Source organism: Chiloscyllium punctatum, chromosome 2, assembly GCF_047496795.1.
Source record: "Chiloscyllium punctatum isolate Juve2018m chromosome 2, sChiPun1.3, whole genome shotgun sequence".
Taxonomy (NCBI): Eukaryota; Metazoa; Chordata; class Chondrichthyes; order Orectolobiformes; family Hemiscylliidae; genus Chiloscyllium; species Chiloscyllium punctatum.
The window spans coordinates 81,232,705-81,304,793 of record NC_092740.1 but is presented as its reverse complement, the minus strand read 5'-3'; the positions used below and the strand labels follow the sequence as shown (position 1 = coordinate 81,304,793).

The 72,089-nt window shown below is 40.5% G+C and overlaps 2 long non-coding RNA genes across 3 annotated transcripts; both read left to right on the top strand.

Moving 5' to 3' along the window:
* The first annotated feature begins 17,480 nt into the window (after positions 1–17,480).
* LOC140486037 (uncharacterized) lies at positions 17,481–67,256 on the top strand. 2 transcript variants are annotated; one of them, XR_011962511.1, is made up of 6 exons: positions 21,063–21,688; positions 34,603–34,719; positions 46,496–46,599; positions 57,089–57,225; positions 66,473–66,545; positions 66,694–67,256. It is a non-coding gene; the product is annotated as an uncharacterized lncRNA (long non-coding RNA). The 2 variants fall into 2 exon arrangements; XR_011962510.1 differs by lacking the exons at positions 46,496–46,599; positions 57,089–57,225; positions 66,473–66,545; positions 66,694–67,256 and adding an exon at positions 17,481–17,540 and having other exon boundaries at positions 21,273–21,688; positions 34,603–35,727.
* Positions 25,236–26,100, top strand: LOC140486043 (uncharacterized). The gene is made up of 2 exons (XR_011962513.1): positions 25,236–25,542; positions 25,899–26,100. It is a non-coding gene; the product is annotated as an uncharacterized lncRNA (long non-coding RNA).
* Positions 67,257–72,089: the final 4,833 nt, after the last annotated feature.

Genomic DNA, 72,089 nt, shown 5'->3' with positions numbered 1-72,089 from the left:
TAGCGTTGTCAAATAGAATTAAGGAGAATGCAAAGGGTTTTTACAAATATATTAAGGACAAAAGGGTAACTAGGGAGAGAATAGAGCCCCTCAAAGATTAGCAAGGCAGCCTTTGTGTGGAGCCACAGAAAATGGGAGAGATACTAAATGAATATTTTGCATCAATATTTACTGTGCAAAAGGATATAGAAGATATAGACTGTAGGGAAATAGATGGTGACATCTTGCAAAATGTCCAGATTACAGAGGAGGAAGTGCTGGATATCTTGAAACGGTTAAAAGTGGATAAATCCCCAGGACGTGATCAGGTGTACTCGAGAACTCTGTGGGAAGCTAGGGAAGTGATTGCTGGGCCTGTTGCTGAGATATTTGTATCATCGATAGTCACAGGTGAGGTGCCGGAAGACTGGAGGTTGGCTAACGTGGTGCCACTGTTTAAGAAGGGCGGTAAAGACAGCCAGGGAACAATAGACCAGTGAGCCTGACATCAGTGGTGAGCAAGTTGTTGGACGGAATCCTGAGGGACAGGATGTACATGTAATTGGAAAGGTAAGGACTGATTCGGGGTTAGTCAACATGGGTTTGTGCGTGATTGAGTTGATTGAGTTTTTTGACGAAGTAACAAAGAAGATTGATGAGGGCAGAGCAGTTGATGTGATCTATATGGATTTCAGTAAGGCATTCGACAAGGTTCCCCATGGGAGACTGATTAGCAAGGTTAGATCTCACGGAATAAAGGGAGAACTAGCCATTTAGATACAGAACTGGCTCAAAGGTAGAAGACAGAGGGTGGCGGTGGAGGGTTGTTTTTTAGACTGGACGCCAGTGACCAGTGGAGTGCCACAAGGAGCGGTGCTGGGTCCTCTACTTTTTGTCATTTACATAAATGATTTGGATGTGAGCATAAGAGGTACAGTTAGTAAGTTTGCAGTTGACACCAAATTGGAGGTGTAGTGGACAGCGAAGAGGGTTACCTCAGATTACAACAGGATCTTGACCAGATGGGCCAATGGGCTGAGAAGTGGCAGATGGAGTTTAATTTAGATAAATGCGAGGTGCTGCATTTTGGGAAAGCAAATCTTAGCAGGACTTATACACTTAATGGTAAGGTCCTAGGGAATGTTGCTGAACAAAGGGACCTTGGAGTGCAGGTGCATAGCTCCTTGAAAGTGGAGTCGTAGGTAGTTAGGATAGTGAAGAAGGCATTTCGTATGCTTTCCTTTATTGGTCAGAGTATTGAGTACAGGAGTTGTGTGGTCATGTTGCAGCTGTACAGGACATTGGTTAGGCCACTGTTGAAATATTGCGTGCAATTCTTGTCTCCTTCCTATCGGAAAGATGTTGTGAAACTTGAAAGGGTTCAGAAAAGATTTACAAGGATCTTGCCAGGGTTGGAGGACTTGAGCTATAGGGAGAGGCTGAACAGGCTGGGGCTGTTTTCCCTGGAGCGTCGGAGGCTGAGGGGTGACCTTATAGAGGTTTACAAAATTATGAGGGGCATGGATAGGATAAATAGACAAAGTATTTTCCCTGGGGTCGGGGAGTCCAGAACTAGAGGGCATAGAGGGTGAGAGGGGAAAGATATAAAAGAGACCTAAGGGGCAACCTTTTCATGGAGAGAGTGATATGTGTGTGGAATGAGCTGCCAGAGGATGTGGTAGAGGCTGGTACAATTGCAACATTTAAAAGGCATTTGGATATATGAATAGGAAGGATTTGGAGGGATATGGGCCAGGTGCTGGCAGGTGGGACTAGATTGGGTTGGGATATCTGGTCGGCGTGGACAGGTTGGACCGAAGGGTCTGTTTCCATGCTGTACATCTCTATGAATCTATGACATTCAATGAAGGATGGAGTCTGTCTTAACGAAAACAACAAAGATGACTGAATAGCAATGAAAAATTGAGATATTGCACACTTATTCTTCTCTCTGATGCAGGACAGTATGTCCACTGTAATGAACATACTGTTAATGTGACAGATTAGCTAACATTATTTTCAGTCTGAGATCTTCCCATTTTATTCCCCTCAAACCAAAGAAAGGCAGTTTCTACAACAGCAGGAATAAACTACCTTACAGTAAGAAAGATGTAACCAACATACAACCAGCTCCTCTCAACTAATGAGATTCGGTCTCAGTTGATTCTTGAACTCCAAACATTCATTCAGTAATTAGTTAATACTCAAGGGCAACAACTGTGAAGCAAGTCACTTTCATTGTGGGAAATTAGTATAAGTATATTGAGGTTACTTCTGTAATTCTGTATGGAACTGAGTGTGTGTGTGTATCTTTACCAGCAAGTGGAAAGTAGACATTTGGGTATATTTTCTCTGCATGGAAAATGGACAAGAAATTATGTTGCAAAACTATAATGATCAATCTATAATCATTATTAAATTACATTTTTTAAACATGACAGATGCTCGTAAACATCTTGCATCATCTTCAATTATTCAGACATGATGGCTTAGTTGGGTTGGTGGGGGGTGGTACAGTGTCTCAGTGGTTAGCACTGGTGCCTCACAGCGTCAGGGACCGAGGTTGATTCCCAACTCAGGCGACTGTCTGTGTGGAGCTTGCTCATTCTCCCCATGTTTGCTTGGGTTTCCTCTGAGTGCTCCGGTTTCCTCCCACAATCCAAAGATGCACAGTTTAAGTTATCTGGCCATTCTAAATTGCCCATAATGTTCAGGGATGTATACAGGAGGTGCCTTAATCAGGAATAAAATTAAAGTGATAGGGTAAGGGAATGGATCAGAGTGGGTTACTCTTTGGAGGGTTGGTGTGGACTTGTTGGGCCTAATGGACTGTTTCCACACTGTAGGGATTCTATGATCTTCTATGAACAAATACTAAAATAATTAAAATCTTCCAAAATTCCTGTGTTTCAACAGATGAAAATCCATGGATGTCCCTATTCAAGGAAGGAGACCATGTGCTGGAATATGGGAGTAGAACGATGGAGAACTTATTCAGCTGTTGCAAACTGGCTGGATGACCAATGTAAATATTTGAGCTATAACATTTCTATGGTTCGATGGCTCCACAGAAAGCAGGAAACAACAGGCTAGGTAGATAAGCACCTTGCATTGGAAAAATGCTGGAATCCATTACCAAGGAAGTTACTAGGAGGGTACATGAGGCTTGTTAAAAAAAAACAAATCATTTTCAGGTCCTAATCATGCATCACAACTGCCACACCTTTAAAATTCAATGCACTAATTGCATCAAAGGTAACTCAGACCCCAAATAATAGTGATTAGTGTCACCAAGAGAAAAGCGCTGCATGAAAAATATGACTGGCAAAGGCAGATGCAGTCATGAGAGACTCTACCACTGCCTTGCAGAAGATAACAGCCAGCATCTCAGAATGTCAGCAGTGTAACCGTGCATGACCCCAGTCAAGCAGCCAAATAAGGGCTAACACATGTGATCCAGCATAAATGTCTCTGGTACCTACACTTTCCACTTCGTAAAAAATACTTCTATTTCTCTCTGAATTGAACCTGGCATTTGTGTATTAATGTGCATCAGAATGCTTAGTTATACTGATTTCCACATGGAAAATTCCTTTCTTACTCTCAAAAGTCCTTTGGAAATTAGTGTCTCAGAAGTATCAGGACTCAGATGCTCAACAGCATCTTTTAAATCATGTCAGCATGCAGTCCTGGGGGAAATCCAATCCAAGGGCTCTGCAAAGGTATAATGATTAAGTGAGTGGGTAAAGATTTGGGGCAGATAGAATATAATATAGGAAAATGTGTTCTGTCCACTTTGATGGGAAGAATACAAAAAAGCAGAACATAGTGAACTGAAGAGAAAGACACAGAATACTGCAGCACAGATGGATCTGGGTGTCGTTGTATGTGAATTACAAAAATTAACATGTGGGTAAAGCATGCATTTAGGAAGGAAAATAAAAGTTCATTGTACTTTCAGTGTTGGAGCCAGAATTTGTGTGTTTTATTTTCTGTGTCTTGTATGTGAGGTGTGTACATTTTTTTATCCTTCAGAATGAAAGTTTAAATTGAAATAATACCAGCAGCAAGCTTTTTCTGTGAGTTGAAGAATAAGGAAGCATATTTATTATTTTGTATGCCCTCAAGAGTTAAAAATATGATACCTCTCATTTAACTCATACTAGTTATCATTCATACAAAGATTAAATAAAATTAAATAAGGAAAACAATACAGTTGCAATTTATAATTGTCTCAGTCTCTCTTTTGTGGAAAACCTATGGTTTCTTAGACAAGTTGGTGCTTCTTGTTGAAGGAAAAAATCTTATAAGCTGGTGTTTCTCCACAAACTGAAAACCTCTTGCAATTGGACTTCCAGGAAGTTGGTTTTTAGATGAACTTGAAGATGGAGTAGTTTGGTCAGAAAACTTTTCATACTTTCAAAATTTTCCTGTTTATTACAATATTGATTGCATGGTTGACTGGTTAGATCAATAACTTTTCAGCTGGAACTCTGTGAGCAGCTTTTCTTGTTACTTTTATGGATTAAGTATACAAAAGATGGCTTCCTCATGTAACTTACTCAAGTTCAAAGACCTTTCTCCAAAGAAAGATGTTGTGTGGTTGTCACTTTGAAATTCCTCCTGTCTCGTATTGTTGAGGGCATGTAACATTACAGTGAAAGCTTGATGGAATCCAAAATACATTTCTTTAATACACTTTCTTTCGATAGTCCATCCTTCAAAAGAAATGATTTGCTGAGATGATGGTGAATGTCTGTACTTAATTGGGCGGCACGGTGGCACAGTGGTTAGCACTGCTGCCTCACAACGCCAGAGACCTGGGTTCAATTCCCACCTCAGGCGACTGACTGTGTGGAGTTTGCACATTCTCCCCGTGTCTGCGTGGGTTTCCTCCGGGTGCTCCGGTTTCCTCCCACAGTCCAAAGATGTGCAGGTCAGGTGAATTGGCCATGCTAAATTGCCCGTAGTGTTAGGTAAGGGGTAGATGTAGAGGTATGGGTGGGTTGCGCTTCGGCGGGGCGGTGTGGACTTGTTGGGCCGAAGGGCCTGTTTCCACACTGTAAGTAGTCTAATCTTAATTAGCATTTGCTCAAAAGCCAGGACTATTCAATGTGAGAAGCCAAAGATCACACAATCTGCAGCGACCCTTTTCAGTGGTCTGTTTGAATTCAACTTTTTAAAGTACTATCTGAACATTCATACTGTACTGGAGCATAAAGTGAGAAAACAGGTAAATGCAGGAAGTCTTGCTACAATTATATAGGGTATTGGTGAAACTACATCTAGAGCACTGTGTGCAATTGTGGCTTCCTTTTGGAGAGACAAACTTGTATTGGTGGTAATTTAGACATTTACTAAGCTGACTCCTTAGCTGAAATGGTTTTTTTGAGGCAAGGTTGTGAACTTTGGCCTACACTTATTGTACATTAAAAGAATGAATATTGATCTTATTGTAATGGGTGGATTGATAAAGTAGATCCTGGGGGATGTTTCTGTGTATGGTGGAAAACAGAACTGGGGTACTGTTTAAAAAAGGGATCTCCTATTTAGGATTGAGGTTAGGAAGTGAATTCTCAAACTTCGCTGCTGAGGCTAATTGATTAAAATAAAGGTTTGAGATAGATTGCTTTTTGAAAAATAGGTGAGTCAAAGGTTATGGGGAACTGGCATCAAAGTAGAGTTGAGGAGAAGGATTAGTACAACCTTCATCTAAGTGAATGATGGAACTGGGCTGGCAGGCCTATATTTCTGCATCTGTTTCTTTACGTTCTTTACAGTGACATTCCAGGCAAACATTAGCTGCCAGAGCTTTGAATAATATTTGTTTTACTTGATGCTGCATGATTATACCTGACGTCTACCTGGAGAACTGTGATGATTTTCACTTCCCAGAGGGTATAATCTCTGGGAAAGGGTAACCCATTTAGAACAGATGAGGAGTTTTTTTGTCTGTTGAGAGAATAGTCATTCTGTGGAATTTTTACTGCAGAGTTCTATTAAGACTGAGTCATTATTGAAGGTTGAGATAAACAAAGTTTTAATCAGTAAGGGAATCAAGGGTTATCAAGAAAACACAGGAAAGTGAGTTGAAGTTGATCAAATCAACCATGATTTCATTGAATGGGCTGAGTGTCCCATTTCTGCTCCTATATCTTAGTTTGTGTGTGTGTGTGTATGTGTGTGTTCTTATCTGTACACACCCAAGAGAGATTTCAGATGAAATCTGATGCTGCAAATAAAACGCTTTTTTTGAAGACACTAATCTGAACTCAATCAAAGTTTAAACTCATTATGCCCAAAGATAGTATTGTGCATTTACAGTAATACAAATAACCTGCAGTTGGCATGATAATGTTATTAATCAGTATTTATGACACATGCCAATTTTTCAAAAACCCTTGAATTGGAACAGCTTCTTGGCTAAACAGTAGGAAAGAGCTTCTGCTGTTGATTAAATGTTCTTTATCGTGCACCACTGAGCAATATAGAAGCTCCCAGATTTGAACTGTTATCACTAGGGCAATAGCTGAGGAATTACAATTTGCCTTAATACTTTTGATTGAGGGAAGGGAATATATCTCTGTATCCCTGCGCCAATACACCTAGCCTGGAATATTTTCCTTGGGGATAACATCAAGGTCACTCTGTGAAACTCTCTGGAATTAAATAGCATGATCTACATTCATAATCTGCACTTATGCTTGAAGGATAGCAGGCAGTTACTGAGTTAAACCTAGCAAGACTCAGAAGAAGAGAGAAAGCTGGGGGCAAGTTAGTGTGAAACACATTCTAAAATTCCCGCTGTTATCTCTGTAAGAACACCCTATTGGTGCAGGTAAAGCACTACTATGGGAGTAGCATCAACACAATGTAGAAGTAGACCCAAAATGATGCTAGAGCTCTCTTTGAAATATTCCACCATGAATCATCGTTGGTTTTAATTACATGATGTTTACAATGGAAGTCTTTTCTTTGTTGTATGTATTGCATAACACATCCTGATGAAGGGCTTTTGCCCGAAACGTCGATTTCGAAGCTCCTTGGATGCTGCCTGAACTGCTGTGCTCTTCCAGCACCACTAATCCAGAATCTGGTTTCCAGCATCTGCAGTCATTGTTTTTACCTCTTTTTACAACCTGCAGAAAGCTGGTGTCCCTAACAAACCAATACAATACTAAAATTAGAGCTGATAATGAAATCAAGAAGAGCCTTTGAACACAAAGGGTCATGCAAATAAGGATTTTTTCCAGTCCTGATGAAAGATCATCAGTCTGATACGTTAACTCCATTTCTTACTCCACAGAGGCTGCCTAGTAGGAAGTAAGGACTGCAGAGGCTGGAGCTCAGAGTTGAGAGTGTGGTGCTGGGAAAGCACAGCAGGTCAGGCAGCATCTGAGGAGCAGAAGGATCCACATTTTGGACATAAGCCCTCCATCAAGAATGCTTTTCCAGCACCTCAGTTTCGGCACAGATGCTGCCTAACCTAGCTGCTGAGTTTTTTCCACCATTTTCTGTCTTTGTTATTGAGTAGTTACAGAATGAAAGACCTGCTTTCATATTGCACATTATTTCCCCTCACAGGCCTTCTACAAGCATGCTACAGCCATTGAATGGCATTTGAAATGTAGCAACAAATGTAAGAAATATGTGGCAGACCAACTGCATAAAACAAGACCTCATAAAAACCAATGTGATAATGACTGCTTTTAGTGATGCTAATTGTGAGATAAATATTCACCAAGGATAATGCTAAAGTAAAAGTTAAGTGCTCCTGATTCTGGAGATCTGAAATAAAAAGAGAAAGAGCTGGTGGAATTCAGTCAGTCTGTAGCAGCTATGGAGAGTACAAAACAGTATTAATGTTTTGAGTTCAATATGAATTTGTTCTGAAAAGTTACCAAGTAACAATAAAAGCAGGGGCTAACATCCCTTTGTCTGACCCAACAGTGGCCAGCCCAATAAGATAGTCAGTACCTCATCAGCCTCTACTTGCCATTGGGATCTATGACAACTGCTGGAAATGGCCCTGGATCCAGTAAGAGAGGCCTCAGTGATGTGAGGTACTGGGGCTATGTTGTTGAGGGGATGCAGTTCCTGTTGCTCTCTATGGCGCGCCCACAGGCCAAACAGTACTTGAATAAGAGGGCCTTAACCCATAGCTGTTCGAAGGCTATCAAAAATTACCTGGCAGTTTTCTCAGGTGCAAGAGGGTTCTCCACATCTCCCGCTCCTCCCACCCCAAATCCTCTCTGTCTCACCAAGTGTTAATAAAATGCCTGTGGAACTGGGAAGCCCTTTCTTCGGCACAATAAATCGTTCTATTGGGCTTTGTTCATGAAGGTTTCCTGTCACCTTTCCCACTGCTGGAATTGTGGGTGCCCAGTGTCTTCTTGCATAACCTTTACAACTCCCCCCTTACCCAGCCCATTTCCAAAAAGCTGGTAAAATGTAACTAAATAAGAGGTGGGACAACTTAGGAAAGGGTAAAATAAAAAAAAAGCCACAATGACAAGGGTCAAGAGCAGAGCAGTGTTTTGGGTAAAACTGAACAGAGTGGGTCAGAAACTAACAGTGAATATTAGAAGGGAAATAGGGTGTAGTAACTCAGGTGACACTGGGGAAATTTAAGCTAAAACAAAACCAAAATTATACATATTGGGCTGGCTTTTGGATAACAAGATTTATAGCACAAATTGGGAAATATCCTCAGTAAATAGACCAACTGAAATCGTTCATGGGATTTTTGCTCCAAGTCACGAGTGTAAAGTGAAGACAGGCCAATGAACCCTAGCAGATCATGGGGGGATGGGGACGAGGAGGAGATGCATGATTTGTGTTCAAAGAGAGCCCACCTTAGTTCTGATTTGGAGACACTGAGGTTGGACTGGGGTGTACAAAGTTAAAAATCACACAACACCAAGTTATAGTCCAACAAGCTTATTTGGAAGCACTAGCTTTCGGAGCACTGCTCCTTCATCAAGGAAGAGTTGGTAGGTGGAATGGAAGGGAGGAGGTGGGGCTTAGAAGGGAGCTGGGGGCGGGGGGGGGGGGGAATGAGCGGGAAGGTTATTTAAATTTGGAGAACTCAAAGTTGAGTCCTCCGGGCTGTCGGCTGCCCTGCCGGAAGATGAGCTTTGTTCTTCCAATTTGTAGTCTGATTCACTGTGGAAATGGAGGAGGCCGAGGATGGACATATCAGAGAGGGAATGGGAAGTGGAATTGAAATGGGAGGTGACTGGGAGGTCAGGCTGGCCCTTACGGGCCTGACTGAGATGCTTGGCGAAACGTGCCTTTTGTTCATGTTTGGTCTCACTGATGTAGAGAAGCCCACATCGGGAGCACCAGACACAGTAAACTAGGTTGGAAGAGAGGCAGGTGAATCTCGGTCTCACCTGGAAAGACTGGGGCCCTGGATGGAGGTGAGGGGGTTGGTGTGCCGGCAGGTTTTGCATTTTTTAACACTTGCGGGGGTTCGGGGAGGGGTGTGGGGGGGTGGGGGATGTTGGTGGGAAGAGTGACACAAACCAAGGAGTAGTAAAGGGTACAGTGCTTGTGGAAGGCAGAGAGGGGTGAAGAGGGCAAGGTGTTCTGGGTGGTGGGGTCTATTTGGAGTTAGCAGAAGTGTTTGAGGATGATACATTGGATACAGAGGCTAGTGGGATGGAAAATGAGGTCAAGGGGGACCTTGTCTTTATTATGTTTGGAGGAAAGAGGGGTTTAGAGCAGTGAAGCAGGGAATGGAGGAGATGTGGTGGAGGGCTGTCTGTGTTCTTCCAGCCTCCTGCTGGCCTATGAATCAAAGCAGTTGGGCGGAGGTATCAGTGAAAACTGAAATAAGTACTTTTGACAGTTTAAAGAGAAAGGAGTTAAAAACAACTTCAAATCGTGACTGTTAAACAGACCTTCTTCAACCTAAAAGTGTGGTCATGTCTGTTTCAAAATCTTGGCTCTCAAACTGGGTAAATGCTCTTACTACAAACAAAATGGGATCTTGTTGGGCTCAGCACAATATACAAGTGACCCTGCTGAGTTTGGGTTTCCCTCCTACTTGTGTCTACCAGCAAAAATAGAAGTCATCAAAATGGGGTTCTGACCATTATTTTTAAAGATCGACAGAATCTGCCCCAGTTGATGAAAATATGGTCCACTACATCTGATTGTGTGAAGCATTTGCAACAAATTAGATAAATGAATAGCTCAGATGGAAATAGATGGGTTTGATCCAATAGTCAACCTGACTGCAAAGGGAGCATGGTTTGGCATTAAACGTTCCAGGTCACTTAAACTGAATTAGGCCAAAGGATAAATTAAAGTGCTAGGCTTAATAACAAAGGATGGGATAAAAACAATGCAGAAATAGATTAAATCTCAGAAAATCAGAAAGCAGAATCAGTTTGGGTGGACCTAAGAACTGCCAAGGTGAAATAAACAGTGGTGGGATTTGTTTATAGTCCCTGCCCGATAATTATATTGCTGGGTGGAGGGAAATTCAGGAAATTAGAGGCCAATGTAATGAGGGTGTTACAATACACATGGGCACTTTTAATTTTTAAATAGACTGGGCAAACAAAACTTACTGCAGTGTTATGGAGGACATGGAATGTTTACAAGATCAGGAGCTGAGGAACTAATTAACTAGAGAAGAGACTATTTTAAAATTTAGCATGTGCAATGAGAAAAGGTTCATGAATAACCTTCTAGTCGACACCCTCTAAGGCAGTTTGAGAATTATGTGAGAATGGAATATGTGAGAATTCTGGGTTTTGCTTGAATGCTATTTTGACAAGGATCTTAAATACCAACAAGCAAATTATGTGAATGTGAGGGGAATATTACAAAAATTGGATTGAGAAACTGTATTAAAAGACATAACTCCAGACAAGCGAAAGAAGTCAAAGATTTCCTAACTTAAGGTATCCAAACTGATAGCAAAATTTCAGCCCTAAATGCTTCAATGTGTCTGCAAAAAGGAGGCAATAAGTGAAAGTTATTGTGTGTTCATGAAAGACAGAGCAGGTGAAATTAAATTAAGAAGGAATAAAATGGGGAATAAACATATGATAGAGATAATAAAAAACACAAAGCACTGAATTTTCACCATGGAGCCAGTTTTGTTTTTGCTTCAGAAACTTGCTTTGGGGGAAATCTGAGAATTTCTCTTGTGATGCAGTGGTAGTGTCCCTAGCTCTGAAGTATGAGGGATGGGTTCAAGTCCCATCTGCTCCAGAAGCATGCAATATTATCTCTGGGCAGGTTGATTAAAACTATCTCAGCTGTTAATTGCTTAATTTGCTATCCAATTTACAGCAGACAGATTCTCAAAATTGGAAGTCTCCCAGTTTTAGAGGAGCATTGAGCTGCAGTATTATGGTGAGTAGCTGTGAGGGTGTCTAATCAAGAAGATGTCCTCTAAGCCATTGTTTTAAAACATTAATGAAAGAACTAATACAGCAGCTAGACGACTACTATGAATGGGAATCCTGTTATGGACCAGACCAAACTGCCTCAAAATATATTCAGAATAGAGTTTAGACGCCAACTTTATCTTATTTCAAAGGTAAGTATATTAGGCCTGTTCTGGATGCAGTTCAATGGTCAAATGGTCAAACCCTCAGTGAAACAAAACACATGTTATTCATACATTATATTTGAAATAAAGACAAAATAACAATGAAATAATTGGATTAGCTATAACTCTATTCAAATACTAACAAAATGTTCTAAATATTAACTACTACTAATCAACTGTTCCAATATAGTAAAATCCCATAAACACTCATCTGGCAAAGGCAAATTCAGGAAAATAGATTGTCTCACATGTAATTCTAGCAGTAGGAAGAGAATCCCAGCTGTTAGCTATAGCACACAGAAGAATAAGAGCTTCCATATCAAGTTTCAAGACCCTACCAACTGTTACTGTAAGCCAAAAGTAAAAATCCAGGTTCTGTGGGAGCTTGACCCCACCCATTCAGGCTGCTTCTATTATTTGAACTTATAAAAAAAAACCGAGGCCTCACAGGGTGTTTACTGGCTTTGGAGCAGATTGCTCAGTGGTTTTTGTATCAACCTTTCTTCATTAAAAAAAAGGATAAAATACACCCCTTAAAGCCATAAAAGCATCACAATCACCGTTGCAGGTTGTGTTTGGGCTATATCTGGAAGGTAGGAAAAACCTATCGATCTGTCAGTATGGATGATAATCTGTCTCCACACAGTTGATCTGTCTCCTGTCACATCAGACAGCTAAACATCTTTAAATCAAGTTGTTTGCATATGTTATGGTACACATCTACAATAGTTGGGATTTGATCCTGGGCCTCCTAGATCTCAGAAGTAGGGTTTCTACCACTGTATCACAAGACATCCCCCTCCTTTTGACCACTGGAGGCCAACTAGAAAATCCCAAATGGTCTCCAAAATTTTTAACAAAGCTCTTAATAAGCATAACTGTCTGCCTATCTCAAAGAAGCTGACAAATCTTTGGAGTGAAAATCAACCAGGAGAAAGTGAGCACTGCAGATGCTGGAGATCAGAGTCAAGAGTGTGATGCTGAAAAAGCACAACTGTGTAGGCAGCATACGACATTTCAGGCAAAAGCTCTTCACAATCATCTGATGAAAGAGCAGTGCTCCAAAAGCTAATGCTTCCAAATAAACCTGTTGGACTATAACCTGGTGTTGTGTGATTTTTAACTTTGTACACCCCAGTCCAACACCGGCGTTTCCAATTCATCAGAAATGAGGCTGTGAGCCGAGGGGGTGGTGAGATAAATGGGAGGGGGTGGGGCTGGGGGGGAGGGAGGATGGAGAGGTAGCTTAGATACCTTCAGGAGTGCAATACGTAGATGGAGGTGGGGGTAATGGTGATAGGTTGGAGAAGAGGATGGAGCGGATAGGTGGGAAGGAAGATGGACAGCTGGACAGGTCGTGAGGCCGAATTGGAAGGTTGGAACTGGGATAAGGTGAAAGTTGAGTATATTCCAGTCAGATCCTATTAGATTTCGGGGTACAAAGAAAGTTAAGGGGTGGAGCGGAGGCAGAAGCTAAGCCAAACTCTTATTGAATGGTGGTACAGACTTGAAGAGCCAAATGACTGTACTCTTTTTTTATTCTTACCCTGATCACTTCAATTGCTGTTTGCTATTGCAATGTAATTCCTGGATTGCTCACATACTTGTTCAGGTGTTGTAGCATATGTAGAGATGTTCTGAGGCTGTGATAAGGAGCTCCATAAATAGAAATTTTTGTTATCAAATTCTTGTCTACTCAGGACATTACTTCAACCTTATCAGTTTGAGATTTGTTTTATAAATATAACCATTGGATGTTACAATGCTAAAGGTTGTTTTTTTTTGGCCTTTGTATCTCTTCACCAGTTTTTTATAAAGAATATGGACCAGATGGTAATCCCTATTATTTGTCCCTTTGAACTAACGTATCATAGAAGCAATCAGACATAGGCACCCATATGGGTATCCAATTACAATGATTGCTGGTGAAAAGCCAGAGTTACCAGTTACAAAAACACGATGGTGCTGATTCACCCTTGTCACAATACATCGTATTCAGGCCATTTAAGATAGTAATCTTAACTGATTTAATATAGTAGCTCCTTGTTCTCAATCTAAAGAGATATTGTTAAAAGGAGCGACTGGCTTTCTGAGCAGACCAGTTAAATATTTCCTGTGAATGTTGGGAGTTGTTTCATTGTAGATTCAAGATCAATTTAAGAAAGAATTTGCATTTGTATCATATTTAATCATGCTTACAAACATTGCCAATATTTCACATAGAATAAAATACTTTGAACCATCATGAGTGTTGTATAGGCAGATGTGACTGGATATTTGTACACAACAAGATTTATGACCAGTTAATTTTTTTTTGTTGGAATTGCTTAAGTGGGAATATCAATTTGGGTTCTGGGATCTTGTTTTAAGCTCAAAAGAACAATACCTTTAAGAATGCAAACCATTCAACTTGGCACTGATTGCTCAACAATAATAACTTAAATTTATATATTGCTTTTAATGAAGAAAGGATTCTCAAGGGATTTCTGAGATACAGTAATGGACACAAGCCAAATGATATATCAGAAGAAAAGCTTGTGTAAAGAGGGACTTAATGGAAATAGCAAGTGCAGAGCAATAGAATTGTCGAGCATGACCCTAGGTCTTTGGATGATGTTGCTAAGGGCAACATGTAAATAAAGATGTGAAAGGGGCCTAGAAAGAGATACATCCTTGAATGCCTCCACAGGTAACGATAGGGAGGAGAAGCCATTGTTGAAGATGCTCTGGTTACAGTTGAATACGCAAGAGCAAAACCAAGGAAGGCGAGTCCCACTGAGCTCGACAATGGAGAGGCATTAGAGAAGGCGTGTGAAATCAATTGTGACAAAGACTACTAAGAGGTCAAATAGAACAACGAGGGAAAATGCCCCACAGTCACTGTCACAAAGGATTTCAGTCTTGATTATGCACTAAAGGTCCTGGAGTGATCCTTGAACTAACAATTTCCTGACCAGAGGCGAATATGCCAATAGCTAAAATTGGTTGGTACCTGAATTTGTTTGTTCTTACAGGTAGATTTTACACAACAGATAACATCAAGCTCATAAATTGGTTTAACATTAATGAAAAATGGAGACATAATCTGGAATTCCTTTTTTCACATTTTTGTCTTGTTTAAACAAACATTAAATTCCATTCTGAGATTTTGATCACCCTCCATTGCTTCACCTAAAGTGACCATTCTTTAGGTGTACAGATAGATAGTGAATGTTAATATGTTACTCAAGATTATAAAGTAGCAAAGGCCACTGAACTGAGCCCAGTTGTGCCTTGAACACATTAACATTATGATACACTTAAAGCAGGGGTTACTTTGAACTGATGGTGAGCAGGAACCCTAGCTGTAGTATCCTAGTGCTGACTGGCTAAAATCAAACAGGAGTAATAACCAACAAAAGCATACATTAGTTTCCTAATGTAAAATTATTTTGAATACAAAATACTTACCATTTTAAAGCAATTGAAACATATAGAACAGAAACAAATTCTATGACAAATAAGGTTACAAAGATTGCAAGGCACATGGGTGCCTTTGGAAATTAGACAGCTGGATATTTGGAACATTATTCTTAGAAGCATAGCACTAGTTACAGTCTGTTAAATGACAAGGATGTGAAAATAATAAGCAAGAAGGAATAAGCTGATTATGACTCTACTCTGTTAAAGCAAATGCATGACAAGATCAGCTTGCACAGTTTGTTTAGTCATTGATCTACTTGTATTAGAATGGACTTGAACCCTTGTGATCTTTTTGTAGGTCAAGTACTGATATAAATTCAGCATGTATGCGGTGAATATGTTCAGTACTCCCACCTGCCTATTATCATTATGTCACTTTTCCAGATATTATATGACTGAAAGAATTGCAGTTTTGATTGAGCAGAAGCTAAAATCACTGAATGCCTATGTGGTTTGGAGGTCACATAGTGCCTGTCAATCACTATAGACTGAAATGCCATGTTTAAACAAACATTAAATTCATTTCTGGGATACCGATCATCCTCCAACGCTTCATCTAAGTGAGCATTCTTTATGTGTGCAGATAGATAGTGAATGTCAATATGTTACTCAAGATTATAAAGTAGCAAAGGCCACTGAACTGAGCCCAGTTGTGCCTTGAACACGTTAACATTATCATACACTTAAAGCAGGGGTTACTTTGAACTGATGATGAGCAGGAACCCTAGCTGTCGATTCCTAGTGTTGACTGGCTAAAATCAACCAGGAGTAAATAACCCTTTGCAGACTTGATCGGAATGACTCAGCCATTCAGAGTCTTGCTAGGCTGAAAGTGTAAATAAGCCAGTCAATTGATGCGCACTGAACAAGCCTCAACCAGTTTTGCTGTGCTTTGTGAAAGGTAAATTCAGTGTGAAAAATATGAAAGTCATTTCACATTAACTCTGTGCAACACCAGTATAATTCTGCAGAAGGATGAATGCAACTTAATGATTTGAATTTTAAAAATCTTGCTTACAGCAGCTTCTTTAGACTATCCAATATCAAAAAATAAAGTTGGCTGATTTCCAGGAATCACATAATTGTGCTGGTTAGGCAAGCGAGCTCTTGAATTACTGTGGGCAACAGATGCTCACTGATGAGGATCTCTAGGTAGGAAGGTAGCAATAAACTCATACAATTAACTAGAGAGCAAGGATTTACTGGCTTCACTGCCAGAATTATCATATGAAAGGCACTGTGGTATGATTACGCAACATACTAAGTGTCCTAAAGCCAAAATAAGTACCAAAGCTAGAAAGGAGGAGAATTTATAATGTGAACTGGGAGGTTTGACTGAGAAGGACAAAGAAACATTTATCATAGGGTTGTCTTGCATCTTTTGAAACAGAGAAACCTTGACAAACATTACGATGGCCAGCAGAAACTCACTGATATGAGTAAATGAGTCTGCTATCAATTTTCTATGGCAGAAACTGGATTTAAGGGAAGAAGTTCTCTCCATTCATGTTAAGCCAGTGAGATTTCACACCTGTTGCTGGCTGTTGATCTATTGTATATACTAACACTATTGTAACATAGAACCATTTTTGACAGCCGACACATTGCACCTGGATTAATGGAGATTGTTCCTTGTTTACAACCAGGATGAATCTCAGCCGTTATCTATGTAACATGAATTACATCGACACCAATTATGTGTGAGCATCTTGACTGCTACTCCTGACTATTATTTTTCTCCCTTTTTCTTGTGGCCCCTCTGAACCCCTGTCTCTTGCCTTCCTTTTGCTCAATTAACTGATCTGCATGGATGTGATGGGCCGAAAGGCCTGTTTCCATACAGTATACCTCTATGACCCTGTAAGTTATTTTTCTCCCCTGTTGGATAATTTCCCTTATTCCTACTTTAATTCATGACTCCCCTTCAGCGTCTCTACTCACATGTGGCTATAATTTAGAGGCTTGTATTTTACCTTTTGAATAAATCCACAGCTACCTTCCAAATCTGTCTTGGAATGACCTTCTCCAATAGCTCTGTTCACCTATCACTCCTGTCTTCACTCACCTACGTTGGCTCTGCTTATTCAGGTTCACCAATTTAAAATTCTTAACCTTCTGCTTAAATCTCTTTTCAGCCAAGCCCCTTTTCAATGTGCTGTCTCCTGCTCTATGAGTTCTTCATTCCTTTAACTCTGGCCTCTGGTGCATCCTATTTGCCTGCCATTACCAGCTGTCTCTTCAATCCATTAATCTGCACGTTCTGGAAGTTTCTTTTGGAACCTATACAACTCTCTGCATTCCTTGACTCGCCTTTTGGTCTCCCTCTTATCGTATTTCTATCTTAGAACAGTTGGTATATTATTTTCTTTTGTCTGATCATGCTTCTGTGAAGGACCTTGGGATGATTTTCTGTGTTAATGATAGTCACTCTTTTAGTTAAAGTTGCTTTTTTTTCATTCGCAGGATGAGGGCAGTTAAGAGTCAACCACATTGCTGTGGGTCTGGAGTCACATGTAGGCCAGACCAGGTAAGGATGGCAATTTCCTTTCCTAAAGGCCATTAGTGAACCAGATATGTTCCAACAGTTAACAATAGATACATGGTCGTCAGATTTTTAAAAAATTCATAATCCACCATGGTGCAGTTCAAACCCAGGTCTCCAGAACATTGCATGGGTCTCTGGATTAACAGTTCAGCGATAATGTCACTAGGCCATCACCTCCCCAACTATAACTATGTGTAGGTATATTAGTTAAGATCAGATGAGTAGCAAACCCAGATAAGAAGGGTAAATATGTCCTGTTGAAGCACCAATTCTGGACTGAATATCCTGCAACACAAATTAGGCAGGCTAGCTTTAGGGTTCAGTGGTTCTTAAAAGCCTGTCTGCCTTCCAGCAGCTTATTGACTGGCATATAAAGGCCCAAACGAGACCTGATTTATATTGCCATCTTTGTATGGTTTTGTCTGTTGTGGAAGCAGAGCAGGGTTGATGAGGTGAATGAAAGCCATAGCAATTCACCTTGCGAATGGTAGGAAATCTTACGGGTTAATGCTTTAGCTCCTGATCAGAATATCTCCAGCTTTAGCTTGACATAAACAGGTCACGTAGTGCCAACCTGCTATTTTTTCTGTCAGAATTTATCTTGTTTTGCTATCTAATTGAGTACAAACTGTGCAGCCCCATACTAATTGCATGCCGTGTACAGAATTCCAGTATTACTGTGGTATCTTGTCAGGCAGTCGACTGCTTTTCCTTTACAAGTGTCAGCATGGGAGCTGCTGTTATTGTAAAGAGAAAAGGGCTTCCTGTTTTCATACTCTCTCTCCCACAGTATGCACTGAGTATCATCTGACAAGACTGATAAAAAGAATGATGGGAATGTGCTACAAATGGTGGTCAGTGAAACCACAAGATTTTAAGTGTGGAAGTGAGCTAACATCTGAGCTTTTTCATAAAAGGCGTTATTCTTTTGGCCAGGCTGCATTTGTTGACTCATGTCAAGCAAACCAGTCTAGATCAAGGGGAAAAAAAGTTTTCTGGCGCTTAGGCAGCAAAAAAATGTGGCTAGTGTTCTGAGAATCCGAAACATAGATCAGCAGGTTTTGATGTGGTTCTTAAATAGTAGAGTTCATCCATCAAAGCAAATGAATACAGACATAAAAGTAACATAATCTCTTGGTTTTAATAATCTCCAAGAAAATTATTTAGACTGTACTAATAATTGGTCCTACTCAATGTTGTCAACTGCTAAATTAAAACATATTCTCCTGCAAATAGAGTGTCAATAAGTGAAGGAAAATTAAGAAAGAAATGTATTTTAATGCAATGCAGATAAAGACCTCATATGCTTTTAATAGGAAACTACTAGTTTGCGGTCCCTTGAGTTCCTAGCATAAAATAAATTGAGTGTTTGGGTATAAAAGGAAATTGGAGCTTTTGAGACACCCCTATATTATGTACAACGTTAATGCTTTTTAACATAAAACATCAAGACTTCAAAGGAAGAGAGGAATTGCATAAACTTCAAATTTGCCAATAAAACTTTTCACAGGACAGTGACGTGAATCATTCTGGTTGTGTAGCGTGATCCGAGCACTGATATGGATCAGGGCTGAACTCTGACCTAATTCAGTTACCAAACAGTACATTGCACATATCCGGTGCACTGCGACGGGAGACTCATTCAGGCATGTCCTGTGCCTGCATTTGTTTTTCACTAACGGAGGCACACAAATCCCTCAAATTAGCCTCAGATGTTCTTTAATTAAGCTATTGGGCATGGACCTGTCTGGATTGCTCGCTGTTGTGACTGTGAGACATTTCCATACTGATGAAGCATCATAGTGTAGTCACTATTCCTTTTCACCACCTTTGAAAAATTAGATACAGAAAATGTATCTTTGGTACAAATCTATTTCATGAATGTACAGTACACCTAGGTCTTAAATCTGATCACCATCTTGCCTGAGGAAGTAACAACGCGGGGGATGATTTACAATGCAGGTTCTCTAGCTCATCTGTTGTAACTTAAGTGGAAAAGCCACAGAACTACCAGAGAAAAAGGGAGCAAATGCATTTTATGCGTCCCAGAGTTTCTCTTTGAAAATTCACTGCTTGTTAGGATATTCATAACATGATTAAAAAGATAAAAAAGAAGCTTGCATTTATATAGCATCACTCATGGTATCAAGATACCCAGAGTGTTTCAAAACATTTTGTACGTTTGAAGCATCAGCACTGCTGTAATGTACAAAATGCAATGCCAATATGTACACAGTAAGGTCCCACTACAATAAGGTCATGATTGGAGTCCCATGATACCAAACACTAATCTGCACATATCCACCTTAATACATTGGAGATCTTACTCAGACATGTTTTGTGTCAGCATTTGTTTTCATTAAAGGAGGCATAGAAATCGCTCACTGCAGAACATCTTACTCGTGAGAAAGTGATCATGATATAGGGTCTTGTTGTGCCCATCTTTCAGGCAGAAAGGATCAAATGTCCTGCCTCAAGATTTAAATGGCAGGTCATTGTCCAGTGCTCCTGTTGAGAGAATGTGTGGCCACGCGAGATATAAAGGTATCCCAAATTGAGAAAACTGTGACTGCAGAACACCAACAATTTACACAGAATGCGGTTATCTCTGACCACTCATTTTGATTTTCCAATGGCCTCTACTTCCACGTAGACTCTCCTAGCCTGTTCAATTTGCAACCATCCTGTCATGACTGGTATACAGAATTCTGCAGTATTCTAATAAATTCATATTGTGGGCCACCTGACCATAGACAATAGACAATAGACAATAGATGCAGGAGTAGGCCATTCAGCCCTTCGAGCCTGCACCGCCATTCAATATGATCATGGCTGATCATTCCCAATCAGTATCCATCATCTAGGTGTTGGTTCATTGGGAGGGTGTGGGCTAAGTTGCCCCCAAATTTCCCCCTGACTGAATTGCCTAGCAGTCACATGCCCTAAGGTTAAATGATAACAGCCTCTTGTGAAGCACGCAGAAAGTTGTGTGTTGAATCAAGCTGTGGAGGAATCCAAGTACAGTGTATTGTGAAAAATACGAGGTAAAGTCCATTGTAGAGAAAATAGAAATGCACAATAGAAACCCTACCAAAAGGAAAATAATGTCAATTGATCCTATAAATCTAAAAGGTCACAATTTAAAGCAATTATGATAGTTCTATTAAATAATACTTTTCAGCTAATTGACTCTTTCTACAAAGTTGCTGTGAATAAGGTATCAGAGCTATTAATGTGCAATGCCACTTTGTGTTAATCCACACTTGGGTGGTCAGCTGTGCTACGCACATGTGATATGCAATACAAGGCATTTGATCTCAGCTCTGCAGCTGACAATTTGGTTGCCACACTGAACTTTCCAAACTCAAATGTTTGACCTTTTATGCTCAGTCTGGTTTAAATAGAAATGAATGGGTCTTATTATTTAAAGTTCATTTCCCTGACCTGGATTCATGCATGTTCTTATTATTGACCTCAGTACTAATGCCACACTAGTATTATCATGAGCATGAAATTGATGTCTGCAGGGGCAGTGCATGGGGATTTATTAATACAGTAAAGTATTTTGAAAAGAGACTCCGTGGTACAGCAGACAAAATCTGAGGTATTGAGTGACAGTGAAGGTCACCTATCGATCGCTCAGTACCATGAGTGAAAAGACATTCTGACATTTGCAGTGTGAAGTCACAACATACAATCTTCCTAATTTTACAGTCATAGAATACTGATTTAGACTTCGATGTTGTCTGACCTGAAGACCGGTTTCCTTTCGACTCTGAATTACGATGCAGTTAAGATTGCAGAGCTGACGTTGCTGGAAGAAATGTAACAGTATGCTGGAGGCGTGCATCCCTCATTCACACTGAAGGTGAATTCAGCTGCAATATGAAACCACTGTGCCAAGGCAAGATTTCAACTTTTCAGCTTTTTAAAAACACACTTAAATTGTGATTCAATTCCCTGCCAGTAGATCTTCTCTGCCTTTAAAATTACTGACTTCTGCCAGTAGACAGAGTTCAATGTCTACCTGGATCATGTACAGGAAAAATGGTGGCTGTTATTGTCCACTTTACGCTGACTGCCATCAAACTGAGGGACTGCTGCATTGTTGAAGATACCAACAATGTCTGGTGAGCTTTTTACCTTGATCCACATGGTTGAAATCTATTGAGGTTTAAAGTTTGATCAATGCCTTATTAATTTTGCCTTATTAATAAATGCTGCATGGAAATAAAGTCTTACAGTAACATCATGTTTTGTTTATAATATTTAAAGTAGCTCTCCTCTGTTAAAGCTGTCCACTTCTCTGGGTTTATGGGAAGATCCCCATTAGGTGGATATTAAAAAAATCCCTTAGGCACTATTTCAAATAAGACCAAGTGGGTTCTCTTGTGCTCTGGCAAGTAGTTATCCCTCAACCAACACTATCCAGATAGATTATTTGCTCACCTATCTCACTATTTGTGGGAGCTGACTGTGTATAAAATGGCTGCTAAGTTTCCTTCCTCACAACAGTGACTGCACTTCTAAAGCTGTTCATTGACTATAATTGCTTTGAGTGTCCTGAGATTGTGAACTGTCCTATATAAATGTAAGTCCTTACTGTGGGCTGTAGAGGTTCATTTGAAAGACCACTCAATTCAACATTTGACTGTACTTTGAGTGGAATTTAGAGATAAAGAAGAATTTCAAACAAACTGCCACACTCAGCTAATCGAATGTGGCTCTTTGATCTTAAGTGTGGCGCTCTCATGCCACAATAGTAACTGTTGTACATGCTGTGGAACATATCACTTCCAGCTAATACCTGGGTTAGAGACCCACCACCAACCTACTTTCTCAATAGTTTCAACCAACCTGTTTGAAACATATATCTAGAGCAGGCCAGGATGCTCCAGGGAATCAAAATATGAAAAAGGACCTTCTGACACTGAGGTAGGGACAATAACACAAGAGTTTGCAATCCTATTTCCTACATTGACCCTCACAGCGCCAGAGACCCGGGTTCAATTCCCGCCTCAGGCGACTGACTGTGTGGAGTTTGCACATTCTCCCTGTGTCTGCGTGGGTTTCCTCCCACAGTCCAAAAAATGTGCAGGTTAGGTGAATTGGCCATGCTAAATGGCCCATAGTGTTAGGTGCAGGGGTAAATTCAGGGGAATGGGTCTGTGTGGGTTGCGGGTCGGTGCGGACTTGTTGGGCCGAAGGGCCTGTTTCCACACTGTAAGTAAGCTAAAGTTTACTGCAGTCTCCAACAATAACCCTTTCAGAAGCATTACCTTGAACAAATGTAGTATTCAAAAAGAGTCACTGTGCCAATATATTGGCCATTAGTTCTTTTGCTGATTAGCTTTGAGAACATCTCCTCCAGCAAGAATTCATTTCTGTTATGTTCTACATGGTTCTTTTCAATAGGAACAATTAGATAAGACATACAGCATACACAATAAAATATTCCAGTCCTCAAAGAGAGGGTGTTTTGCACTCACACAGAACACTCACGTTGATCCATATGCTTGAAATCTATTGGGGTTTAAATTTAGATCAATGTCTCATTAATTTTGCTGGAAGGGATATAAAATGCTCCATGGAAATAAAATCTTAGAGCACTATCGTAATTTGTTTTTAACATCAAAAGCTGCTTTCCTCTGTTAAACCTGTCCACTTCTCCTGTATTATGTGAAGGCAAAGAGAAGTCAAAGTTTCTTTTCTCCACTACCAACTGGATCCTGAAACATAATACAAAAGCAAAACCCTATAGATGCTGGAAAGCTGAAATAAAAACAGAAAACGCTGGAAATATTAGCAGAAGCAGTATCTTTTGAAACAGAAACAGCTGACATTTTAAGTTTATGAAACTACCTGATTTCTTGAGTATTTCCTGTTTTAGAAACATAGTATCCCTACAGTTGGGAAACAGACCCTTCAGCCCAACAAGTCCACACTGACCCTCCATAGAATAACCTACCCAGAACCCACCCTATTATCCCATATTTATCCCTGACTAATACACTGAGGTAATGCACCTAACCTACACACCCCTGAACACCATGGACAATTTAGCATGGCCAATTCACCTAACATGCACACCTTTGGATTGTGGGAGCACCTGGAGGAAACCCACGCAGACACAGAGAGAATGTGCAAACTCCACACAGACAGTCGCCCGAGGCTGGAATCGAACCCAGGTCACTGTGAGGCCGCCCCAAAATGTTTCTCCATTTTAATTTCAGCTCATGTGCTACTGGAATCCTCAACTGTTCCTTTCTCAGAATTCAACTATTACAATGTTGTACTTTCACGTACATTACCCTTCACCAAGTCCGACTCTCCCATTATATCTGTCCTAACTGCTGGTGCCCCAACATGCCTGGTATAAATGTCTCCTTTCTGTGTGTTTACATTTCTTCCTGGCTTACCCCTCTTTACCCCTGTGACCTGTGTCAGCCCCACAGTCAGTGTTTGTTCTTCAGCTTGTGGCACACCCAGTCCTCAGCATTAGTATTATCTTCAGCTCTGTACGCCCTACTGTCTCTCTGTAAACTGTTCCACCTTCTTCTCCATTAAGGTCGCCTTCGAGCAGGAATTTGTTTCTTCCCCAATCGTTCTTTCCGTGATTCAGAGTCATTTTTGCCTGTTTTTGTCTAGCTACAAAATCATGATATCCAGTCAAGTCACCTGTTGATACTTTGCTCTGGTTCAGAGGGCACACTGACTCCATTAAATATCAGCCTTTACACTTGCCACATGTTGAATTAATTAATTGGAAACGAAAACATTTGTTAGGACTGCAGGAAAAAGGGAGTGGAACAGCTAAGTTGCTTTTGCAGAGAGTTGATACAGACAGGATGAGCTGTGTGGCCTCTTTCTCTGCCACAGCCATTCTATGTTTCGCAATGGCAATAATTTCCTCTTCGAAAAGAAATCAGCTGGGAATTTTCAAAGAGTTCCAACCTCATTTCCCTTGAACTTTTGGCAAAGTAATGGCTGAAAAATGGGGTAATTTCCAGCCAGCCTCCTGGCTAGGATTGGCGTATTTTGATCAACTTGACGCTGTTTTAGTCAACTGAATAAGACATCGAGCTCGAGTTATCAAGTCTTGAAGGGAGATTTTTAAATCTCACTTTCTTTCCTCTTCCCGAAGGTGAGTTAATTAATCGCAAATCAGACCTTTTTTTTAATCACAAGAAAAACGGGCAGGGAAAACCAAACCAAAACAGGTCTGTGGTTTTTCGTTGGGCTGATTTACATAGAGCTACTTGAATTGTCAGAAGCTCTTTAGCAAGCAAACAGCCTTGAGAACATAAGTCAAGCAGATGGTCTGCTTCTGGTGTTAGTATTCCCTCTATTATAATGTGTGTGATCCCATTACATCTCTGTATCTGTTACCCAGGTTACTGCTAAGTCGCAGTGAAAGGCAGGGCAATAAGTAACCTGTCGCACATGCAACCAAGCGGCAACATTTTCCTGTTCACTGAACTTTTCGTCCATTCGGTGCTGACGCATAAATACAAAACTAATAGCTCCTCAAAATGATTGGAGCTGACCTAGAAATAGAGTGACTAAAAGCAGCCCCGTTGGACCTGACATCTGTATCCCATAACTCCGATAGGCTGCTGGCAGGATTTGTCTTTGCTTGGAAAACAAGCTACATCAGGCGGTTTCCAAAGCATTTACATTCAAACCGTGTGCCTGCAAACAGTTGTATCAGCAAGTTTAGCTTCAGTAATCGTACATGCAACAACAGCTACGTGTTGGTACTTGGTGAGAGGGGGATTTTCTTTTTTTGGAAAGCAGCCACTGCATCTATGCTTTTGGCTTTTCAAGTAATCTATTTTATTGTTCGAGGTATCTAATTAAAGGGGATGTCTACAGCCGACAGTCAAAATTATACCTTCCAGCAAAATGAAGGAGGAACAGCCCGTGTAAACCAGGCTGAACAAGAAGCGACTGTCTTCCCTTCCCCTCCCCCTCGTGTACACAGGTTTGCAACAGCTCAAACATCTACTTTATCTGTTTGTCCTTGCTCACCGCCAGCTGCCCCTCTCATTAATGCTGTCAAAAAGTTGTGTTGTGTACATGCAGTGTATATACAGGTTGGGGCTGAGCACAGATCTGCAGGCTACCTCGCCAACTAATTCAAGCAGGGTCAGTTCAGATGAACCTGCCAAAGTGGTTCCATTTTTGCTTGAACTGCACTGTTTAATTTTTAGCCACTTGTACAGAGGGTGACTAGGTCCCAGCACCTCCAGCTGGGTGTGCTGCTGGACTTTGCAAGATATGCTATTAATAAGTACAGGTTGTGTAGTTACGTAACACAAGCTTTCCTTGACTGTTTAGCCATGTTCACGTCGTTGGCGCATATCTGTGAAACCTCGACAATGTTGGAATGTGATGTTCGCCATTTCTTTGACTACCTTCTATGATCAGCGGGCATGCAGCTTATAAAAGCCAAGCTGTCTTGGTTCCAGCTGTGGTGAGGTGGAAATGTTGGATTGCTAACACAAATAAATAAAAGCCCTGAGCTTCACAGCCTATGAAATACTTTTTAAAGTGTTGTCACTACTGTAACATAGGTTAAAAAAACAAGTTGATTTGTGTGCAACGTGATCCCAAAGCAGCAAAGAGATAAGTAACTGAACAATCTTTTTTTTATTGCTGTTTGTTGCAGAGCGGTAATTGATCAAGATTCTGGGAAAATCCTAAGCTATTTTGAGAACAGCGCTGTAGGTTCTTTCATGTCTTTAAACCCGAGAGAACAGACGAGGCTTTGGTTTAATGTTTAAGGCATAATAATATACTTGCAGTGGAGCCAGAACAGTGAAGACTCATTAGATTGGCTCATGGGATGAGATAGTTGTCCTACAATGAGGCTGAGCAATTTAGGCCGAAAGACTCTTGAGTTTATAAGAATGAGAGTTCATCTCATTGAAACATTCAAGACTTTGAAGGGGCTTGATAGGGTTGACACTGAGAGGATGTTTCCTCTGGTTGGGGAATCTGAGCACTATGGCACACACTCAGATTAAGAGGCCGATCATTTAGGACAGAGATGAGAAATTTCTTTACTCAGAGATTCATAAATCTTGTAACTCTCTACCACCAAGGACTCTGGATGCACCATCTTTGATTGTGTTTAAGGCTGATGTAGACAAATGTTCGGTGGTGCGGATAATCAAAGTATAAGGGAAAGTGGATTGAAGGTCAGAATCTGCAGTGATTGTATTGAATGTTGGAGGAGGCATGATAAGCATGTGGTTCACTCCTGCCCCTATCCTTTGTCCTCTTGCGTGTACCATCTGACACTGCAACACTACCTCAGAGCACTAAAATGTTTTGTACTCAAGTTGCCGATTATAGAGAGAGGTGTGTGATTAAAAACAATATATTAAGTTCTCCTGATAGCTTAGTGGAGTTATTATATGAACAGCTGAAATATACAGATTAAACCACAAGTTTGATCCCTGGTTGACAGCAAATGGTTAGGACATGGAATGTACTGCCTGGGAAGATGGTGGAGGCACGTTCAGTTGAGGCTTTCAAAATTCATGGATCAACACTTGAAAAGGAAGAATTTGCAGGAGAAAGACACTAATTGATTTACTTCTTCAGAAAGCCAACAGAGACATGACAGGCTGAATTGCTTACTTCTGTGCTGTGACTATTCTAACATTCACATTTCTGTGCCTATCCTGCTTTAATATTTATAACCCCTAGTGGAGACAACAGCCTGACATGAGATAAGGGACATAGATGAACAGGTGAGACAAGTAAAGAGTGTTGAGTGCAGATGTGGCAATCAGTGGGCCTTCTTTAGTTCAGAGTAACTTAAGGTTTTTTGATGAATTGACACTTCATACACATCCACATTGTTACCCTCCCAAATGTATTTTACAGCAGTGGTTTGTTCCTGTTCAATATCAGAATTAAAGAATTACAAGAAAGACCTGTTAGAGGGAGAGAAATAAAATACACTTTGACAGTAAAAAATATTTCTCTAGAGTTTATTCTAGCAAAGCATTGCATTTTCACAGTTCTCGATGCTTTTGATTTTGTACCTGTTGTGCTTACAAAGCTTGAAATTAATTAGCTAATAAAGGATTAATTAGTCTGCTTTTAAAATCCTGAGTTCTCAAGATGTGCTGTTGGGAGCTTCCTTTTCTCCAGGATGAGGGAGACCTGAGTGGTATAAATAAGGCAGTCACGCTGGGTCATAAAACTAATTGTGTTCCTTGGTGGTAAAAATTCTCAATTTCTAAATGCAATCTCTGTTGAATGATAGATGAATGTTCGAAATGCAGCACCTTCATCTCTGTCAGTGGATATTTATTCTTACTGTGCCTCTAAATTATTAATTTTCTATCTAGGCAATCAGTATTAAGGTTCTGGTGTGCATTGTGACATTTTTAGTCACACTTATGTTTAACTGGCTGTGAATAAAGGTCACTTGGTTACTCCCTGCTGCTTTTAAGGCCCTTTCCTAATTAATTCTCAACACGGCTTCTACATGTGATTATCAGTTGCATCCAAGAACTGCAATTAATTGCACACTCTGCCACTGATTCGTTTTATCCAGCTGCATGAATGATTCACATTTGGTTGTTTAATGCTGTTGAAAATTAAAGACCGTAGACAAAGTGGAAAGATCCTTTATTTAATATGTGTGCGCATATGTATGTGAAAGTCTATTAGTTGATTCTAAAATGATAAAACATGCCTCCAACAAGTCATTCTCAAATACTTGCTTTTCAATGTTATCTTGTAATCAGGTTCACTTTGTTTATACATAGTCCTTTAACTCTGTGGGTGGTATCTTCTCCACCTGAAGGTGATGAGAATTGAGGGCCCTTAATTACATGGGATGGTAGAAGTACCCTAACCCCAGTATCATTCCAGCTCCAGCAGTACTAAGTTTGGGGGTGGGAAAGTCCGTGATTCCTGCCTGATTGCAGGACTGGACATTGGAAAGGGATGTACCCATGGGTGCCACTCCATTGCCTTTACTTGTGACACCCACATGCAATTTGAGAACATCTCCTCCACAGCCTTATAATGCCACTTAGCACTGTCTTGTGCCTTTTGGCAGCAGCCATCACTCTTCCATGGTGCTACTAAAGACAAGAGTTACTGCCCTCAGTTAGGACAGCAGTTTTCAGATTAGATTACTTACAGTGTGGAAACAGACCCTTCAGCCCAACAAGTCCACACCGACCCTCTGAAGAGCAACCCATCCAGACCTATTCCCCTACATTTACCCCTTCACCTAACGCTATGGGCAATTTAGCATGGCCAATTCACCTAACCTGCACATCTTTGGACTGTGGGAGGAAACCGGAGCACCCAGGGAGAATGTGAAAACTCCACACAGACAGTTGCCTGAAGCGGGAATTGAGTCCAGGTCTCTGGTGCTGTGAGGCAGCAGTGCTAACCCCTATGCCACCATGCCGCCCAGCTCTTGCTGGACAGGAGCATGCACCTCCTCCCTAAATCAGTAACCCCTCCAGGTCTGATTCCAGGGGAAACCTCACTGGTGGCCTTCCCACTGCCTGATTGACATATGTTTCTGAGGTCCTCCCTGGAAGAAACAGCATTGCTCTCAAAAACTCTCCAGTGAGCAGGTATTTATAAATGGTAGGTTTCTAAAAGGAAGAAGTTAATGAATAGTAATACAAAGAGCATTTGATCAAAGAAGCATTCTATCTCTGGCTTGCTGAGGGCCATCAATCAGATTCATCCAGTTGCTCAAATATAACATTGAGCAATTTTACCGGATGATTTGAGCATTCTTTATTTTAAAACAAAATCTCATCACAGTTTCTTTTTATCTAAAATTTTTTTGACCGTTCAATTAGAACCTTTTATTTCACTCAAAACTGATTTATCATCAAGTCTAATCTGTGAAGATGAAATAAAAATTGATTACAACAACATGAAGCTGAAAAGTTAATACTGAATTGAACCATTCTGCCCATAATTTTTTTTAGTTCTCTCTGAATTGAGGAATAGCAAGGACAGAAACAAACTGCATCAACATTTTAAAAAACTTTATTTTGTTTGCAGTGCCAGACGGTAAGCTTACGACAAATATTACAGATTCTAGCTATTTAATCTTACAGACTATACTTTTTTTTTTGATTAGACACCATTCTATTTAAAGAATCATTCAAATCTTTTGGGAGCTGCTGCTTTTGGCCCAATTGATCCTGAACTGATTCAACAGTCGATAGAGTCCATATTAGTGCAAATTGTAGAGCATCTGTTGGAAACTGCAAGCTTAATGGACCAAGAGGCCCTTTGTCGTTCTGTTCTTTATGTGTTATGTTCACGCTCAGTAATTCACATTTTTGTGAGCTGCCATACATCTGCACAATTGAAGCTGTGTTTACCTCAGATAGTTGCCCAGTCTGAACAGAACCAAGCAGGAAAATTCATGAAATTGTCATTAGGCCTGCAGTTCCTTTTTTTTAAACAAACAGCAAACTCTGCAACGTTCCTCCAGCTAAATATTTTGTGGAGAAGTGTTCACTTATTATAGCATACTGGTGAAGCATTTTGCAAAGTCTGTTTGTGGGCCAGGCAACAGCATAGTTCTGATGTCAGCAATGACTCGATGTCCAGAGGTAATGGATTCAAGCTGCCACTCCAGAGAGGTAAGCAGCTCATCTAGGCTGACACTTTAGTGCACTACTGTGAGAATGGATTCAGACAGGTGGCTATTGCTTAGAGGTTCTGTGTTTCACACAAAACGTTAAACCAAGGCACCACCTGGCCTTTCAGGCAGACATGAAAGATCTACTTTTTAATTCAGTTATGTGACATTGGTGTCAGTGACAAGGCCACCATTTATTGCTTATCACTAATTTTTCTTCATAAGGTAGTGGTAAGTTACTGCTGCAGTCCATGTGGTCACAGTACAACAACAGAGCTGTTGACAGAAGAGCTACAGCAATGATGAAGGAGCAGGAATCTGTTTTCCAAGTCACAAGATCTCCGAATCCTTACAGTGTGGACACAGGCTATTCAGCCCATTGAGTCCACACTGATCCTCCGAAGGGCATCCCACCCAAATCCACCTCATCCCCATAACCCTGCATTTCTTATGGCTAATTCACCTAGCCTAGACACTATGGGGAATCTAGCATGGCTAATCCACCTAACCTGCACATCCTTGGACTCTGGGAGGAAACTGGAGCACTCGGAGGAAACCACACAAACACGGGGAGATAGTCCCTCGAGGGTGAAATCAAACCCAGGTCCCTGCTGCTGTGAGGCAGCTGTGCAAACCATTCACCCACTGTGTTGCCCTTTTCTTTATTCCTGTACTGACCCATCTCACATAAACCCTGTGTAACTGACATTTCCATTCAATAAAACATTGTTCAAGTCAGGGTGGTATCTGTCCCAAAGGGGAGCGTGGATGTGGTGGTATTCCCATGTGTCTACGGTCCTTGTTCTTCTAGCATGGATTTGAGATCTGTCATTATTTGAAGAAAGGCAGGGAGTTCTCAAGGTCAACATTATCCCTCACCTGGTATCTGTAAAGATTGAAAAAACAAGCACAGGCTCTTCATATTGCTACTTATGCACTATTTTCACATAATGCCTACTATTCCATCAAACCTTTAGGCTCTTGTGCAAGTAGAGTAAGACACACATTTAAATATCCCAATCACTTTATATTAAACATAGCTTGATTTTCCACTAGCTTCAGACTGTAGTGGTGAAATCAAACTGCTGCTTCCTGTAAAGTTCACTCACTGCATTCCAACTGAATGTGGAGCTATGCAAATGTGAGTAAGGGGGACACAGCAAGCTGTGAAAAGCTTTCATAGTCTGAAACACCAGGATTGTTTTCAAACTACTTGTCTAAGCTAGGATAAAGAAAGAGAAAATGCAAGTTTATAACAATTTTTATAGTTATGGTGGAAAAGAACAAGAAACAGGCAGTAATTTTTACACTCATATAATTCACAAATAGAGGCCTACTGTCACTTTCAAGTCAGGGTGGTATCTGTCCCAGGGTTACGGGGATGAGGTAGGTCTGGATGGAATGCCCTTTGGAAGGTCAGTGTGGACTCAATGGGCTGAATAGCCTGTGTCCACACTGTAAGGATTCGGAGATCTTGTGACTTGGAAAACAGATTCCTGCTCCTTCATCGTTGCTGTAGCTCTTCTGTCAACAGCTTCTGTTGTTGTACTGTGACCACGTGGAGTGCAGCAGTAACTTACCACTACCTTTTGAAGGAAAATTAGTGATAAGCAATAAATGGTGGCCTTGTTACTGACATCAATGTCACATAACTGAATTAAAAAGTCGATCCTTCATGTCTGCCTGAAAGGCCAGGTGGTGCCTTAGTTTAACATTTTGTGTGAAACTCAGAACCTCTAAGCAATAGCCACCTGTCTGAATCCATTCTCACAGTAGTGCACTAAAGTGTCAGCCTAGATGAGCTGCTTACCTCTCTGGAGTGGCAGCTTGAATCAACTTTGAAGATGCCACTTGAATTCAGGAAAACCAAGCCTTGAGACCACCTATTGCCAATAAGGTGTGTTTTAGGAATATACTGTCTCCTCTCAAAGACAGAGTTTATGTGCACATAAATCAATAAATAATTACTGATTACTGCCAGTAAATATTCAGCAGCAAGCTTTCGTGAGTTTTAAAATATAATTATTTGATCTCATATATTTACCCTGAATTAAGCAAATAGCACAAACTAAGTCTCGTACGCACCCACATACATACACATACAAATAGATTGGATACAGATATAGGTGTATTATAGATAAGCTTTTTTCAGTTTCTGATTTACTTTTGCCATACTCCCATAAGCAGACCTGGGCTTTACTGAATGGATTGTAATTTAATATTGAAGTGGGGGTCTTCTGAAGCAAAGGGTTCACTCCAAAGTTGTGAGGTTTCTTGTATCCATCCAGGAGGATGGTTCTCATGTGACCATTGGAGCTGGAATAGGTTAGGTAGCTTAGTTGCTTGAAGACTTATGGCTAGTTTCAGAATGTAGTTCTCAGACTGGCTGATGACTCATGGTTCTGAGGTCTTTGCTGGATCAGCCTGCAGACAGTTATTGGCCAGTCTTTAAAACAGTCTTTAATTCCTGAAGAAGGGCTGATGCCCGAAACGTCGATTCTCCTGTTCCTTGGATGCTGCCTGACCTGCTGCGCTTTTCCAGCAACACATTTTCAGCTCTGATCTCCAGCATCTGCAGTCCTCACTTTCTCCTTAGTCTTTAAAACAGCCAAAGAACACCTTGCTGTCTCGCAGGTTCAAGATGTTTCCTCATAATATGTTGTATTCATATCCACTAACATATAAGCGAATATTTCTAAGGCTGACCGATTGTGCCCAATGAGTTTCAGTCTTCCCTTTTCTTCCAGTAAGAAATATGGAGATTAACCGTCTGGAAGCTCCAAGGTCATTTGACGTTGGCCCATCTGCAAAAAATGAAATTTGTGAATTCTTCAGATAGATGTGAGGAAGCTTCACCTATCTCTATATCCATTTTTAAACATGCTGGGGACATGAAAATTTCTGCAGTGCAAATGCTAAATCTCAAACTGATTTGTGTCAGATACATTAACAACTTGTTTGCACCCAATTAAAAAAGTATTGGCTGAAGATTTATAATATTACCATGTCTGCAGTGTATATGACACCCTGTTGTAGGTCATTGCTCCGAGACTCAATGTAACCTGCTGCTCATAAACCTGAAGGTCAATGTAAGCAAAGTATGATGAACAGTTTTTGGGGCCCAGAGCTCAGACAGCAATGTGGACTTGCTTGAAATGCTCCCCTGAGCCTTTCCATACTACATATATATCTTGAAAGATATATATGTAGTAAATACATTTTTAAAAAGGCAAACAAAGAGTGTCTATTTAGCACATTTAATGCAGTAAAAGGTCCCAGCACATGACACAGAAATATTGGTATGATCTTTATTGAGGGCATGTTGCATTGTTATCAGCCTTTACCCTCCCAGTATAAAAATTCATCTTGAGCAGACCAAGTAAGAAAAGTTGGTCTGGAGTGATAGTAACTGGGCATGGTCCTAATGAGCTGAAGGTGAGACACCACCCCTCAAGGAATAGAAATCCTTCCCTCAAGATCCAATTGGCTGTCAGCAGAGCTATGCCAGCAGTAGGAGCCATGGGTGGGACTGCATTGAACTCCAAGGAAAACATGGATATAAGCCTGGTGCTTTGGACCAGGGAAAGATCTGAGTTCCTATGGAGTAGAGGGCGGAGTGTTTGTGAGTTTTGAAAGCTGGGGGAGCAGGTGGAGTTACTAGAACGATAGAGATGAGGTACTGAGGTAAGAAACAGAGGGAATCACCTGTAGGAGATACCCCCTCCTTTCTCATTATCCACTTTAAGCATGAGGTTAAAGATGGCCACTTTTTTTCTATCTTCCTCCACACACTGCATTATAGCAGTGGATGAGGAAAAAAGCTGTTAACTCAATAAGTCTAAGTACTGGTGGGCTGGCTGACTACTTCCATGATATTGGAGTCATGTATGAAGGTAGTGGGCTTGCCTCTTTTTAATTCACATGCAGAAAGCTGTAAAAATCCTCTCAATACAACGTGGATTCTTAACGTAATGTGTAAATAATAAAGTGGATCATATCTGAATACGCCCACTTAAATGAAATTAATCCAACAGTTATGTGTCTGCCCTTTTCTGTTTTACCAAGGGCCCCATATTCAAGCATATTACCCGAAAGCTTGTGTCATAATTGCCTGACTGTAAGCTGCAAAACTATTGCAGTTCCCTGACCTCAACAGATTGAAATCTGTTTTGTTCAGAGTTGAATGCAGAGTGATTCATTGTTTAAACTTGCTATTGCAAAGTATCTCAAGGTTAAGATTAAACCAGCTTGATCATTTTTTTTCTGCCCTACATGCATATAGGTAAATTGGTTTCAAACCTCCAGTGTGTATAATGCAGTACACTAACTGACAAAACTAACCATGCGTTCCATAGGACTTGCTAATCGTTTCCATTTCTTTCCTTCCTATTATAGGACGTGCAAAGCCTGCTTGCTCAAGCTCACTGGGGATGTGACAGATTTCTCAAGTTACTATCTGTCTTTGAACAATCACTGCAGTGAACTCATCTCACAGTCACAGGAAAATAAAAGGTTCAGCCAGTGTTATAGGGACCAATATGGGGAGGGATTGGAGTCTGAAATAGCATCACGTATTTCATGCATAATGTCTTAGAGTGAGGAAGTACCGCGTAATAGGAAAGCATTTTTTTTTTTCCGGGCTTTCTAATAAAATGTTTTTTGAAGAGAACTTGATTGCTGCTTTCTGAACTTCGCACTATCTCCCTCCCTCATCCTACCAGTCTTTCCTGTGAATTGTTCCTCAATCTGAAACACCCCGATGCAAATAGTTGTCTTATGCTGCACTGGATCAGCCAACCCTGGATATGTTTTTCTAAGGCTCAATACACAAATGAGTCATTAACCTGAATCCTGGCCTTCATCAGCTGAGTTATTACAATCTCAAGGCAACCTCAAAGGCTTGGTAAAATAAACTGATTGGCTACAGAAACACTTAGCAGGAGGAAAAATATTTTGTGTCTGATTAAGAGGGTTAAGGAACACTTGACCTTCAGATGCGTCCGAAATTTGTATTATATAAAGCCTTTTGTTTATATTCAATCCAATGAGTATTATATTAAAGTAAATGAATGAAAAGATAAAATATAGCACTGTTTACTCTTAAAGGATCCTTGACTTTATTCTTTGGCTAATATTTTTCTTGCTTATTTCAAACTTAACATTTGCTTTCTTGATAGTGAATATTTGAGGGATCTGCTGTCCTTCTATGATTTAGAGAATCCCTATAGTGTGGAAGCAGGCCATTTGGCCCATTGAGTTCATACTGACCCTCCGAAGAATATCCCATCCAGATTTGCTCCTCTACTTTATCCTTGTAACCCCACATTTTCCAGGGCTACCCACCTAGCCTGCAGGTTCCTGGGTACTGTGGACAATTTAGCATGGCCAATCCATCTAACCTGCAGACTTTAGGACTAGGGGAGGAAACTGGAGCACCTGGAAGAAACCCACGCAGACACAGGGAAAATGTGCAAACTCCACACAGACAAATCACCTAAGAATGGAATTGAACGTGGGACCTTGGTGCTATGAGGCAGCAGTGCTATCCACTGAAAAACCAAGCTGCCCATTGCAGCCAGCTTGGTGGTTCAATGGTTAGCACTGCTGCCTCACAGCATCAGGGACCCAGTTTCTCTGATCTCTCAGGTTTTGAACAATGTTTTGCTGAAGGTAATGGTGTTGTAGTAGCAATGTCATTGGATAAGTAGTTCTAGTTTTTTTGTTCCATGGACGTGGGTTCAAATCCCACAATGGCAGGTCGTGAAATTTGATGTGTATTAAAAAACTAGCCTAATGATAACCGTGCAGCCGTCGTTGATTATCATTAAAATTCATCGAGTTATTTGATCATTAAGGGAAGTCTGCCATCCTTACCTGATTTGAACTAGATGTAACTTCATTTCTTCAGGAATGTAACTGATTCTGACTGCCCTCTGGGCAATAGCCAGCCATGTTCATATCCAATGAATGAATTTTTAAAAAACTTTGCTCACCAAGAAAATCTTTACCAAATTTGCACCATTTAAACCTAACAGACCCAGTGGGAGCCCAATGTGTTTAGATTTTACATCTGTGCTGCATTGACAGCAATAGGGTGTCCAAGTAATCTGATGTGAAACAGATTTCTATCCAGCTTCAATCCCACCAGATGGGCTGTTTTCAAATTGGAGGCTGTTGTTGAAAAAAAATACAGTGATCCACTGTCAGAAAAATAACTGTTGCAAACTAATTTTAAGCTACACATACAAGTCAAAGGTTGTAGATTTTTTTTTTCTCAGCCTATCTTGTGCTTCATGCTTATAAATATCATGAACTTTATACCGAAGTTGAGCAAAGTCAGAGTACTAAGGCAAAGGGCGTTGATTGTTTGAGTGTTGTCTCTGGCTTTTAAAAGGAGCTTGTTCCTTGAAAGCAGTAGTTAAAATTTAAACATCAATGACTCTACTTATAGCGACATGAATTCAGAAACATAGGGTATTCTGGAGCAGCAGCAGGAAAAATATTTAAAGTACACCAGTCTCATGGCTGGTATATTTAGATTTGAAAAGGGAGATTGAATGGTAAATAGTCTCTCTCCTGTTGTGTAAGGTAGTGGTTGTACAGGAGTCAATGTTTATGTCACCCATTTGCCTGATGTCACACACAGTCTGAGGGTGAACACAAGGACTCCTACTCCAGCTTTCAGAGTGAGCAGATCTATCTGTTACCAGCTCCCTAAGGTAATAGTATTTATGCCTGACCAAATGTGCCTGTACTTATTGCTGCCATTCCATAAACCTTAATTGTAGAATCCCTACCGTGTGGAAGCAGGCTTTTTGGCCCATTGAGTCGGCAGTGACCATCCAAGGAGCTACCCACCCAGACTCACCCTCATACTCCATAATTCTGTTTTTGTCATGGCTAACCCACCTAGCCTTGGACACTATGGGCAACTTACCATGAGCAATCCACTTAACTTGCACATCTTTGGACTGTGGGAGGAAATTGGAGCACCCGGAGGAAACCAACGCAGACACTGGGAGAATGTGCAAACTCTATACAGTTGCCTGAGGGAGGAATTGAATTCAGGGCCCTGGCATTTTGAGACAGTAGTGCTAACAACTGTGCCACCCCTTCTTGCTACCTTTGACCACTGCTGATTCTGTAGATACTCCACAGTGATGTATCCTCTACCACTTATCACTAGGTAGGCCAATGACAAAGCAAAGAAAAGGAAGCTTACTGATTTGTGAAATACCTGAAACAGCCTTTATCCATTACCACTGACTGATAGAAGTGGTAAATGCTACAAGATATCAAAAGTGATCATCTGGAAACTACCAGATCTCCCTTTGATAAAGCTGGCAACACCAAACAATGCAGATATTAATTCATGATTTCATATCTTTACATAATTGATAAAATATTAATAACAATGAAAGGCATGTCCAAAAATGAATTTATTTCTTCTATAAGGAGGCAGCAGAGAATTATTTGGCTCATTCAATTTGAGTATCTACTGCTGCAAATTGTTATCAAAATGCTATACCGAAAGGCCTCTCTGATTCCCTTTTAGAACACTATGAGTTTGATGTTCTTCATGTGACATGGTGTGTCTACAGTACAGGCACACAGGTAACCCAGTATACAAGTAGGTTGTCATGATAATCTCCTATAGTTACTATCTCAGTGAAAGTGCAGCGGTTCTGCAATATGATCTAATTTCCTTTGTGTCAGGTTTGAACTACTCATGCCATGAGAAAATTCAGCAGCAATGGAATCAAAATTTATACACAAGCCATCATATCAGGGGAATTGTTTTTATATATCAGAGTTGTTTAAACCACAATGCTGGCTTAAGTAAGAGTGGGGTCAGAATTGATGATCTTCACAAGTGTGAGCCATGCCAGAGCCATCGAGTGGAAATACTTTTGCTTAAAACATTAAATTATCTTTCAAGGTAGTAGACCAATGATTTGGCTATGGCTGCAGGGAGTGGTGTGTTAATTTATAAATTATACTAAAATAGGAGGCATAACATAAATAGCAAAAGACTTGTAAAAGGAAAATGAAAGCTGCTTATGGATCAAAAAAAGGATTTACACATGAAGGCTGAGGGCATGGCTTAGGTATTAAAAACATCTGCCTTTAGCAAGGAACCAGATGCTATCCTGACCGCTGTGACAGAGGAGGAAATTGAGTCACTAAACATGTACAAGATGGATAAGGAGGGGGTACTGGCTAGTCTATATCCCAGTTCTTCAAATTGTTAAGGCAGCTGGACCAGATCATATGCATACAAGGTCATTGAAGGAACTGAGGGTGAAAATTGTGGAGTCACTGGCTAAATGTTTTCAGTTGTCCTGAGTATAAGATTCTGGAAGAGATGAAGCATGATGCAATTGGGTCAGTCAAACAGATCTTATGACCATTACTGACACATAATTACAAGATGATCAAAGCTGAGAACTAAATATTGAGAGATGAAGCTTTTTGAAAGGACAGACAGAATGTTGGGTAGCTTTGTTCATGTGATATGGTATAAATGCAAAGGACCCTGTATCTTTGGAATCTCACTGAGAAACATTTAGCATAACATGGTAGAATTTAGTATTCAGATTGAGAATGAGAAATCTAGGTAGCAAATACTTATGATAAACATTAATAAGGGTGATGTCAAAGGAATGAGGGCTGAATTGGCTGGAGAGGAAAGGAGATTAGCAGAAAAAAAAATCTTTTGATGACTTATGGTAGATGATTAAGAAAATATTTCATGACTCATAACAAAAATATATCTCAGTGAGGAAGAACAATTCTCGGAAAGGTATAAGCTGCTCTTGGTTAACCAAGGGAGTTAATGATTGTGTCAAACTGAAAGAAAATAACACACAATATGGCAAAGATTAGTGGTAAACCAGAGGATTGGGAAAGTTTTGAAAACTAAAATATGACCAAAAAGATAATGAGAGTAAAAATAAACTTTGAGGGTACACAAAAAGTAACAGCTCCTTTAAATATATAAAAACAAGAGAGAGGAAAAGTGATCATAGGCCCCTTTTGGAATATGGCTAGGAAAATAATAATGGGAATCTGGGAAATGGCAGAGAAATTGAAGAAGTAGTTTGAATCACTCTTCATGATAGAAGACAATAATAGCGTTCCAAAAATACTAAATAATCAAGCGGTGAAAGGGAGAGAGGAAATAAAGACAATAACTGTCAGAAGAGAAAATGTACTAGGAAACTAATGGGGTTAAAGATCAAACAGTGCCCAAGATGTGATGAGTCGCATCCTGGGATTTTAAAGGAAGCAGCTGCTGAAATGGTGGATGCGTTGGCAATAATCTTCCAATAATCCTTAAATTCTTGAAAAGCTCCAGAGGATTGGAAAACTGTCAAGATAACACCGAATGGTCACATGAGATATTGCAACTCACTCCCCAGGGGTAATAAAACTCACGTACAGGTTCAGTTCTGAACTTCGGCTCAATGACAGACAATTCTGCCCCCTGTGTTAGCCTCAGTTACTTATTTTTTCCTAAATTTAGTTTATAAGTTGCAAGGTTTTATTCTGAAGTTACATTCATTTTCATCTATTACATTTACCCTTAAAAAAAATTCAACATCTTCAAAGCAATTTGCAAAGAAAATGTAACAGTAGGCTTGTGCTGTTCTGACTGGAGAAATCATCAGCTTTTTTGGTAAAACTGAGGCGTGCATTTGAGCTTCGTACAAAAGGTCAGTTACTCTGTAAATAATTTAGAAGTTCAATAAATGGTGTTTGTTTAAGTTTCTCTGGGGTCTTGCGCTGATGTATTTACCAACTCACCTTCCAGCTGGTGTCTCAAATGAGAGAGTATTTAATAATAGCTAAACTTTGTACTATCATTTCTAACAATTACTTGAAAATGAAAAATTAATGTTTGCCATTGGTAGAAAATGTGTAGAACGATAGCTCTTTCTGAAGTTTTACAAATAATTGATCCAAGTAATTAAAGTTAAATATCGTTTTGATAAATGGAAACAACTTTAGTCTTCAGTTATAGGTCAAGCAAATGTCTTTTTGGCTCTTTTAAAAACTATACTTATATCTTGAGAGTGAAAATCCTTGAGCCAATGTCATGTGAAAATGCAAGGATACATTTTTGAATGATATCTGATCCAGGTAATTCTGCTATAATGTGCGATTCATTAATGCAAATTCACTATAACACAATGGACGAATTGGGGACACCGTTTCTAAAGCACAAACTTTTAAAGCATGCATTTATTATAACACAATTCTAGCCCCATTCGTTTAAATGGTACTTTGCCATTTTCTTATAACACGGGATTGCATGAGAACAGGAATACTGTACTGTGCTTTAGCAGAACCAACTTTATTGACTCTGTATGCAGGGTCAGAGGCTGGTCACCTTATTTTAATATGGATAATGGGATTCTGTGTCACGAAAGATGGATCTTCCTTAACAGCTTAACTGGAGAGGCCTGTAAATTTGGCAAAAACGTCTCACATTAAGCCCCTCCCGCCACTTAAAAAATCAAACACTGAACCCTATCAGCCTCCACTATAATAGAAAAAAAGTCATCCTGGCAAGCTATTTCATTGAGGGGAGCGATACCAATGGGAATAAACACCTGGAAGCTTGCAAAAAGGGCTGTTGAGTTGCCAATACACTTCTTACAATATTGCACACTGTCTTCTCCTGGAAGTTTTTAACACTTGGAATAATAAAATCATGAGAGGCGTGGATAGGGTAAATAGACAAGGTCTTTTCCATGGGTTGGGGGAGTACATAACTGAAGGGACATAGTTTTAAGATGAGAGGGGAAAGATTTAAAAGGGACCTCAGGGACAACTTTTTCACACTGAGGGTGGTACATGTATGGAATGAGCTGCCAGAGGAAGTAGTGGAGGCTAGTAAATCACAACCTTTAAAAGGCATCTGGATGGGTATATGATTAGGAAAGGTTTGGAGGGATATGGACCAACTGCTGGCAAATGGGACTAATTTAGGATATCTGGTTGGGATGGACGAGTTGGACTGAAGGATCTATTTCCAGGTTGTACATCTCTATGACTCTATAACAGATAGAATAGTGAAGGCATAGGTCTCAGAAGCATTGGGTGTAATGATTGGAAGTTAGGATTTTTCTGGATAGATCAATTTAGGTGGGTTGAGTGGCTTCGCTGATCTGCTCATATGTTACAAAATGTTGAACCAATTTACGACATTTTTTTATTCATTAGTGGGACATGGGCATTGTTGACTGGCCAGTATTTATTGCCCAATAGATTTTTTTAGATTCCCTACAGTGTGGAAACAGGCCCTTCAGTCCAACAAGTCCACATCAACCCTTTGAACAGCAACCCACCCAGACCCACCTCACTCTGACTAACACACCTAACACTATGGACAATTTAGCATGGCCAATTTACCTGGCCCTGCACACTTTATGACTGTGGGAGGAAACCAGAGCACCCAGAGGAAACCCACACAGACACAGGGAGAATATGCAAACTCCACACAGACAGTCACCTGAGGCTGGAATCGAACCTGGGACCCTGGTGCTGTGAGGCAGCAGTGCTAACCACTGCGCCACCATACTGCCTGTCCCTAGCTGCCCATCCCTAGATGCCCTTGAGAAGGTGGTGGTAAGCTGTTGTCTTAAACTGTTGCAGTCCACCTGCACTAGGTTGACCCACAATACACATCATAAGGGAATTCCAGGATTTTGATCCACTGACAGTGAAGGAACGACAACATATTTCCAGGTCAGAACAGTAAGTGCCTTGGATGGAAACTTGCTCCCATGTATCTGCTGCCCTTGGCTTTCTAGACAGAAGTGGTCGTAGGTTTGGAAGTTGCTGTCTGAGGTTCTTTTGTGAATTTCTGCAGTGCATCTTGTAGATAATACACATTGCTATAGTTGGTGTCAGCAGTGGAGGGAATGGATACTTGAGGATATAGTGCCAAACAAGTGGGCTGACTTGTCCTGGATGGTGTCAAGCTCCTTAAATGTTGTTGGAGCTGCACCCATCAAGGTATGTGTGGAGTATTCCATCATACTCCTGACTTGTGCCTTTTCGTGATGCACAGGGTTTGAGGAGTCAGGAGGTGAGTTAATCACCGTAGTATTCCTTGCATCTGACCTGCTTTTGTGTTGTGGAGAGTTACTGGTCAATTGTCACCCTCAGGATGTTGATAGTGGGGGATTCAGTGATGGTAACATCATTGAGAATGTCATGGTTAGATGATCTCATTTTGGAGATGGTCATTACCCAGCATTTTTGTGGTGCAAAAGTTACTTGACACTTGTCAGCCCAATTCTGGATATTGTCCCGTTCTTTTTGCATTTGAACATGAACTGCTTCAGCATCTGAGGAGTCGCAAATAGTGCTGAACCTTGTTAAATCATCAGTGAACATCCCCACTTCTGACCTTATGACAAAGCTGAAGATCATTGGGTCTACAACACTATCCTGAGGAACTCCTGAGGTGATGTCTTGGAGCGGAGATGACTGACTTCCGACAACAATGACCATCTGCTTATGTCCCAGCTAAGACTCCAAACAATAGAGAGTTTGCCCCCGATACCCATTGATTGCAGGTTTGCGAGGGCTCCTTGATGCCACACCCAGTTGAATGCAGCCTTGATGTCAAGGGCTGTCACTCTCCCCTCACCACTTGAATTCAGCTCTTTTTGTCCATGCTTGAACCAAGGCTGCAATGAAGTCAGGACCTGAGTGGCCCTGGCGGAACCCAAAAAGGGCATCACTGAGCAGGTTATTGCTGAGCAGGTGCTGCTTGATAGCACTGTTGATGATACCTCTATCACTTTCCTGATAATGGAGAGTAGATTGATTGTGTGGTAATTGGTAGGTTTGGATTTATGCTGCTTTTTATGTACTGGACATACCTGGGCATTTTTCAACATCAAAAACCAAAAGAACTTGGATGCTGTAAATCAGACACAAAAACAGAAGTTGCTGGAAAAGCTCAGCATCTGTGAAGAGAAATCAGAGTTAATGTTTTGGGTTTGATCACCCACAGAATAGACCCTTCTGAGGAAGGGTCACTGGACCTGAAAGGTTAACTCTGATTTCTCTTCACAGATACTGCCAGATTTGCTGAGCTTTTCCAGCAACTTTCATGTTTGTTTCCAATTTTCAACCTTATAGGATAGATGCCAGTGTTGTGACTGTACTGGAAGGACTTGGTTGGGGGCGGTGGCAAGTTCTGGAGAACAAGTATTCAGTACTAATGCTGGAATGATGTCAGGGCCCCATAGCCTTTGCACTTTGCAGTACCTCCAACTGTTTCTTGATATCATTTTGAACTTCAAGTATTTAAATCAAGGTTGCAGTTATGATGACTCATTAATCAAGTCTTTCATCTGAAGTGAGTATTCAGTATTAAATCATCAATGTTGGGTGAGAAATATCATATGATACTTATTTGCACTGAATTATAAATGTATTCTTTACAAAATAATTTATAAATTTGTTATAAATATTTGCAGTCCAATCTAACACAGTGGTGATGATGCTGAAGTGGTGTTGTCACTGGACTAGTCACCCAAACTAATGCTCTGGTGACATGGATTTGATCCCCATCATGGTAGATGGTAAAAATGTTCACATTGAAGATACTGTCCGTTGTATGATGTGGAACTTCCATTGTGTTGAATGAGATAGATTTCACACAGATCCAGCAACACAGGACTCAGCATCATGAAGCTCTGTGGGCCACCAGCAATAGATTTGTATTCAATCGCCATCTGTAAGCTCATAGCCCAGTATATCCCCCATTTCACCACTATCAGCAAGCCAGGGGATCAACCGTGGTTCTGTGAAGTGTGCAGAGGGAATGTCAGGAAAGCACCAGGCAAACCTAAAAATGAGCAGTCAACCCAGTAAGGTTACAACACAGGATTACTTGCATGTTAAGTAGCATTGGCAGCATGCAATTAACAGAGCTAAGCAATCCCACAAATAATGGGCCAGACCTCGTCTCTGCAGTCCTGCCACACCCAGTTGTGAATATTTGTGAACAATTAAACAGCTCACTGGTGGTGAAGGTTCCACCTATCTCCCCATTCACAATGATGAAGATACCCTGCACATGAATGCCAAAGACAAGGCTGAAGCAATTATGAGCATCTTCAGCCAAAGTACTTACCAGACAATTGTCTTTTCCTCCTCCTAAGGTCCCTAACATCACAGATGCCAGACTTCATGATTTGATGTGATATCGCGAATCAGCTAAAGACATGAACACTGCTGAGACTATGGGTTCTGACAATATTCCAGCAGTAGTTCTGAAGTTATGTGCTCAACAAAATACCATATCACTCACCCAGCTGTTCCAGTACAGTTACAGCACTGGCATCTACTGGCAACATAGAACTTGCTCAGATATTTCCTATAAACCGATCAATTACTGCTCCAACAGTCTGCAATTAATCATCAACAAAGTAATGGACTATGTAGTCAACAGTGCTATTCTCTGGCACTTACTCAACAATAATCTGCTTACTGATGCTCAGCTTGGACTCTGCCAGTATCCCTTATGAAGGGCTTTTGCCCGAAACGTCGATTTTGCTGCTCCTTGGATACTGCCTGAACTGCTGTGCTCTTCCAGCACCACTAATCCAGTATCCCTTATTCTCCATTCTCATCGTAGCCTTACTCTAACCATGGACTGAGAGCTGAAATGAAGTGGGGAATTGACAGTGATTGACCTTGACATTAAGCTAGCATTTGACCAAGTACAGCAGTAAAGAACCTGAAGAAATCTGGAGTGATTGAGAATCAGTGGAAAACTCTCCACTCTTTGGAGTCATATCTAGCACAAAAGAAGATGATTGTAGCTGTTAGAACTCAATCACCTCTGCCACACACACCTCTGCAGGAGTTCTTCAGGGTAGTGTTCAAGGCCCAACCAACCAATCTTCAGCAATGACCTCCCCTCCATCACAAGGTCAGATTTGAGGATGTTTGCTGGTAATTGCACAATGTTCAGCACCATTTGCGACTCCTCAGATATTGAAACAGTTCATGTTCACATGCAACATGAACTGAACCATATTCAGGCTTGGGCTGACAAGTGGCAGTTAATAACCATACTACACAAGTGCTTGGCAATGACCATCTTCAGCAAGAGAGAACCACCAAATAACCCTTGATATTCAATGACTTTACCATCCCTGAATCACCAACTATCAACATCCATGGGGATTATCTTTAAACAGAAACTGAATTGAATTAGCCATACAAATACAGTGGCTACATGGGCGGGCCAGAGTCTGGGAATTCTGTGGTAAATAGCTCATTCCCTGAATCTACAAAACCTCTTCACCATCTGGAAATGGTTGAAATCAGGAGAGTGATAGAATACCTCCCATTTACCCAGATGAGTGCAACCCCAACAACACTTTAACACCATTCAGGATAAGGCAAACTACCTTATTGGCATCTCATCCATCAACTTCAGCATTCAGTCCTTTCACTTACACTGCACAGTGGCAACAGTGTGTTCTATCTATAAGATGCACTGTAACAACTCATCAAAGCTCCTTAAACAGTGTCTTCCAACTTGTGAGCTTGACCATCTTGAAGAACAAGGACAGCAAATACACCAACAAACTTTCCTCCAAGACACACAGCACACACCTTAATTGGAACAGCATCACCATTCCTTTACTGTCACTGAATCAAAATTTGGGAACTCCCTCTTTAATAGCTCTGTGGGTCAACCCCATGGACTGCAATAGTTCATGAAAGCAGCTTACCATCATTCTTAGGGGCAACTAGGGATGGGCAATAAATGCTGGATAAGGCAGCGTTTTCGCTTCCTCTGTGTGAGTATTTAGCCTTTAATATTCAGTTCAGACCAAATGATTCAAATTAAGTTTGATGTCTCCCTGCCATTCACTTAAATGCTGTCTTGAATTAGTTCATAGCGATAAGTTGCTAACTAGAAACATGGGCTGAATTCCTTTTATTCTGTAAAATGTGTTAGGAGAATTATTGTAAGGAAATTAGTCTTAGCCCACAAAAGCCCGTAGGCATTTTTCTTCATTTCGGAGTGACAATTGGTCACATATACCTTGAGTGTCACCACTCCCCAAGCCTAGGGCAAGGCAAGCCTTCATGGCGTAACTCATCATTACAGTGATTGCATCCTTCTGTATCACATTCTAGCCAACTCTACAAACTGACTTGATTGCAACATAATGCAAATCTCCTATGCGGCTGAGAACAACTTCAGTAATAATGGGTTGTCTTTATTTGTTTTGATTTGTAGCCATTTAAACCATAGGCCTGAAGTCCAGCTGTGGGACCAACAGCTGTGTGGCAAGGTTGTGACTGTCTAGTGAGTGAGCTAAAGTTTGATCCAAGGAACAGGAGGTAAGTTAAAAAAAAAACTGACTTGAGCCAGCTTGCTTTGCTTGAAATCAATGACTATGGGTCTTGTTGCCAGGAATTCTACTAACAGGGGTTCGGTCCAACCAGTTCATCACTCCAGTCCTCCGATACGTGCCCTTGCCTATCCTGTTCCACTGCCACCTGTCCTCAACCACACAACCAAACCACAATCTCTGACCTTGTTGCCCGCCTTTCTTCTGGCGTGACTCTATTCTGTGATCCCACCTCCCATTCCTCACTTTTGCTTGTTGCTCAAGATTATTTTCCAAGGTCATCTGCAGTCTTCCCCTTCCATAAGAGCCATTATCCTTCCAGCAACCATACTGAAAACAGTCCATGGGATCACTACAACATGGCAAGATTGACAAACACTAAGAGAAAGGTGTTGGATGTAGGTTTGCTTGCTGAGTTGGAGGGTTCATTTCCAGACGTTTCATTACCCTACTGAGTAACGTCTTCAGTGGGCCTCAGGCGAAGAGAAAGGGTCGTTTGTTCATATTTAAATGCAACACGGCTTGCGATGATTTGTCAATCTGGTTTGGAATTGGAGTATTTCCTTGATGCTTGTTTTGGTATTGACATTGTGGATAAATGATGGCCCATGACAGAGTAAAGGTAAGAAAGCGGTGAGTGGGGAATTGCTGGCTTTACACATGAAGTAAGGCACTGGCTGAGATCACTATGAAGGATTCTCCTTCTCAACCTCTCCCCTCACCTGAGCAAAATGGTAGCTCAGTGGTTAGCACTGCTACCTTACAGTGTTAGGGACCCAGTTCGATTCCAGCCTCAGGTGACTGTGTGATTAGATTACTTACAGTGTGGAAACAGGCCCTTCGGCCCAACAAGTCCACACCGCCCCGCCGAAGCGCAACCCACCCATACCCCTACATTTACCCCTTACCTAACACTACGGGCAATTTAGCATGGCCAATTCACCTGACCTGCACATCTTTGGACTGTGGGAGGAAACCGGAGCACCCGGAGGAAACCCACGCAGACATGGGGAGAACGTGCAAACTCCACATAGTTAGTCGCCTGAGGCGGGAATTGAACCCGGATCTCTGGCGCTGTGAGGCAACAGTGATAACCACTGTGCCACCGTGCCGCCCACCGTGCCGTGATGTTTGTTTATCTTCTCTGTACCTGCGTGAGACCCCTCTCGGTGCTCAGGTTTCCTCCCACAATCCAAAGATGTGCTGGTTAGGTAAATCGGCCATGCTACATTGCCTGTTGTACTCAGGGATGTGTAGGTTATGTGCATTAGTCAGGGGTAAATGTAGAATAGGAGGTGTCTGGGTGGGTTACTGTTTGGGGGGGTCTGTGTGGACTTATAGGGCTGAATGGCCTGTTTCCACACTGTAGGGATTCTATGAAGTATGGTGATCCTAAGGTTAAATTACTGCCAGTTTGTCTCTCTCTAATGAGTGAAAAGCCCTATGGTCTCTGGGATTATGATGCCTTTATTATTTAGTTCTTCACGTACACCCCAGGAGAAAGAGACTGTCTAGGCTGCAGTGCCCTTTGTTTATTTTGCTTCCTTCACCTCAGATGCCTTTTGATCTTCTTATTCCTCAACTTCCTGCAGCTTGGGTTCCCCCTGAGATTACAAGGTTGCATAACGGGCACATTATCACAAACAATCTTAAAACTTGCTCAGCCAAGTACTACCAATAAGATGTAGTCTGCTTTTGATTGCCAATGCTTTACTGTTCAACATTTTTTGTTTCATTTTCCATTTGTTGCTATGCCATCAACCCTTCTGGCACAATTGCTACTCTGGGTTCTCTGCATTGGATGGAGTACAACGGACTGCCACAGAGTGAAGGCATAATCTCTACTGCCAGGATACCAGGCATGATGCACAGCCTGTGGTCACACTGCAGCTGCACAATGAGGAAGAGGAATTCTTTTTTGTTCAACTATCTGGCCAAGTTGACATACAGCAAAACAGCGTTATAATCCTGCAAACCTGCTCTGCTAGCTTCCCTTTGGCAAGACGGAATGCAATCAAATGATTTCCTAATTCTGCAGGAAGCCTCAGTGATCTACCTCCCTTGTATAACATTGCGTTGCAAAAGGTGAGACGTTGCTAATATCTCCAGCTGCAGCATGGAGGAAACCATGTGCAAACATTTTATAGTTATGGTCACGAGGGGAAATTGCTCCCTGAACACTCTGGGTGGATATGGGCACCTATTAACAGCCTTCTTCAGCTTCTCTGCATTCCTCTTCATGCTACATGACTTGGCCAATTTGACCTCTGCTTGTTCTCCCAGTCACATGCAATTTCAAGAGGGAATCCTATTGGAGCACACAAATGTGGGAGCAACTCTTGTGCAGAAGCTTTGAAAAGTGTATGAATATCTATACCTGGCATAGCATTGCCAGTAGACTTCAGAAAATTGAGGCGTGTAGAGACATCAAAATTGAAATAAACCAAAATCTAACCTATAAACAACTCATGGCCTCTTTGAGTTGTACTGATGGAGAAGGTGCAAAGAGGTCTCCTGAATGCTGCTTCACCATGTTCAACCATGTCAGCGAGAAATAGGGTGCAGATTGAAGCATCTGATGTTGGATGTTTCCATTAAATGTTAGATGAGTATGTGTTAACTCCTTGTGATTACAGTGTTAGTGTGATTCACATCAGAAGTGTATGCATGCAACAGGGATGTAAATTGATAGACGCAATGCCATTAATTAGAAATAAAAACAAAAATAAAAATTGTTGGAGAAACTCAGCTGGTCTGTCAGCATCTGTGTGGAGAAAGCAGATGTAATGTTTCGAGACTAGTGACCCTTCTTCAGAACTGATGGTTGCCAGGAAAAGATTGGTATTTATGAGGAAGTTGGATTGGGGAGTAAATAATAGGTGGAGAGAAAGAGAGAGAGAAACAGTTGGACAGCCAAAAATTGGTCTGGGGGAATGAAATCTTTGAGGAGAAAGTGAGGACTGCAGATGCTGGAGATCAGAGCTGAAAACGTGTTGCTGGAAAAGTGCAGTAGGTCAGGCAGCATCCAAAGAGCAGGAGAATCGACGTTTCGGGCATGAGCCCTTCTTCAGGAATGAGGAAAGTAAGATGAAAGGTAGGGAGGAGGGACTTGGGGGAGGGGCATTGGAAATGCGATAGGTGGAAGGAGGTCAAGGTGAGGGTGATAGACCGGAGTTGGGGTGGAGGTGGAGAGGTCAGGAAGAAGATTGCAGGTTAGGAAGGCAGTGCTGAGTTCGAGGGATTTGACTGAGACAAGGTGGGGGGAGGGGAAATGAGGAAACTGGAGAAATCTGAGTTCATCCCTTGTGGTTGGAGGGTTCCTAGGCGGGAGATGAGGCGTTCTTCCTCCAACCGTCGTGTTGCTATGGTCTATCTGAGTTCATCCCTTGTGGTCGGAGGGTTCCTAGTATCTGAGTTCATCCCTTGTGCCAACCACCCCTTGGCTCAACACTTCAACTCCCCCTCCCACTCCACCAAGGACATGCAGTTCCTTGGATTCCTCCATCGCCAGACCATAGCAACACGCCAGACCATAGAGGAGACCACATTGTTAGCAGCGAATGTAGTAGGCTAGTTTGTGAGAAGTGCAGGTAAAGCGCTACTTCACCTGGAAGGTATGTTTGGGACTTTGGATACTGAGGAGGGCGATAGTAAATGGGCAAGCATTATACCTTCTGCGATTATAGGGGAAGGTGCCATGAGGCTGTGGGGGTGGGGGTGGGGGTTGCTGGGAGTGAAGGAGGAGTGAACAATCCTTACAGGAAGCTGACAAGGGATTGGAAAGGATTACTTGTGGCATCCTCTGGAGGTGATGGAAATGGCAGCTAATAATCTTATGGATATGGATGTTGGTGGAATGGTGGGTGAGGACAAGGGGATATAATCGCTGTTATGGGAAAGAAAAGGGGGGCAAGGGCAGAAGTGTTGGAGATGGGTTGGACCTGGCTGAGGGCCGTATCAATTACGGTGAGAGGAATCCTCGGTTGATCAAGAAAATGGGCATTTTGGAGGCTCACTTGTCGAAGTTGGCATCATCAACACAGATGCGGCAGAGACAGTGAATCTGGCTACATGGAATAGAGTGTTTACAGGAAGCTGGGTATGAGGATGTGTGGTCAAGGTAATTGTAGGAGTTGGTGGGTTTGTCATGGATATTGATGGTCAGTCTATCCTCAGAAATGGAAACAGATATATTGAGAAAGGGAAGGGACGTGTCAGAGATGGACCAAGTGAAGATGAGAGTGGGGTGAAAATTGGAAGCAAAATAGATAAACATTTCCATTTTAAGATGAGAGAGAGAAGCAGCACAAATGACGACATTAATATACTGGAGAAAGAGTGGTGGGTGGGGGAATAGGTCTGGAACAAGGAATGTTCCACCTATCGACAGAGAGACAGATATAACTGGGGTCCATGCAGGTACCTATGGCCACACCTCTTCAGAACCTTCTTCTGAAGAAGGGTCACTGGATCTGAAATATTAATTCTGCTTTCCACAGATGCTGCCCGATCTGTTGAGTTTCTCCAGCAATTTCTGTTTTTGTTTCAGACATCCAGCATCTGCTGTTTTGTTTTTTGTTTAAATGACATTTGCTGGTTCAGTTCTTAGGTCAATGCTCGAACCAATTAGTGTCAACCTGCCTGGTTTAAACAGAACCTAGATGTTAATTCTTAATCAACATTAATTGGTGCATTCTCCATTCTGCACCTACAACCAGAGTCAATGTGCCAACAAATCAGCATTCTCCTCTCATACAGTAGAAATGTTGGTTTCCCCTTAAGTTTATATTCTTGTGAGTTTTCCTGATGAATGTAAGAAAAAGTTTCAATAAAATGCTTCTTCTTTAGCAATAGTCAAGACACAATTTGTTGTATGGGAGCAACAAGGACGAGTTAGGCAGGATTACAAAGACTGTCAGGAACCAGAGAGAACAAGTCTTCCTCCCTCGGGACATTGTATAAAATTATCTCTGCTCCACCCAGAGACTCTGTGACACCATCAGATTGGTAAAACTGGAATTAAGCTTCAATATTAATTCTTTCAGAAATATTATCCTACACATCTTCGTCATAGTTAATATTTATAAATCAGTTGTATTGTTGTTTTTACATCTTACAGTACCTCACATCATCTTTGAATTCACAAATTCAAGTGGTCTGTAAGTTTCACACTCCCTTCAGAATGTGTTCCCTTCAGACTTAGGAGATTGATAGTTCTTTGGCTTGTTGACATTTATTTCTATTCTTCTATTGATTACTTATCCACAGGAGGATCTTTAATCTTCTGATGTCCTTCATAGAGGATATCTGGAAGACCCTTAATCTCCCGAATTTCCTTCACAGGTAGTTGCCCAATATCCTTTTCTGGAGACTTTTGATCTCATGAATACTCATCGTGTAATATGATTGCTGTATTGAAACACATATTTTCTTCCTTGCAGCATGTTGGATTTTCAGACCAGGGAATTTCTACCTAACTATGTCTTGAATCTGCAGGTGTAGGTCTGGCTTCCGTAGTGTTACATTCAGCTCATCTTCACTTTGTTTGAGCAAATCTTTATTTTTTGATTTGCTGATACATCTGGTTAAAGTATGCAAGGTCTTTACTTTGACTTGTTGAGTAGATTGGACATCTTCATTCCCCATCGATTGATGACTTCTGAGTGAATCAGACACTTTCACAGAATTAGTTGTGGTACTGGAAGCCTGCTTAGTTACCAACACACTGTTGTCACTGATAATAATAGTTGCTCTTTGAAAGATGAGAAATTGAAACTGAAAGGGATTCAAAACATTGTTCAGAAGGTTGATTCACTGTCTGAACAACTTCAATCAATGACTTGTCATGATCTCAAGTGGGTTGTACTTGGGAAGTGATAATCTAATGTTATTATTGCTGAACTGCATATACAGAGACCTGCATACTGTTCTGGGGATCCAGATTCAATCCTTCAATTGCAGATGTTGGGATTTGAATTCAATTACAAATCTGGAGATGAGATTCAAATGACCACGAAACTCTTGCCGATTTTTGGAAAAACCTATCAGTTTTGCTACTGTCCTTCATGGAAGGAAACTGCTGTCCTGATCTGGTTTAGCCTACATGTGACTCCAGACCAACAGCAATGTGGCTGATTCTTAACTGCCCTCTGGGAAAATTAAAGTAGTTTTGAGTCTACAACATCTTAATGCTGATTGTTCTATTTTCATCAAAGATTTCCTGATTCTACAATCAATAAATACTATGGCTTTAAAGCTATGGCTTAATTGTTAGCTGGCATTATATCAATGCTGTTTTAATCTTCTTGTCTTAAAATTTCTTCAAACTTTAAAGTGCTGTAGTGCAGTATGCTTTTTGTCTTCAAGTTGTGGAAAAGGGCCAGACTGTTGGCTACTGCCTGGACTTGTTAATTGCCATGTTGGCCGTGCCTCAAGGCAGACCTACCAGGATGTCTGATTTGCCTGCCTCCCTCTGCACCAATTGGCCAAACTCAGGAGCGTGGGCTGAAATGTGACCAAAAGCTGAGAAGCAGCTCCTTCAAAGAATGAGGTGATCTGACTTCATGCAATGATGTAAATATGAAAAAGAGACTCCTCAAAATGTACGGTCTGGCTGGTCCGGTTCAGTACCTTATTGATGGAAACCCTCAGGATTTTTTCGTGGGTGATTCAGCAATGGCAATGCGTTCAACATTAAGGAAGGGTAGTTAGATTCTCTTTTGTTAGAGACGATCATTGCTTTGTCATGATCAGCACAAGCTGGAATATTGTTCAGATATCACTGTAAGCACACAATACTTCTCTATTTGAGGATCATTGTATAGTCCTCTCTCCACTATATAATGGAGCAAAGATCACTGATAGAGCAGTTGAAGGACTAGGACACTCCCCTAGCAACTCCTGTAGTGACGTCCTGGGGCCCAGATAACTGTCCTTAAACAACCACAATGTCATCCTTTGTGCTTGATATGGCTCCAACCAGCAGAATCTTTTCCCCAATTTCAATTGACTTCAGCACTTTTTCGAAAAAAGACATTCTGCTAAAACTTTTTTCAGTGTTTTATTGTCTTGTTAGATAAGTGCTAAAGTGACACAGGCATGGATTGCTTATACCAGAGCTCATAAATGGACTTTAATCACCAGTGTAAATCAAAGTTGCTACCTGTATATTCAAACACTATGTTTACACAACTTCATCACTGCCTTCTGAGGCTGAAGTGAAATATGCACCTACCGTGCTACTAATCAATAGCTTTCCCATATGGTGCACTGTGATAATATTGAGGTGGAATCCTCTCAACATACTTGAGGCCTTTTTTAACTGAATAAAATTCTCAAATCAGTGGCATTGGTCAGGTTTATTCACAAAAATTGCTCTCAAACCAGCGATGTGTTTATTTAACAAAAAGGAAACTGGTGTCTATGGGGCTTAGTACCACCAGGAGAGCTGCACCAACAGTGCAAAAATGCAGCAATAAAATAGAATTGTTTTATGTGACGTAGCTAAGGTAATTTTATGGCTTGAAGCACAAATTTTTAATACCATTACTAAAAAATAAAATAAAATCATGGCCTATAAACTTTAATATACTCTGGTAATGTGTTTCAAGCATTAAACTGCCTATTTTATTAACACAAAACATTCTTTCATATCTTTCTAAAATATTACATTAAAACATAGAAATTACTGTTGGCCGTGTCATCATGCAGACAGTAAAAGCACCTATTAAATTACTGTCTCCATTTGTAAGAGACACGATTTTGACAGGAATGTTAATATTGGTTACTATATCTGTTAAGACAGCTGAGAGCAATCTGATGCATGGACAACCACATTGCATTAATTTTTATTGTTGAATCTCTCACCACTTCATTCATGCCATCCCTTCATATGTGTACATAATATAAGGAGAGAAAATGTATGAGGTTTGTCAGGAATAGTGGTGGGAAAGTAGAGGTCAAGATGAATGGTCAACAATAGAAACAGATACAACAATTATGTACTTAGGGAGAATCTTCCCAGAAAATGGTTACTGTCATAAGTAAGAAACTAAAATTGCAATGGCAAGAATTGTATTCAACAAACACAAAGAATTGCACAACATAAAAAGAACTACCAATACTATGGTTTGGAGTGCCTCACACGAAGATGAAATGTGGATCTAGAGTAAAATGGACAAATATTAAGAAGTTGTGAAATGTGTATTCAGAAAAAGATGGAACAGGTTAATTGGAGGAAGTTCACAAGATAGTGAAGAAGGAAAGATCCTTAGTAACTCTCATCAAGTATAGGCAACGAGGTTGGATTGATCACCATGGTAAGACAAAAGAACTTATTGAAAGAGTTGATTGAAGGAATTAGATGGACATAGATCAAGAGGTGAAAGAGGATGATGTTAGACAATGGGTGAAAAGTAGATCATAGAATCCCCAGTGCAGAACAGACCATTTGGCCCAACAAGTCCACACCAACCTTCTGAAGACTATCTCACACAGACCTATTGCCCCATTACTCTACATTTTTGTTGACTAATGCATCTAGGCTACACATCCCTGAATACTATGGGCAATGTATCATGGTCAATTCACTTAATGAAGCTTTGGCGTATGGGAGGAAACACACGAGAATGTGCAAACTCCACACACACAGTTGCCTGGGGCTGGAATCAAACCTAGATCCTTGGTGCTATGAGGCAGCAGTGCTAACCACTGAGGCACCGTCACAAGAGTGTGATGCGTGGAAAAAAATGCAGAGGATCTACCCTTAGGCAGATCACTGCTACGACAATATTACCAGCTGTAATATCGAGTAAGTGGCACTATTACTCATCAAGATTAACATAATTTACAAAAATTAATTTAAGATTTTGAAAAATCCATTGACACAGACATTTAGAAAAATGAAAGAATGAAAATTAGCCAATAGGTCCAACCAGTCCATGTTGCCATTTACATTCCGTACAAGCCAATAGTTGTAATCATATTTACCCACCTCTTTTTTTCAATATCCCTTCAACTCATTTTACTTCATGCACACTTCTAAATTAATCTTGAATATCCGTTTAGTTTCTGCCTCAACCACTGCCTCTGAACATTAATTCCACAACTTTCCAAATCTCTGTCTGAACATGCTTTTCCTGTCCTTTGTTCTGAGTATTTCTTTTTTTATCTTGCACTTATGGCTTGTTCCTGACTTTTCAACTTTGGAAATAGTGTGGATCTATCAACCTTGCCCTATTTTTTCATAATTATAAACATTTTTCTTACATTAGATTAGATTAGATTCCCTACAGTGTGGAAACAGGCCCTTTGGCCCAACAAGTCCACACCGACCCTCTGAACAGCAACCCACCCAGAACTATTTCCCTCTGACTAATGCACCTAACACTATGGGCAATTTAACTCGGCTAATTCACCTGGCCTGTACATCTTTGGACTGTGGGAGGAAACCGGTGCACCCAAAAGAAACCCACGCAGACACGGGAGAATGTGCAAACTCCACACAGACAGTCCATCAAGGCTGGAATCGAACCTGAGTCCCTGGCACTTTGAGGCAGCAGTGCTAACCACTGAGCCAATTATATGCAGCACATCCATTATCTCTGAATCTGTTTATAACAGAACTTTCTGAAGAATGTAGTGAATAGAGGACGGGATTTCCTTTCCGACTTACAGATGACTTATGCACAAAAAAGGTCATTTTTCAACTTCACACATCTGGTGGGGAACCTCAGCTCAAATTCAAGGTTGTGCTGCAGATGATTCTCCAAATGTTTCATGTGAAAAATGATCACAAAGAGTGTGTTACTCTGTAGTAATTTGATGCATTAACAATAACAGGACACTCTTGTCCATGCTTTCAAAATCCCTTTCAGCATCAAGTGGGATCAAGCATCAATTAAAGTAAATACATAAATGTGCTTGCCTTTCAGTGAAAATGGCAATAATAAATGTGGTATTGCAGCATTGAGGGATTTGACGGATTTCAGCACAGGGCAGAAGAGGAGATATTTGCTGATAAATTTCACAGGGCATCTTGCACTGTGGCTTGATAATATCCAATCCCTCAGTCTGGCACTGAGCGGCTTTGATCAAGTGACCTGTCCCATTCACCACTGGCGGTTACAAGCTGGCTGCATCAATTTATCAACCGTGCATGTCACATGGAAACAGGCCTGACTGCAGTTGGGTTAATACCAGCAGCCGTGGGCTGAAACTGTCACGTTCTCATTATTGGACCACCAAAGGACATCAATTGATGGCAGAGTGGATAGGTCAAGCAGGGTCTTGGTGCCCAGAATTTAATTCTGGCAGAGGCGAGAAGACGGAACGATCAGACATGTCATTGCTATTGCTCTCGCTAATTAAACACCTTCTCTTGCCATGATTGAGAGCAGAGGATTCCACCCTTTAACATTGTTTCTTTCCACCAATGTTGCCTACCCTGATGAGCACTTCCACTTCTGTTTTGATTTCAGATGTCCAATGCCTGTAAATTGTGCTTTTCCATTGTTCTTGTTGACAATGATGTAATGATGGCAGAGTATGAGAAGTTCTGAAGTTATTGTTTTCCAATGGAATCACTGGCTGACCAAAACATGTTTGTACAGAGGAGGTAAGTACTTATAATTATACAAATCTCTGGCTTGCATGCCATCACGCATTTCCCAAAACAATGACCTCGATGGCAGAGCTGAGAGGTTTAGTCAAGTCCCTCCACCTATCAGAGCTCTGTGCTTTTTTTTTAATGCAACCTCTTTCTACAAGGAGTAAATGATTGGCATTGAATGAACACTAACATAAATATAAAAAAGAAGCAGTTCATTTACATGATTTATATGTTCCTGTATGCGAAGAGCTTCTGTCTGCAGGAGTTTTGAGAGTGGATGGACTTCACCGTTAAATGTGTCAGTGATTAGTTACAGTCCTTCTTCAATCTTTCGGAGTTGCATCATTGCAGAATCTCCTTTTGTGGCCTTCCTTTATCCTAAAATCATGAAATCATAGACTCATGCAACACAGAAGAGGCTCTTCGGCCCATCGCGTCTATACCAACGTATTCACAATAATACCACTTTCCAGTTCTTGACCCATAATCTTTAATGTTATGACATTTCAATTGCTCATTGAGATATTTTCTAAAATCTGTGAAGTTTCCTGCCTTTATTGTGCTTCCAGGTAATACATTTCAGATCCCTTCCACCCTTTGAGTGAAAAAGGCTTTCCTCAAATCCCTTCAAAACCATCTGCCTTTCATTTTAAAATTTTGCCACCTCAATATTGACACTTCAACTAACTTGCTTTCTATTCATCCTGTTCATGTCCCTTATAATCTTATATACTTCAATGAGGCTCCCCTTCAGACTTCTTTGCTATAAAAGAAAACAACCCAAGCCTGTCTGACTTCTTTTCTTCACTAAAGTTCTCCATCCCAGACTAGATCCTGGTGTATCTCCTCTGCACATGTTCCAGTGCAATCACATCCTTCTTATGGTGTGCTGAGCAGAACTGCATATGATACCCCAACCAAATGTTTGTACAGCTCAAACATAATCTACCCTCTCTCTAAGCCAATTTTGGAAAACAATTGTCAAGTTCCTCATGCTTTGTGTTTTTTATCAACCTCCTGTATGGGACCATGTCAAGGGCTTTGTTAAAATCCATACAAATATATCAACTGTACTACCCTCATCTCGTCACCTGGTCACCCCTTGGAAATGACCTCCGGCAGTGAAAACCATGCTGACTATCCTTGACCAAACCTTGCCTTTAACGGATTGTTGCTGAACAAAGTGACCTTGGAGTGCTGGTTCATTGCTCCTTGAAAGTGGAGTCTTAGATAGTTAGGATAGTGAAGAAGGCACTGATATGCTTTCCTTTATTGGTCCGAGCATCAAGTATAAGAGTTGGGAGGTCATGATGCAGCTGTACAGGACCATGGTTAGGCCACTGTTGGAATATTGTGTGCAATTCTGGTCTCCCTCCTACAGGAAGGATGTTGTGAAAGTTGAAAGGGTTCAGAAAAGATTTACAAGGATGTTGCCAGGGTTGGATAGGCTTTTCCCTAAGGCTTGGGAGGCTGAGGGGTAACCTTATAGAGGTTTATAAAATCATTAGGGGCATGGATAGGATAAATAGGCAAAGTCTTTTCCATGGGGTGAGGGAATCCGGAACTATAGGGCGTGAGAGGGGAAAAGATATAAAAGAGACCTAAGGGGCAACGTTTTCATGCAGAGAGTGGTGTGTGCATGAAATGAGCTGCCAGAGGAAGTGATGGAGGCTGGTACAATTACAACATTTAAAAGGCATTTGGATGGGTATATGAATAGAAAGAATTCAGAGAGATATTGGCCAAATGTTGGCAAATGGGACTGGATTAGGTTGGGATATCTGGTCAGCATGGATGAGTTGGACTGAAGGTTCTGTTTCCATGCTGTACATCTCTATAACTCAATGACTCTAAGTGGAGATAAGTTCTCTGCTTCAGATATTTCTACAATAGTTTCTTGTTACTTCCATTGTATTTACTCCATCTTATGTGTTATTGTGGGGATGTCTGTAAATTTGATGCATTTTAGTTGTCAGTTATGCATTGATAGCTGCCATATACTTCAAGTGTCTAACAATGGATGATTTCAGGAGAGAGAGAGAGAGACAAACAGACAGAGAGAGAGAGAGAGAGAGAGAGAGACAGAGAGAGAGTCAGAGTCAGAGACCCTGGAATGTCACGTTTGATGATGTTTCAAGGAAGGCTTAAAAGGATGGAATTCAAAGGAAGAAATGCTGGGCTATAACTTTCAGGGAGTTATCTCTTAGACTGTGAACTTGATGGGGAAAAATAAACACAACAACCTAAGTGAGACACACATTTGTTTTGGGGGCTTTATTGATGTGGTTTCTCATTGAAACACAAGCAAACAATCTTGCAGATTTGACTTTAATTTTGGTTTTAAGAGGAGATAGTTCATTCATACTCAACCAGGATCTCAGCAACTTGTGGTCAGCACTTACAGTGAGAGACAATCTTCCTTTTAGCTTCCTTCTAGCACTCAGAGAGAAAAAAAATCCTTCACATGCAATTCAGGGGTAATACGTGTTTATTCAACTGTGATCTCCATAGCATGCTACCTTGAACCCAGGCAAATACACATGCATGCTCAGTCCACTTATGTACATATAAGCACCTCAACTCACTAGCATATCTTCCACTATCACAACACATGAACCAGGATTAAATTTGTTTTCAATTCCTGTTCTTTAGTATTTTTGAAAGGGGTAGACACTATTTTGTATACTTGCAACTCTACTTTAAAGGAACTATGAACCTGCACTCCAAGATCTCTTTGTTCAACAACACTCACCAGGACCTTACCATCTGAGTTGCCTTTTCCAAAATGCAGCACCTTGCATTTATCTAAATTAAACTCCATCTGCCACTCCTTGGCCCATTTGCCCATCTGATCCCTTGGCATCTGTAGGAGTGACATTCTGCGAGTCTCTCACTCTTCTTCTCTCTCATTTTCTCTCTCTCTGTCTCTCTCTCTTTAGACACTAATTTACATTCACAGACATTTTCAGTTTTACCATCCCCCTTTCAAAACTACACATTTGAAGTCACAAGTTAAAAATATCCACATTGCTTCAGAATTCTGACCCATCGGTATAACATAATTGAAAAACATCAAAATTGGAATCATGTAAATATAAAGATTCCCATGCCTCGGAAGGCCAGAAAGCTGCTTTTGTTTCTTTTGAGAAAACATTGGAGGCATCAGATCCTGAATAATTGGAAATAGGTATTTCTGAACAATATCTCAAAAAGCCAAATTTGACTTTCTTGGGATCACAGCTGCAAATTTTACTGATGCATTATAAAAAAAAAGTGAAATGACAATGCAAAAATTCCCATTAATAAAAATTTAAGAATAAAGTCTGAAACACTTAGCCAGAATTAGATGGAATCAATTCAGTGGCATGGTACAATTGTTGCTTAATTTTGAAATTAAAACCAAAAGTGCTGGAAGTACTGAGGACATCAGGCATAGAATTTTAATACCTTCCATTGAGGCAGTTTGAAGGGAATTAAATTGGGCTGGAGGGTATGGTAGCTGGTCATTGCAGCCTTTTCACCTCTGACCTGATCAAATCCAGTGCAGAAATGTTAATTGTTGGTCTTCCTGACCTGATGCCAATTGAGATTCTTAATTTGGGAAATGATGCACAGTTATGGGCTTTATCCTGCCATTGCTGGCATTCAGCAAGCAGTAGACTGGGCAGTCGCTACTCACATTTCAGAAAAGTAATTCCTGTCATGATTGCTTGTGAGCTTCCATTGAGATTGGGGATATCAGTTAGTCATTATCATATTCTTAGTGTTATGCAGTATGGAAACAGGCCTTTCAGTCCAACTCATCCATGCTGACCAGATATCATAAGCTGATTTAGTCCCATTTGCCAGCATTGGCCCAAATCCCACTAAACCCGTCCTATTCATATACTCATCAAGATGCCTGTTAAATGTCGTAATTGCACCAGTCTCCACCACTTCCTCTGGCAGTTTGTTCCACATGTGCACCATCCTCTGCGTGAAGAAGTTGCCCTTCAGGTCCCTTTTAAATCTTTCCCCATTCACTTTAAATCTCTAGTTTTGGACTTCCCTGCCCTAAGAAAAAGACCTTGGCTATTCACCTTATCCGTGCCCCTCGTGATTTATAAACCTTTATGAGATCGCCCCTCAGCATTCGATGTTTAAGGGAAAAAATGCCCCAGCTTATTTAGTCTCTCCTTATAGCTCAAACCCTCCAACACCAGCAACACCCTTGTAAATCTTTCCCGAGCCCTTTCATGTTTACCAATAACTTTGCTTTAGCATGAAGAACAGAAATGAATTCAGTATTCTAAAAGTGGCCTCACGAATGTCCTGTGCAGCCCCAACATCTATGCTCAATGCAGTTATTGTCAGGGATGAAGCATCTGATGGGGAGACTTGGCAACAGTTGACATCCCCACCCTATTTCAGGGGGATTCTTGCTCATTAGCATCCTCATTATCATAATCTTTCCTCATTAAAATGCACTCTCCTGTTACATCACCCACCAGATAGAGACTAGCTACTGAGAATGCCAAGCATTGAAGTCAGAGTGAGTTAGAGTGATGTGAGACCATAAAAGCCAACACCATTACATAGCTACTTATCTATACTGAAGATCAGATAGACAGGGAAGGGGTTAACCCTCCTCGGTACCAAGCTGTCCAAAAAATGGAGTACACATTTTCTCTCTTTGGCATGCTTGGGGTGAGTCTTTGTAAAAATGCAGGGCAGTGATGGACTGCCACCACTTGAATAGGTACACAACTGCATTTTAAAGAAGGCATTGGCACGAGACACCCTGAAATGCTCAGTAGCCTGGCTGCAGGGAGTGGTAAAATTGGGCTTGCACCAGACAAGACAGATTTCAAAGTGGTGTGGTATATAGTTGTTGAAGTGAGTTTGAGCTTTCCAAGAAACTGGACAAAAAAATACACTTTTCAAAATTACAATAAGATTTAACCCAAGGTTTTTATTGAATCAAACTTAAGCTGCCTGTGTACATTGTGTGGGCCTCATGGCGGAGGTCACATGACTATATCAGATTAGCAAGGATATTGGTACATGATTGCATTTCAATCCAAGCAGTTGTAACAATTTGATTCTTTGTGTATTTAATGAGATATTCAAAGTGTTATTTACTTTTACAGGTCGGCACCATCTGTGCTTTGATTTATATCTGGTGATTGAATTCTGTGCAGTGCACAAATGCATGTTTCCTCAGCGAGCTAAGATAAACTAAATCCCAATGATTAAGAAATGGCCTTGACTATAGAACTCACTGTCTAGTCCACTAATGACCGTGAATGTCTCTTCTTCCCTCACACAGCAGGGTACTCGATATTCCTTTAGTTACTCCATCTTCTCAGATTTTGAGTCAGTTGTGCAATTCATGGTCCTAATGTCTGTCCAAATGTCCTTACCATATGAAATATTCCAACACAACTGTTGCCTTTGGAGAATGGAAGAGTGTGACACAAAGTTTTGTCTCCTCAATTAATAAATATCCAGAATCTTTAGTGGTAATCTTAGCATCCCGGCACACTTAATGCAAGCTAATAAAGTGTACAGAAAATAAAAAAAACAACAATCTACACAGAACTAGAGATAAAAAGATGCCTTTGCTTTCTTTTAAAAGTACAGTGATAAATCAGGATATATTTTAGGTTTAATAAATTATTTAAAGGAATGAGCATAAAACTGTGTTAAATCAATACAGAAGAATTGCAGCCAAGGGATATAGTAATTAGTAATATAGTATATGTCAGAGGATAAAGTAAAGTAAAGTAAAGAATTTTCAAGAACAGGTATGATTCAGCAATAACATTAAATCCAATTTCCTGCTTTATTCCAAGTAGGTTACTGTACTTTAAAATATGAACATTTTGACAAAATAAAATCTTCTGATATAATCAAAGTAATCAAACGAGTTGCAGCTGCCAAGAAAGGGAAGCAAATTGCCAATCAAATTTGAAGGTGGCATGTTGAACGTGTATAGCTTGTTGGTCCAGTCACACCTTGAATATATCATTCAGTTGATCAAACTAAAAGAAAGTAAACAAGGTGTAGAGAGAACCAAGTCACACTGAAAAATCGTAAAAATGTGAACTCTTCAGCCTTGAAAGGAGAGAGTCGACTTTTGCAAGGTATACAAAATATTAGCATAACGATTCCACATACCTTAAGTAGTTTGGGCTTTTTCACTTGCCACTGACCATCTCCTAAATTTCTTGATAGAGTCACAATGAACTATTCTGGATCATGACGCATTAAAGCTGCCTGCCTTGCCTGAGGCCTGAACTCAGTTAAAGATGTATGTTTTGACAAATGTTTGCAGTGGTTGCAAGACATCTCTTAAATAATAACCATTGCTACTGAGAATACTGTTCTTCTCTTCACTGTTACAGCAGTATTAGTTTAGTGTAGAATCGAACGTGTACATAAGCGCAGCAAGCATAAGTTGAACCCACCAACCCCACAGAATCAATGTGGATTTCAACGGTTTCCTCATTTCCCCTCCCCCACCTTATCCCAAATCCAGCCTTCCAAGCCGACACTGGTCTCTTGACCTGGCCTACCTGTCCATCTTCCTTCCCACCTATTTGCTCCACCCACCTCCCTGACCTATCACCTTCATCCCTAATTTCATCTACCTATCACATTCTTAGCTACCTTCACCCCAGCCCACAGTCGTCCCATTTATCTCTCAGCCCCCTCATTCCTGATGAAAAGCTTATGCTCAAAACATCGATTCTCCTGCTCCTCGGATGATACCTGACCTTTTCTAGCACCACACTCTTCAGCTCTGATCTCCAGCATCTGCGGTCCTCACTTTCTCCTAGAATTGTTAGATGGTCACCTAGAAAGTTTAGTGGAATAGACTGAAAGCATCTCCACATGTGCTCCAAAGTTGACCACAGATTTCAAAAGGATGGCATGGAGCAAAGATCAGAACCTAACAATAATGGGTTACCTCAATCATATATTTAGGAATAAAAATAATCTTATTTATTTATTGAGCTAAAGGCCTTGGTTGAGTTTTAAAAGAATAAACAAGTATATTCCTGTGACTTAAATCATTAGCTTCTAAAATGGTCAATTAATTACATGACTGTACCCTATAAATTCCAAAGTCATTCCAAAAGTTGTCTAAAAGAACCTATCAGAGATAATCATGTCAGAGGAATCGTTCATTGCCTGACCCATTCACAAGCATCGAGACAATATATGTGTTCAACTGGGTGTGGAACAAGCCAATAGATGTAATCACTTTTGGACAATAGCAATTGGCTGAGAAAGGAATTCTTCCAGTCATTATGTAATCATGTCTAAATCATGGACCTGGAATCTATTTGATATTATCATATTTGGCTAACTGATCAGCTGGTGAGGGGGAATCATTTGATGAACCAAGTAGCTATCTTTTTGTTTTAGGACACTGCTTATTCCCAGGCTAGAAGAAGAGATGACAAGTAAGAAGGTCTCCAATTGGACTTGCACTATTTTACTGTCTCTCCATTCAGCCTGCAAACCTGAGCCCTACCTGTTATTTGACTATCCACGTGCTACAGGCAGTGTTCAAAATTTAGCAGCTGTTGACTCCAGGAGAAAAAAAGTCATCAGTGCAGAATCTAGAAAGAGGCCAGTCTAAAACTGTCCAAGACATCAATCTACCACACCTGAGTATAACTGACTACTTAATCTATCCTACCAATTTATAATTTACATGCATGTGGCATGTGCATGTGTGGGAATCATTGAATGCCTGTGCATATGAGAATGTGGTGCTGGAAAAGCACTGCAGGTCAGGCAGCATCTGAGCAGCAGGAGAATTGACGATTCGGGCATAAGCCCTTCGGGCATAAGCTGTGCTTTTCAAGCTCTACACTCTCGACTCTGATCTCCAGCATCTGCAGTCCTCACTTTCTCCATTTTTAAGATTTTTATTTAGATAGGGTGTTAAATACAACAAATATTACTTGCCTTTGTCAGGTTCAAATATGTTCTGAGCTTTCAGTCCATATTTTATATATTTTCAAAACTGAATATAAGGGAACAGAAGATGGTCACCTGAGGGTCACTTGACTTGCTTTGTGGTTCGAAATTACTGACCTGTGTCGAGAAAGAACAAAAAGAACACCCCATTGATGATGTATTAATAGCATTTCCCAAAATTCAAAAGGGTATTATCAAATTGAGTGGTTCTATCAAATACAAAGACACTGGCTGCCTGAAACACTGAAGGTGTGAAATTCATAATACAGGATGTGTAATTGACCTAATCACCCAACTTACTCAGAAAAGACCTTTGGATTTGTAAAAGATGAGTCAGCCAAACTGTCTGTTTCCTTTCAAAACAGCAAAATCTGTTTGCACAAGGATTTCCACAAAAGCTGTTGAAACAGCTTCAAGTCATCTAAGCAGTCAAGGTCAGAGTCAGCCGCATTGCTAGAGTCGCAGAGGAACTCCGTGAACCTGTTCATCTGAGAACCAAACTCCTGGAAATTTGGCTACAAGAAAACTCATAGATTACTGAGAATTCTACACTTTGGCCAAGCCTTTCACTTCAATTCTTAAAGCATCACTTTCATCTATGGCCTGCCATGAAAAGAGACTGATATAAGTTGGAACTATATTGTTTTATCTACATTTACACCTAATCTTTCTGTAAGATAAGTGAATGAGACATTGTACTTTCAAAAACCTGGGACAATTGTGTGTTAATAATTAACTCTTTATAAAACTCAGAAAACTAATGCAGATTCTCACTCTGAAAGTAACAAAGAATACACCTTTCATATACCAACATTTTGATTACAGGAATTAAAAATAAGATTATAAACTCCGCATGTGAGACTTTTAAAAAAACATAGAGAAAACCTGTCTGCATGCCTTTTAGAGTCACTGAACTTTTACAGTTAAGCATTCAATGAACTGGCGAGTGTATTTTTCACAAAGAAGTTTTATTGCTGTCAAATGATCAGAAGACAAAAGGGGAGCCATTTTACTCCTCCTTACCTGATTGTAACACCTCACAAAATTATAACCAACCACTACCTTCCTGGCCAGGGATACACCATTGTTTGACCCCAGTTAGAAATCCCATTTAGCAGAATGGAAAGTGCTAAGCTTCAAGACTATTTCAAGTTAGACCACAATTGCAGAATAAGGGATCAAGTGCAGAAAATAGTACAACAAATTAAGGGCCAGTATCAGGGTAGACACCTTTCTCAGAGAGTGTTTAATAACTGGAATTTTTTTCTGTTTAAAACAGTGATCCAAAACCCTGGGATTATCATGGATCATTGAGATGCTGTGATGATGAGGACCCCAAGTTTCTATGAAGGGTGAGCGAAATAGTAACACAACTTTTGACTGCTTATTCAATTAATTTTCCCCATTAGTATATGAAGTAAATACTTATGATTCCTAATTTAAAAGTATTTTTTATTCAAATGAGGCATTAACCAGTATAATTTGTTTTTCTTTCCACAGATTGAAGAAACTGGATGGAACTTGGTTGTTGTTGGCTGTTGGATCTTGATGGTTCAACTGTGAAGAATTCAGAAACCTGGTCAGAGGCCAAAGTTGTGTAACTGCTGACAGTGATATTATGAGAATGATTAACCCAAATACAGAGTAAGGTGGAAATCATAATAGATGACTGTTTGAATTAAACTTTAGCTTTCCAACTTCAACTGACAGTAAATTGAATAGAGCATTATTCAAATTGGAATAAAGGTACGTCTGAATCTATTGGCAGTTATATACATGAATTGAACATATTCAGTAAGATCTGTGTAGATTGAGTATTGATTTTTTTTTAACTAAGTGTTATCTAGCTGATGAAATATGTGACCACAGGCCAAACAGACTTCATATTATTGCAATTTTTAATGCTTTTTGTTTCTGGTTACACAACATAAATTCCAGAAGGTAAAAAAGGAGACTTCTTGAGTTCAACTTAGTCAAGATTCCTTTTGAATGCCATCCTTGTTTTCTTAGCAACTTAGTTAAAGTTGAAATTTGTAACACAATAAAGAATTAATGAAAACATATTTAAAGTGACTTATGAAGTTGCTTTTTGTTCCTTTGAATACATTCATTAATAATTTTATTTCCAGACCTCGACCTCCCTGAAAGACTTGGGGTTTCAGCTGATTGCTGGGAAGGATTGCTGAGAAGACTTAATGACTGTAATAACCAGAAAGCATTTGACTGCAACTCACAGAAAGCTCCCAAGGGTTCAACAGAAGCTAGGAATGAATAAATACTGAGAATACTCCCAACACTCAATTATCAGAATGGATAATGTGGAAGAGGGAAAAATGGGCAGATGAGTGACAAATTTTGTTTCCCTTTAATGTTAACACATTGAAGCTAATGTCAGGAGTGGGTAAGTTGTTGGAAGGGATTCAAAGGGATAAGATTTATACGTATTTGGAGATGCAAAGACTGAACCACCCTCTGTGTGAAAATGTTGCCCTTTTAAATCTTTTTCCTCTCACCATAAAAAGTATGCCCCTTAATTTTGAACTCCACCACCCTAGGGAAAAGACCTTTACTATTCACCTTATCTATGCTTCTCATGATTTTACAAACCTCTATAAAGTCACCCTTCAACCTTCTAAGCTCCAGTGAAAATAGTCCCAACCTAGCCAAACCCTCCACACCTGGCAACATCCCAGTAAATCTTTTCTGAACCCTCTCCAATTTAATAATATCCTTCCTAAAGCAGGGCGACCAGAAATGTACGCAATCCTCCAGAGATGGCCTCGCCATCATCCTATACAACCTCAATGTGACATCTCAACTCCTGCATTCAGTGGTCTGCACAATGGAGGCAAGCGTGCTAAATGTTGGTCAAGTCAGTGATACCCACAAATAATAGTGCAAAAATCTTGTTAAGGATGAACAGGGGCCAGGGATTTACATTTGCATAACCAGGAGGGCTGGGGCTGGTCATGTGAGTGGCCTTTTGCATTTGTGGTAGATCCCAGGTCTGTGATTTTCTGAAGTTTGAGTATTCCTGCACCTCCTTGTTCACAGTGAGCTCAAAGCAAAGGAACTTTTAAATAGTTAACTTCCCTTCTTTTGGTCACTTGGCTTCTCCATCCATGTTACTTCTGTCAAACAACAGACAGTGCTGAACTCCCTCTACCTTGAATTGCATCATTTGGTCATGAGTTCTGCATTTTAAACTGCTTCCTGACTACATTTAACAGGAACAGTGTTCAGAGTCTGCCTCACCTATGTTAATATTCTGGCAGTTACAAGTGTGGCAGTTTGGAGGTGGGAAGATCAAATTTCAGGATTTTTATCCATCACCTGTGTCTTTCCTCCTGGTGGTGAACATGGGTAATTAAAGTCCATAACTATGTGTTGGAAGGGAATATGAGTGGAAAATGATTGTGTAACTCAGCTGTATCCTGTTCTTATGTGAAGTAGAAAATTGGATTTCCATCAATTGTCACTGAAAATAGCCAAATATTAGATAGACAACCTCACCGTGGTATAATCTAATAATATGTTAATATATTGAGACAAAGAGTATATGCTCTTTCATAAACTTGTTTTATTACCTTATTACTCTAGATTGTTTCCAATTCTACATCAATGTTCCTATCACCTATCATCCTTCATCTCCCAGCTTTCCTGTGTATTAAACTTCATAGAGTTATAAAGTTATAGAGATGTACAGCATAGAAACAGAACCTTCGGTCCAACTTGTATATGCCGACTAGATATCCTAAATTAATCTAGTACCATTTGCAAGCACTTGGCCCATATCCCTCTCAACCCTTCCTATTCATATACCCATACACATGCATTTTAAATGTTGCAATTGTACCAGCCTCCACCACTTCCTCAGGCAGCCAGTTCCATGCATGCACCACCCTCTGTGTGATAAAGTTGCCCCTTAGGTCCCTTTTTTAAATCTTTCCCCTCTCACCCCAAACCTATGGCCTCTAGTTCTGGACTCCCCCACCCCAGATAAAAGGCCTTGTTTATTTACCCTATCCATGTCCCTCATGATTTTATAAACCTCAATAAGGTCACCCTCAGCCTCCACCGCTCCAGAGAAAACAGCCCCAACCTCCCACTATAGTTCAAACCCTCCAGCCCTGGCAACATCCTTGTAAATCTTTTCTGAACCCTTTCAATGTTCACAACATCCTTCTTATAGGAGGGAGACCAGAATCGCACACAATGATAGTTCAAAAATGGCCTAACCAATGTTTTGTACAGTTGCACCATGACCTCCCAACTCCTATACTCAATGCTCTGACAAATAAAGGAAAGCATACCAAACACCTTCTTCGCTATCCTATCTACCTGAGACTCCACTTTCAAGGAAGTATGAGCCTGCACTTTAAGGTCTCTTTGTTCAGCAACACTCTCCAGGACTTTACCATATATAAAATGTTAATTCTTTTTCTTGTCTTTAAGCCTATTATTTCCCCTAACACTGCCGTCCAGTGCACCTGAATTCCCCTTTCTCAGATTTGAGCTTCTTGTACATGATATTTCCTTTTGTCCCACCATTGGACATCTTTTCTCCAGGGACACAGGTCCTACTCTTTGGAATTTTCTCCTAAAATGTTTTCCAATCTCCACCTCTGTGTTCGTCAGTTGGACTGAGGAAAAATTCCAATTCTTTGATGAAGCATTGAGCAACCTCCCAGAAATATTGTGTTAAGTTCTCCATTAACTTTCCTCAAGCCCCTGTGAAGTCCCTGTGAAGCTAAAGACGCTTTCAATCCATAATTTCATGTTTGCCTATTGCCAGTGCTATGAAAGAGCTGTCCTATTAGTCACACTTCCCTGCCTTTTCCCTTTTATAATATTTTCCCCTTCAATTATTTATGTTGTTGATGGTTTCAGATCTGTTTCCTTTCAAAAAATAATTTTAACAGGTTTTAACACAAGGAACCCCCATTATTTAACTGTGTTTAGTATTACAGATAACAAAGAGCATTTACTTACATCGAAGAATACTGTATTCTTAGGATGTCTTACAATGCATCATATTCAAAGAATTATGTTTGAAGGGCAATATCCTTCTTGTAGAATGATTAAGTATTCAAATCATAGAATTTTTGTGACATTTTACCTTGTGGTCTCAGAATTTGACAGCTGATACATATATTCATGAAGAGTTCAATAGCCTAATGTCATTAGAATGTTAATAAGGATTTTGATTCTGTTTTGAATTTTGTTCACAGAAAGATAGAGAAAAATTATGTTTTTTTCAGTCCCTCACACTGGAATGATGAACTAGTGGGAAGTATACAGTGGTGTCCCCAGAGTTCAGTGTTGGAGTGATAGTGCTGATATACATTAATTACTGGGATTTGGTTGTAGGAGACAAATAAAAAAGTTTACAAATGACAAAAAGCTTGGGAATTACCAGAAATGAACTCACTTCTTTACACAGAGAGTGGTGGGTGGGTGGAATGCACTGCCAGCGGTGGTAGGAGAGCCAGATACATTAGATGCATTAAGCAACTCTTGAATAGGCAAATGGATGGTAGTAAAATGAAGAGTATGTAAGTTATTTTGATCTTAGAGTCGGATAAAAGGTCGGCACGACATCAAGGGTCGAAGGACCTGTACTGTGCTGTACTGTTCTATATTCTATCTTCTGGATGACATGAACTGACTGCTGAAATGGACAGACAGATTGGAAATGAAGTTTATGTCAAGAAATGTGAAGTAATGCATTTTGGAATGACCAATGAGGAAAAGCAATTAAATATTACAAAATTAAAATTGGTGGAGCAACAGAGAAATCTGGCAGTTCACATATACAAAAATTTGAAGGTACTTGGACAAATTGGTATGGTAGTTAAATAAATTACATTGGATCCATGACTTTAAAATTATTGGTATGGAGTATTGGGTTTAATTCTAAGCAGAAGAAAGTGAGGACTGTCGATGCTGGAGATCAGAGTCAAAAGTGTAGTCGAAATTGGAAAAGCACATCAAGTCAGGCAGCATCTGAGGAGCAGGAGAATCGACGTTTCGGGCATAAGCCCTTCATCAGGAATGTAAGCTCTTCCTGATAAAAGGCTTATGCCCAAAACATCAATTCTCCTGCTCTGAGGATGCTGCCTGACTTGCTGTGCTTTTCCAGCACCAAACTCTCGACTGTAATTCTAAGCACTGTGCTTCAGGAAGGATGTCAGGTCCAGGAGAAACATAACAAAATGGTAACAAGCATTTGGATCTTTTGGATATATGGAAAGATTAGATAAGGTGGAATCATTCCCTGAGAACAGAAAAGATTCAAGGTAGATTTAATTGAGGTGTTGAAATTCAAGAGGTCTTTGACAGAGTAGACGTGTAGAAATTGTTTCTGCTATGAGGAGCATCATTAAGTAGATATCATGATGTGTATTTACAATGTTATATGCTTTCTAAAGAATGCTTTTCTGTCTGTAAAAATGTACACAGAACGCTGCAAATAGAAGCAATATGACAGTCTTGCTGATTCACTATAACTAAAAAGGCAAACAGATTGATGTGTTATCTTACTCAGCATCAACCACAAAAGGCACTATTTAGAATTCTATTTGCACCTGGCTAATACAATGGCAATGAGATAACACTATAACAGAACTTCAAAAAGAATTCTGTGAAACGATATCAGAGAGACGAGAGTTCTTAGACAAAAGGAGATAAAGAAAGGTGACCCGTTTGAAGGACTGCTGTACAGAACAAGGCTACCACTTGCAGTGCTGTAAAAGCAAAACTAATGAGCCTTCATTCCTCCCAATAACCTGTTCTGTCCAATCACTCTTTGGGAAAAGCCTCCAACTATTCAGCAGCAGATGTCATCGTGACTGCTGGTGAATTCTGACTTTATGTTTTTCAATTCTTCACTTCAG